This window comes from Peromyscus eremicus, chromosome 3, assembly GCF_949786415.1.
Source record: "Peromyscus eremicus chromosome 3, PerEre_H2_v1, whole genome shotgun sequence".
Taxonomy (NCBI): domain Eukaryota; kingdom Metazoa; phylum Chordata; class Mammalia; order Rodentia; family Cricetidae; genus Peromyscus; species Peromyscus eremicus.
The window spans coordinates 83,322,335-83,393,227 of record NC_081418.1 but is presented as its reverse complement, the minus strand read 5'-3'; the positions used below and the strand labels follow the sequence as shown (position 1 = coordinate 83,393,227).

General features: G+C 45.9%; 2 protein-coding genes, 1 non-coding gene and 1 pseudogene across 7 annotated transcripts; 1 reads left to right on the top strand and 3 right to left on the bottom strand.

Annotated features, from left to right (window-relative positions):
* Positions 1–20,046: 20,046 nt before the first annotated feature.
* Positions 20,047–25,095, bottom strand: Foxi3 (forkhead box I3). Its single transcript, XM_059256708.1, has 2 exons — positions 24,403–25,095; positions 20,047–21,080 (listed from the first exon to the last, which is right to left on the bottom strand). Exons 1-2 carry the CDS (start codon positions 25,076–25,078, stop codon positions 20,488–20,490), a joined length of 1,269 nt encoding a protein of 422 aa, XP_059112691.1. The 5' UTR covers positions 25,079–25,095; the 3' UTR covers positions 20,047–20,487.
* An 11,847-nt stretch (positions 25,096–36,942) lies between these two features.
* On the bottom strand, positions 36,943–61,472 carry LOC131906425 (protein SET-like; annotated as a pseudogene).
* Spmip9 (sperm microtubule inner protein 9) lies at positions 60,472–67,897 on the top strand. Of its 5 annotated transcripts, XM_059257930.1 has the most exons (5): positions 60,483–60,604; positions 61,376–61,598; positions 61,890–61,926; positions 64,435–64,527; positions 67,379–67,897. In XM_059257930.1, the coding sequence occupies exons 3-5, from the start codon at positions 61,900–61,902 to the stop codon at positions 67,799–67,801; spliced, it is 543 nt and encodes a 180-aa protein (XP_059113913.1). In that variant the 5' UTR covers positions 60,483–60,604; positions 61,376–61,598; positions 61,890–61,899; the 3' UTR covers positions 67,802–67,897. The 5 variants fall into 5 exon arrangements, with proteins under 5 accessions (XP_059113915.1, XP_059113912.1, XP_059113916.1 ...); XM_059257929.1 differs by lacking the exon at positions 61,376–61,598 and having other exon boundaries at positions 60,473–60,604; XM_059257933.1 differs by lacking the exon at positions 64,435–64,527 and having other exon boundaries at positions 60,477–60,604.
* A 2,343-nt stretch (positions 67,898–70,240) lies between these two features.
* On the bottom strand, positions 70,241–70,294 carry LOC131907543 (small nucleolar RNA Z17). The gene has a single exon (XR_009378447.1). It is a non-coding gene; the product is annotated as a small nucleolar RNA Z17 (small nucleolar RNA).
* Between the last annotated feature and the right edge of the window lie 599 nt (positions 70,295–70,893).

Below are 70,893 nucleotides of genomic sequence, written 5' to 3'. Positions count from 1 at the left end.
TTATTTTATGTGTACAAGTGTTTTGCCTACCATGTATGTATCGTGTGAGTTCCTGGTGCCCTTGGATGTCAGAAGAGGCCATCAGAACCCCTGGAACTGGAGTTACAGCTGTTTGTGAGCCGCTGGGAACCTTATGGGTGCTGGGAACCAACCTCAGATCCTCTGCAATAGGAACAAGTACTCTTGACCGCTAGGCAATTTTCCAGCCTGCTTTTCAGTTTTTCAAAACGGAGTTTCGCTCTGTAGTCTAGGCTGGTCTCAGCCTCTTGGCAACCCTCCTACCTCCACCTGTAGAGGTCTGTAGGCACTACAAGTGTCCTCCATCGTGCCCAGCTTCTGTACAAGCCCGTCTTTCAGTAGAGCTATGATTTAGTGATTACTCCTTGGCTTCTCCAACAGACTGGCCTCGAACTCCTCTATGTAACTAAAGATGACCTGGGAAGTTGGGCCTTCATCTGTGCTAAGGTGGTTTTATGGACTCCAGAACCACCCTAGGAAAGCTTTCTAACAAGTGAAGAGACAAGTCCTGATAGGCAGCTGTCTCCATGGAGCATTTGTCCAAGTTTCACCTGCCAGGGCCCTCTCCACGTCCCCAGCTGGACTTGTTGAACTCACTGGGGAAAGCATCCACACTTCGGTGGGAATCAGTCACACTGTTGACCCTCCCCTTGGGCCTGTCACTTCACATTCCAAGGTGAGCAACTGTTTGCCTTATCACTCCTTCACCTTTATGTGCCGTGGTACTAGACGATAAATTAACTAGAAGAATAGGTCGGGTGTGGTGGTGCATACCTTTAATCCCAGCATTCAAGGCAGAGGCAGGTGGATCTCTGAGTAGCAAGTTCCAGGCTAGTCAGAGGTCCATAGTAAGACCCTGTCTCAAAAAGAAAGAGGGAGAACAGAGTATAACGGTTCCTATAATATTAAAACATCCTTCTAGGTAGGTAGATTGAATTGAAGATACTTTGAAAACAAGAAAACTTAGGCTTGAGAGATAGCTCATCGGTTAAGAGCACTCCTGCTCTTCCAAAGGACCCAAGGTTGAGTCTGTAGCCCTATAGCAAGTGGCTCATGACTGCCTGTAACTGTAGTTCTAGGTCACCCAATGCCCTCTTCCAGCCTCCGTTGGTGCCTGCACTCACATGAACACCCCACCACACACACACATGCTCGTAATTTTTTTAAAAAGACAAGAGAATTTGGGGGAATGTCACTCATTGGCAACGCTCTTGCTTAGTATGTGTAAAACTCTGAGTTTAGTAGCCAACAATGTGAAAGAAAGAGAGAGAGAGAGAGAGAGAGAGAGAGAGAGAGAGAGAGAGAGAGAGAGAGAGAGAGAGGTTGGGGAGAGGAAGGGAAGAAAGGAAAGAAGAGGAAGCAAGGGAGAAAGGAAGGGAGGAAAGAAGGAAGCAGAAATGAAGGGTTTGTCACATTTGAAGGCAGCAGAAACGGGATTCAAGTCAAAAGCACTCTGCTCTCTAGCCTCAGTTTGTAAGAGGGAGCTGGAGACCATGGCTCAGGGGGAAAGCAGTTTTGACCCAGCTGACAACCTGAATCCATCTCCACAGTGGAAGGAGAGAAGTGACTCCAGAGAAAGCTGGCCTCTCCCCTCCACCAGCGTGCCCAATGGATGGGGCTGTTTCAGTTAGTTTGATTTATTGGTTTACTTATAGAACCCTAAAGAGGGGATCTGGAAGTGTTTCCCTGGGCTAGAGGGAGCTTTTACATACCACCTGGGGAGCTGAGAGAGATAAATTATTGCAGAGGGATAGAGGAGGCCACAGGAATCTCAACAGGGACTTGAGAGCAAAAGACACAGTTTTAACCCCTGAGGCTTCATCTCTCCTCAGATTCTACAAGTGACTAATCATCTTTTTGGGGCAGGTGGCACGGAGTGTGTGTGTGTGTGTGTGTGTGTGTGTGTGTGTGTGTGTGTGTCTCACGTAGGCCAGGCTAGCCTCAAAATCACTATGTGGCTGAGGTTGACTTAAATGCCTGATCCTCCTGCCTTTATCTCATGCCTGTACCACATCCAGTTCACAGGTACTGGGGAGTGAACCCGGGGTTTCATCCACTCGAAGCAACCACTCTACCAACTGAACTACATGCCCAGCAACTGACCTATAACTTTTAAATATTTATTTATTTATTTATTTATTGTTTTATTTTATGTGCATTGGTGTTTTCCTGCATGTATGTCTATGTGAGGGTGTGGGATTCCCTGGAACTGGGTTATGGACAGTTGTAAGCTGCCAGGTGGGTGCTGGGACTTGAACCCACGTCCTCTGGAAGAGCAGCCAGTGATGTTAACTGCTGAGCCATTCTCCAGCCCCTATAATTTAAAAAACTCTATTGGAAAGTAATTATAAATTTATAGAAAGTGGTGCATACCTATTATACCAGAGCCAGGGAGGCAGAAGGAGAAACTTCACTGAAAGATCAAGGCCAGCCTGGTCTGCAGAACAAGTTCCAGTACAGCCAGGGCTATACAGTAAGACCCTGTCATAAATAAATATAAGTGGATACATAAACAAACTGCAAGAACAGTAAGGACAGGCCCATGTTCCATCTGCAACTTCTAGTGAGCCACCACCGCCTGGCCTCATAACATGGTTTTTTGTTTTGTTTTGTTTTGTTTTTTGGTGCCTGTCCTGGATCTCGCTCTGTAAACCAGGCTGGCCTCGAACTCACAGAGATCCGCCTGACTCTGCCTCCCCAGTGCTGGGATCAAAGGCATGCACCACCACCGCCCGCCCTCATAATGTGTATTTTTACTGTATTTTTATTTACTTATTTCGGATGGTGGTGTGCACATGCCACCGTGTACATACTGATGTCAGAAGTCAGCTCTCTCCTGTCATCCACTGTGTACATCCCGGAATTGAACCAAGTCGAGCATCAAGCTGCCCAGCCATCTTGCCGGCCCCATGTGTGTTTTTTAGATGAGGTTTTCCTGGTGGAGAAACTGAGGCTGAGAAGGCAGCTTGCATAAATAGACACACTCACGGTCCCCAAGGAGAAAAGGGAAATCATGACCATTTTAACAGCCTTCCACTTCTACTGAGGTACGATTGGCAGCGAAAACAATGCATCGCGTAGGTCTATGACAGCTTTTGTCATTATCTTCTGACACGGTGAGATCATCCAACTGTTCTCTGAGCAAATCGGAAGTGGCCGAGCGTTATTGCTGACTGTTGTCATCAGCTGTAAATTATGGCTTCTGAATTTACTGCTGTTACAGCTAAATCCTGGGTGTGCTGTATGTGTGGCGAATGTGCAGAGACATACATGCACGTGGAAGCGAAAAGCGGATGTCCCATGTTCTGCTTTATCAGCTCCCTCCTTACTGAGTCAGGTCCCTCATTAAATCTGAACCTAGGCTGGCAGCCAGTGCTGCCTGCCATCTTTGCCTCCACCCCCAACAGAGCTGGGGTGACACACTCAAGTCCTCGTGCATTTTCCCAACCCCAACAACTAGTCTTTACAGAATTTGGCCAACATCTATCTTTTCTCCCTATTCTTTTTTTTAATTAATTTATTTTTATTTTATGTGCATTGGTGTTTTGCCATGGGTGTCCAATCCTCTGGAACTGGAATTATGGACAGTTGTGAGCTGCCAGGTAGGTGCTGGGAATTGAACCCAGGTCCTCTGGAAGAGCAGTCAGTGCTCTTAACCGCTGAGCCATCTCTTCAGCCCCTCCTTCCTCCATATTCTTAAAGAAGCCTTCTTTGGAGAATGTTCAGGATAGAGTGCTTACTTAGTATGCTTCAAATCCTAGGTTCAATCCCTAGCATCAAATAACTAAATTAAGTAACTAACTAATTAAAACTAGGAAGCCTCCTTTTGTCAGAGTATTTCAGTGACAAAATGGTTCACCTTGGTCGGGCATCATGGTGCATGCCTGTAATCCCAACGCTCCGGAGGCTGAGGCAGGAGAATTGCCCATTCTGACACTGCCTCAGAAAGCAGACAAAAGAGGTTGGGAGTGTAGCCTGCGGACAGAGTCTGCACTGCATGCTTTGATTCTCCAGTCCTACAAAAATTGCAACAAAACAAAACGAAAGCCCAAAAGCTTCTCCGTCACCTTTCCAGAAATGGCTCCGTGCTTTATTACATGACCGGCGAGAAGAGCCTGTGAGTAGCGCTACAGATAACATTTGCTCCAGCTTGGCATAAGAGGAAAGCAATACTTAAACAATTTGTCTCAGGTCATCAGAGAGACATTTTTAAATGTCCAGAAAAAATGTTTACACAACAGAGGCTGAGTCTGGTTTTATTCTATAATCTCAGCACCGCAGCAAATAAACAAGACAATGAAAAGGAGCGATTTGGGGCTGAGGGAGGGCTCCAGGAGTACTGGCTGCTCTTCCAGGGACCCTGATTCAAATTTGCAGCACCCGAAAAGCAACTCCCAACCACCTCTACTTCCGGGGGATCCAATGCTGTCCTCTCCAGGCCTTGGCAGGCAGCAGGCACACAGGAGGTACACAGACATACATGCATACAAAACACTGATACACATAAAATAAAGAAGTTAAAGGAACACTTCATGGGATAGAACCCGGATATGGATGAGTGGAAGCCCTTATTCCTCCCCCTAAACTCTTGTGAAATGATGACGGGCGTTAATAGATGCCTGGATGCTCAGGGCCACAGCCTGGAGGCATAGGGCAGGATCTGTGGTAAGGGAACCATGTGCTTTTCAGTTGTCCCACTCCCTCCAAAGTAACCTTAATGTTGGCAATCATAAAAGCGAATTTAATTCCTTTAAAAGAAAAAAATATCTGTGGACCAAACTGGAGTTAGCGTTTGAGTACAGGAAACTTTACCAAGATTGTGGAAACAGAAAAGAATTCGAGATTATCATGTAGTGTGTGTTTCAGTACAGGTGGCAGGACAATCAGAAATCTAGTTAAGCTGCAGAAAATCTGCACAAATCTGGGAGGGATTTAGGTCTTGGAGCGCTGTGCTGCAACCCATCATCAGATGCGGTGTGCCGGGGCCTGAGCATCCAGATTCCCCAGGTGCGGGGGAGATGATGTAAAGGGGAAGAATAAAGAGGATATTCTTCTCTGATCCACCTTTTGTGTGGAGCAAACAATTAGGCCGTCCTGGTGCCTGGGAGAGGAACTGGCGAAGTCTCCCGAATGCCTCCTCACACCGGTGTTTCTGGGTTTTCCTTTTAAGAGTAATTCAGAACATTCTCGTGGGATTCAAAAGCAGCAGGGGGGTGGGGATAAGGAAAGGCTGCCCTTGACGGCACCATCCACTTCAGAGGCATCAACTCTAAAACAAAATGTAACAATAATTCCTTTTTATGTAGTTGCTAATAGTTTATCCTAAATATGTATATCCTAGTTTATTAGGTATGGGTTTATTTTTGAGGGTCTCACAGGAGTCTCATACAAGTCTTTCACGTCTTGAAAGACTATTCTGACTTCTCACACCTTCCAACCATTTAACATGTGAAAACCAGCCTGCGCTTGAAAGCCGTCGGGTGGGCTTTGGGGTTGGCACTGGTTGTCAATTGCTCACACTTCTCCCCCCACCCCACCCTGTAAAGCTCTTCTACTGAGGTCTCATTAGCAGAGCAAGAGAGTCCCAGTGGCTATGTAGGGGTGTCTTTTTGGCTTGCGGGGGGGGGGGGGGCAGGCTGACCTCCCATTGGGCTCTGAGCATCAGCTGTCCCCTTTTCTGGTTACTTTAACCCTTTTGATAAGAGTCTCCGAGTCTCCTTCTACTCAAGCGGGGGCAAACCCTAACAGACCCCACACCCGAGTCACTTCGGAAACTTTGCATGGCTGGGAATAGAGCTTAGTGGTGGTCTGACTGCTGGCATAGTGAGAAGGAAGGGAAGAAGATGAGGAGGGCGGGAGGGGAGAAGAGAGGAGAAAGGAGAGAAACACCAGACGGAAGAGAGGCACTGAGGTGGACCATCCCATCGAGGCATTTGCAGGCCTGAGCCCCTGAGCTCCATCTCTGGGACCCACATGGTGGACGAACGCCATGATGCCTCTGTCCACACACACATATAGCCTCAAAAATTAAATAAATACCCTCTGACCTCTTTATCACGGCTTTCATGTGGCTCCAATCAGAAATTGCTTTGGGGGGTACTTGGATGTGAAGGGAGGGTAGGTTTTTTATCTCAGTCTCACAAATAATCCAGAATGTCAGAGAATGGAGTTTCCTGCAGAGCTCTGCAAGACTTTCAAAATGCAACCTAACTCTGAAGATCTTGCCCCATACCTCAGAGTAGAAACCTGCCCCGCCTTGCTCACTCTGATCTTCTGACCTACGAGAGCAAAAGGAGTTTGCCTTGGCTGGGAGTGTCACCTCCAAAGAGACAAAGGCATGGATCCTGTGAGTGATTTAAGTCTACCCTACCTCATATCCAACCCCAATCCCAGACACTGGGCAGACAAAAAAGCAAAAGGGCAGGGCCAGGCTAGGGATGTAGCTCTGTTGGTAGTGTACCTGCCTATCGTGCTGAAGCCCTGGGTTCAATCCCCAGCACCACATAAACTGGCTATGAAGAAGTCACATGCCTGGGATTCTAGCACTCAGGAAGTATAGGCAGGAGGATAAGGCATTCAAGGTCATCCTTGGCTTCATAATGAGCTGGGGGCTGGCCTTGGCTACAAAAAACACTAGATCACGAGTTAGTTCAAAGCCGGGCGGTGGTGGTGAACGCCTTTAATACCAGCACTCGGGAGGCAGAGGCAGGTGGATCTCTGTGAGTTTGAGGCCAGCCTGGTCTACAGAGTGAGTTCGAGAATAGGCCCCAAAAACTACACAGAGAAACCCTGTCTCAAAAAAACAAACAAAAAAGTTAGTTCAAGGTCATCCTCAGCTACATAAGGAGTTGGAGGCCTCCAAGGCTGCATGAAACGGGGCTTAAACAAATAATGAATGAGTGAATGAATGAACAAATGAATGGATGCAAACAAAAGGAGGGCTGGGGACATAGCTCTTCTATAAAGTGCTTGCCTAGCCTGTGCAAAACGAAGCAAAAGCAAGCAAAAGTGTGCCGGCTTTTTCCCTGTAAAAGCCTGGCAGGCAATCTCAGGTGGAAGTTCACTGTTCTGACAGGAGCCAGTTATCAACAACTGGCAGGGAAGGGCCAAGGCCCAGAAGGGAGAGGAAGGTGTTCTCTCTCCTGTGGGGACTAAAGAAAGTGAATTCAAAAGTCTAGGAAGTGTCTTAAAGAGCCGCGAAGATGCAGCGCTGCGAGAGGGTAAATAAACATTATGTTCTTCACTTTGCAGAAGATGAAATTGAAGCCTAGAGTTTAAGGAAGATTTGCACCCACTGAGTGACAGCTACATTACTATCAAGAAGCAGAGAGCGAGGCTGGGCCTGGCGGCACAGGCCTAAAATCCCAGATACTCAAGAAACGCAGGCCAGGAGAATCACAGGTCCAAGGCCAGCCTGCGCAACTTAGTGAGACCCTGTCTCAAAATAAAATGTAAATAGAAACCTAGGGTGTAGTTCAGTGGTAGAGGCTCACCTACTATGTGGGTGGGAGGCCCTGGGTTCAGTCTTCAGTACACATGTACACACACAAGCTGGCCCAACGTGAATGTGCATGCATACACACACACACACACACACACACACACACACACACACACACACACACGAGAGAGAGAGAGAGAGAGAGAGAGAGAGAGAGAGAGAGAGAGAGAGAGACAGAGAGAGAGAGAGACAGAGAAACAGACAGAGAGAGAGAGAGAGAGAGAGAGAGAGAGAGAGAGAGAGAGAGAGAGAAGAAAATATGAAAATATCACCCGAGTATGATGGCACACACCTGTAATACCTTGGGAGCACTTGGGAGGCAGAAACAAGAGGGTAAGTCAGGATTCAAGGTCATGCTCAGCTATACAGTGAGTCTGAGGCCAGCCTGAGCTACAAGTGAACTGGACAGGATACAGTTCTCTAGTGTAAAATGTAAAAATGAATAAAAAGCAAAACCCTAAGGAATCACTTAGTAAGATGATAGAGGGGCTGGAGAGATGGCTCCCCAGGTTCAATTCCCAGCACGCACATGGCAGCTCACACTGTCTGTAACTCCAGTTCCAGGGGATCTGACACCCCCACACAGAATATATACAGGCAAAACACCAGTGCACATTAAATAAATAAATAGATCTTTAAAGGTGACAGAAGTTGATCAAATTTATCTACAGTGGGCTAGTAAATATGGTAACTCACAGCCGGGCGGTGGTGGCGCACGCCTTTAATCCCAGCACTCGGGAGGCAGAGCCAGGCGGATCTCTGTGAGTTCGAGGCCAGCCTGGGCTACCAAGTGAGTCCCAGGAAAGGCGCAACGCTACACAGAGAAACCCTGTCTCGAAAAACCAAAAAAAAAAAAAAAAAAAAAAAAATTATGGTAACTCACTAGTGAAAGAGAAGGTCCTAGAATTTTTTTTTCTATTTCATCTACATTTAATTATTTAATATACAAGAACTTACTGATTTGTTGTATTTTTAATGGGAATATTGTAGGTTTTGATTTTTCAGGGAAAAATGTAATTTGGGGTCTGGCTAAATTTGCTTATAAGGATAGACTTACCAACGGATTACCAGGCCAGGCTGTGGTAGCACACGACTTCAATCCAGCAATGGGGAGACAGAGGCAGGGGGATCTCTAGGTGTGAGGGTGGCTCAAGCTTGCAATCTCAGAATTAGAGAGGCTGCATCTGGAGGACTGACAGATGTTGAAGGCTAGTCTGTACTGCAAAATGAGTTCCAGCCGGGCGGTGGTGGTGCATGCAGCACTCAGGAGGCAGAGGCAGGCGGATCTCTGTGAGTTCGAGGCCAGCCTGGTCTACAGAGTGAGTTCCAGAACAGCCAGGGCTACACAGGGAAATGCTATCTAAAAAAAAAAGTTCCAGACCAGGAATACCAGGTTGCAAAATGAGTTCTTAGACAGTCAGGACTACATAGAGAGAATCTGCTTCCAAAAAAACGGGGATGGGGATGGGGATGGGGATGGGGTTGGGGGGGTGGAGTTACCACCTAGTGCAGTTTCTGTAGCTCACACAATCTGGACCCTGACAAAAATACTCCAATGTGACAAAACTAATAATCCACATCTTCTGTAACTAAGAAGGAAATACTGCTTGGTGAGGCAGCCAGCAGTCCATCCTACCCGCCCTGGCATCTGCCGACCCCAGAGCTACAGGGTGGCGCTCTGCAAAGCTCAACCTCCGCCATTTCCCTTGTATTTCCTACTTTCATTTGACAACTTGAGGAATCTGCTTTCATACTCTGTATCCAATTTATTAGCAAGTTTATCAGTTCCTCTTCCAAAACAGATTGGGCACCTGGCCACTGCCCTCACCCTGAGCCAAGCCACGCGCACTTGCTGACAGCCCACTGGTGCCTTACCCTAGTCTCCACTTGGTACTGTGTATCTACAACACAGATCCTCAAAGCCTGGTTTTGTTTTGGTTTCGGGGCGGTTGTTAGTGGGTTTTTTGTTGGTGTTGTTTGTTTGTCTTTTTGAAACAGGGCCATGCTATGTAGCCGTGGCTGGCCTGGTACTCACTATGTAACCCAGGCCTTCAACTCAACACAGTCCTCCTGCTTAGCCACTCCAGGGCTGGATTATACACACGGGCCTCCTGCGGATGGCCTCTTCTTCTCAAACATGATTGGTTAAGGAGGCAGCAGTTATATTAGTATATTATTGATAGGTTGATGTTCCAGTTTCTTTTCTTTTTTCGGGGGAAAAGAGGGTTCAAGACAGTGTTTCTCTGTTCTTTTTTAGTCACTGTCTTGTAACACTGTGGGGCTGCTGATTCAAGCCTTGGATATGCTCTCTCTGTGGCTCCTGCTGTCGGGTATTGTTTGATTAATAGCCCTTTGTTTAAGAAACTGAAATTTGTTTGTTCTTGAAAAACTGAAACCTATGTTCAGTTGTAAAATGGGGAAAATTTAGACCTCTCAATATAACCAAAAGCCAATTGCTTATTTCATTAAAACAGCTACTTTACTAAGTCCCACAGGGTCACCATCATTGTTAACATGGACATTTCGGTGTTTCTTTCCTATCTAACACTCCAATGGCCTGTTAAAATGCTGCAAGCCTATAATATCAGTATACCAGAGGCTGATACAGGAGGATTTGCTGCAAATTTGCGGCCAGCCTGGGCCAGATACCTTCACCCCTGCCAAAGGAAAGTGTACCTCCCCAAAGACCTTAAGTGGTCTCTTGTTCACAGAATAGGGAGATCAGAATCCTCCTCCTGATCTCTACCTCACTTCAGACCTTTGTGCTGTCTCCCTTTTCTCCATTCCCATGGTGAGTGCGGCTCTCTGACTCCATTCCTTGATAATGACCCACCCTTCCTTCCTTCCTTCCTTCTTTCCTTCTTTTTTGAGACAGAGTTTCTCTGTGTAGTTCTGGCTGTCCTCAGACTCACAGAGATCCAGCTGCCTCTGCCTCTTGAGGGCTGGGATAAAAGAAAGGTGTTCACCAGCACTGCCCAGCGTAAGACATTAAGACATATTTTTTTTAAATTATTTCTTTCTCTCTCTCTTTCTCTTTCTTTCTTTCTTTCTTGTGCATTGGTGTTTTGTCTGTGTGAAGGTGTCGGATCTCCTGGAACTGTATTACAGACAATTGTGAGCTGCCATGTGGATGCTGGGAATTGAACCCAGGTCCTGTGGAAGAACAGCTAGTACCCTTAACCACTGAGCCATCTTCTAGCCCCTAAGTAAATGTGTTTTATTAGAAGATTGTTTTCTGTATTAGTAGGTTAATTCAGTAGGAAATGTAAGACTTTGGGTTTGGAAAAATCACTTAGAAAGAAGCTGTATCCCGCCGCTTGTCCCTGTACACCCTCCCACGCTCTTTGGGTTTGACCTTCAGTCTGGAATGCTTTCTCCTTATCCAGTCATCCAGCTGAGCCTCGGGGAAGAGCAGCAGGCCTTCCTCTGGGGCCCAGGCCTTCTCTCAGTTGTCTATCACACACCCTGAATAGTTCCTCTTCAGAATCCTAGAATTATTTATGCAACTATTTGATTGATTAATGACGGTCTCTCATTGTGTGTGTGTGTGTGTGTGTGTGTGTGTGTGTGTGTGTGTGTGTGTATGTGTGTATGTTGGTTGAAACAGGGCCTATTTCCTAGCCCTGGGTAATAGTAGCCTGGCTCCCTTTCTATACAACTGCCTGGCTTTAAACTGACAACAGCCCTCCCGCTTCTGTCTCCCGAGTGCTGGGATTACATGCGTGTAGCGCTGCACCAGGCTGGAAATACTTCATTATTTATTTATGGTTTGGGTTTGTGGGTTTACTGTCTGTTTGTTTTGACACGAAGTCTTCTACTTCACTTCTACCAGGCTGCCCTGGTGCTCACTCTGTAGCCCATGCTGACATCAAGCCCACACCTACCTTCCCACTTCAGCCACTTAGTACTGGGATTACGGGTACGAGCCCACACACGAGAACTGAAACACAGACTTTATTCTTTCTGATTCTGGCCTTTCGGGGGGCTTTATTAGATCGTAGCTCCACCTTCCAGCTTCCTTCCCTGTCCCCTCCGCTCCTAAGCCTCTGCGTGGTGCAGCTGCCTCCCACAGGCATCTCTCAGCTCTCCATCTCTCAGTCGCTCAGGTCCAGGCTTCTGCTCTCATTCACGCCCCACTAACACCTACTCCTCTCCGGGAATTCCTTACCTGGCAACTCTCATCTGGGGCGAGGCCTCTCCGACTGAGTCCCCTCCCCCTTTCCAATCAAGCATTCGCCACTCTTACTGGGGCTTTGCTTTTGGTGGTTTCTCAGGAGGAAGGCTATCAGCACGTCGGTCCATAACTGCGCTTCAGTGAGAGTCTGGGGCTGATGGTAGTGACTCGGGCGGGCCGTGGGCACGCTTGACTGCACAGACGTTGATCCTTTGGAAGAAACGGTTTCAATGCCTCTGCTGAAGTAGTGCTCTTTCCTCCGGCATGCTGCAGCAGCTGTTGGAGGGGAGGGGGCGGTCTTACATTCCCCAAACCGGTGAGCGGAGGACTTGAAAGTCTCTCCCTGAGACAATGCTGGGGGGCAGCTGGAGGGTTGCTGATCAAAGACGGCAGGTGTCTGGTGGAGACTCTTCCTCCGGAGGATGAAGGGGCAGCAGGGGAGGCATGAACGTGAGGAGAGAGAAGCAGTGTATGAGGCCATGGGGGCCCATGGGCTCACAGTGCGCACTAAACACAGCCAAAGCATCCAAAACTCTGTGAAGAAGGGTGCAGCACAATGGCTCAGCTCGCAAAGGCACTGGTTGCCAAGCCTTATGACCTGAGTTCAACCCCCAGGTCCCACAAGCTGGAAGAGAGAACCAACTCCTACAAGTTGTCCTTTGGCCTCCATATGCTTGTCCCCTCCACTGACATACAGTAAATAAAAACATTGTGTTATGTTTTAGGGAGGATAGTATTTTGGTAATGAAAGAGACTGCAGTTTTTTTTTACTTCTTTTTTCTTTCTTTTTTTTTCAGTTTCATGTGGTCATGTTATTTTATGTGTGAGTGTTTTGCCCGCATGTATGTATGTGCACCATACGCATACTTGGTGCCTGCCGAGGTCAGAATGGGGCAGGGTGCAGGTTCAGAATAGGGTGTCAGATCTCCTGGAACTGGAGTTAGAAATGGTTGTGGACCACCATGTGAGTGCTGGGATTGAACCTAGATCCTCTGCAAGAGCCACAGTGCTCTTAACCCCTGAGCCACATCTTCAGCCCCCAAACTGCAGCTTTGTATCATAAATAAAAATCATAAGTTCATGTTCCAGGCCAGCCAGGGCTACATAGTGAGACCTTGTCTCAAAAAATTAAAATTAAAATCAACCAGTCATGGGAATGTGGATGCTCTTACCTCACTTTCCCCAAACAGGGAAGAGGAACAATGTATTTTTCTGTTTGAGTGAATAAGCAAATGACTTCACTCAGATGAAGACTTTATTATTTTTCTTTTTTTTTCCTTCTTATTTGTTTGTTTGTTTGGTTGTGTAAGACAGGATCTTTATGTAGCCCTGGCTGGCCTGGACCTACTGTGGAGACCAGGCTGGCCTAGAACTCTCTCCTGCCTCTGCCTCTCTAGTGCTGGGATTACAGCCCCGCCCCAGGCTGCTCATAGACCTTATCCTTAAATTAGCTTATTCTTAAATTAGTAAGAAGCAGATATGAATGGGGCCCTTGTGTACAGCTGGCTCACTCCATGTCTGTTCCCTCTGTCCCTTGGTCCACTCCCTCCTCCGCTCCAGAAATTATCCTGTTAACATGTTCATTGCTTTTTGGTTTTTCTTTGTTTGTTTTTTGAATTCATTTATTTATTTATTTATTTAACATTTATGGGTGTCTCATCTTCCTATGTCAACGTGTGTGTGCCTAGTGCCCACAGAAGCCAGAAGAGGGCATCAAATCCCCTGGGACTGAGTTAAAGATGAGTTTAAGCATGTGGGTGCTGGGGATTGAACCCGGGTCCTCTTTGAGAACAATCAATGCTCTTAACTGACTAGCCATCTCTCCAGCCCGCTTTTTGTTTTTTGACTCAGGGTCTTACATAGGCCTGGCTGACCTCAAACTCAGAGATCTGACTGCCTGTCTCCTGGGTACATTCCAGAGATAGAGGCAGGAGAATCAAAAGTTCAAGGTCATCCTCAACTACATAGTGAATTTGAGGCCAGAGGAACTTCAGGGTTTGATTGTGATACTACTCGCTAAAATCGGTCATAGCACTTCTGGAAGGTATTAACCAGGGAAATGGTAGGTTTGAGAGAGGGGCTGATCACACCTCATTTCCCTGCCATTTCACAGATTAGAGCAGGCACCCCACTGGGAATATGCCTGTGACAGGCTCCCTGGGGCCTCCCGACTTCAGCGTATCTTGCTGGTTTCAGATTCCTACAACATTCTGTCTGGCACTGACTACCTATTGTGTCTTCAGGGAACTTTGGGTTCTCTACCTTATCCAGCACATTTCAGAAAGTGCCACACTTGTTCCAGGGGGTTTCTATACAGCCCTGGGTATGTCGGCTCGCTCTCTCTTGTAGGTCCCAGGCACTGAAGATGGACAGCAGTTTGAGGCAGCTTGGGCTATACAGTGAGACCCTGCTTCCAAACTAAATTTAAATAGATAAGTGGCACATTGGTGTCCAAGTAGTAAGACTGACCAGTGCAGAGCAGGGAGGAACGGAAGGTGGGAGGCTAGGTCCTGACTTGAGGAAGGAGGCCCAGTGAGGAGGCTGCAGTGATCCTCAGGCCAAAGATATGCAGAGAGGCCAAGCGAACTGGTGGGACATGGGCCAGACCATCCCGACATGTATGTGTATGTACCACATGCATACCTGGTGCCCATGGAGGCCAGAAGAATGTATCAGATGCCCTGGAGCTGGTGTTTCAGATGGTTGTGAGCCACCATGTGGATGGTAGGAATCCAACCCTGGTCCTCTGGAAGAGCAAACCAGTGCTGTTAACTGCTGGGCCATCTATTCAGTACCCCCTCTTCCACATACACACAGTCTCTCATTCTCATCCTGATACAGCCTCACTATGTAGCCTAGGCTGGTCTTGAACTCTCCACCTTCCAGTCTTACCCTCTCCAAGGGCTGAGATCACATGTGCATACCACAATGCCTGACTTACAGACAACTTTCTGAGAGGAGACAAGGGGAGGCTTAGTGAGTGGAGACAGGGTCCGGCTAACACATAGATTACTCATAAGCTAGTATGTCAGCTTTCCTGACAACCATGGGAAGTAGATATTGCTGTCCTCCATTTCATCCCCAGGGAGTTTGTATAACTGTGTTAGGCCTGGGTATGGGTTGACAATGATGCAGAGAGTTAAAAGTGAATGGAGTGGCAGTGGGTTCAGTTGGTTCCATCCTTGGAGAAGAGAAGGAAGAATCCTGTGCTAATGCCTGCTTGTGATTCTAGCATGGAAGGGAGAGATGCGTGCATTGTGATTTGCTATCATCTGGAGGATGATCGAACATCTGATCTTCTGCTTCCACTTCTAGAGTGCTGGCATTACAGATGTCAGCCATCATACCTGGTTTATGCAGTGCTGGGGATCGAACCCAGGACTTCATGCACGCTAGGCAAGCATTCTACTAATCGTTATTCGTTCCAGCCCTTTGGGTCCCTCTGTGTTTCCCAAGGGGCTGACTTTCCTTCTAAGCAGTGACTTCAGGAACTGGATCACAGTCACCTCAGCACCCTCAAAGCCCAGCACACTCGGGGAGTCCAGTTGAAGAGAGGGAAGAGGGATTATATGAGTAGGGAAATCTACAGAGACAACTGAACCAAGCTCGTAAGAACTCACACACGTTAGACTGACAGCTGTGGATGCTGCATGGGACCTGACTAGACCCTCTGCATAACGGGAGACCGTTGTGTACCTGGGTCTGTTTGAGGGGCCCCTGGCAGTGGGATCACGATCTATCCCTGGTACATGAGCTGACTTTCTGGAGACCATTACCTATGGTGGGACGTCTTGCTCAGTCTTGATGCAGGGAGAGGGGTTTGGTCTGCTTCAACTGAATGTACCAGGCTTTGCTAACTCCCCATAGGAGCTCTTACCCTTTTGGAGGAGGGGATGGGGGGTGGGTCGGGAGCTGGGAGAAGGCTGGGGTTGGGGAGCGGGAGGAGGGATGAGAAGGGCGATCTGTGGTTGGTATGTAAAATAAATTTAAAAAAATTCTCCAAAGGAAAAAAAAAAAAAAGCCCAGGACAGGATGTGGTGCCTGGGGATTTGTTAAATCAGTGAAAAAAATTTTCCATAGGTCCAAAAAGGTCCTTTTGTTTGTTTTTTATTTTTGATATCACTATGTAGCTTTGGCTGTCCTGGAACTCAATATGTAGATCAGGCTAGCCTGGAACTCCCAGAGATCTGCCTGCCTCTGCATTTTGAGTGTTGGGATTAAAGGCGTGTGCCCCTATGCCCAGCTAGGGTCCAAAGTTCTTAATCATTGTTACCAGTGTCTAGCTTTCCTGAGTGGCTTCAGAGCCAGAGACCCGGAACTCCTGACTAGACTGTGGGCTGCTTCTGAGGGCGAGGTATGCCAAGGAAAAGTGACTTTTCACAGTTTAAACTTCTGCGTCCATGAAGAGACAACCCAGACTCAAATTTTAACTTCAGGGTCCACACAAAGGAAATTCCTGGAACAGAAACTAACCAAACTGGAAGGCAGAAGGCTGGATTCTAGGCTCCTGGTGTGGCTGTGTGGTTTTGGGAAAGTTACTTTTCTTTTTGAAATGATTGGCAGTGTAATGTGATCAGCTATGACATCACATAGCTTAATTTAAAATTCAAAATATTTGTGTGTATGTGTGTGCATCACATGTGTAGGAGCCCAAGGATGTCAGAAAAAAACATCAGATCCCCTGGAACTGGAGTTCCAGCTGTGAGTAGAGTAGGTGCTGAGAACCCAACTTGGTTCTAAGAACAATATATATACTTTTTTTTTAAAGAGGGGGCGTGTTTTGCTTTGTGTTTCAAGACAGGGTTTCTCTGTGTAGCCCTGACTGTCCTAGAACTCACTCTGTAGACCAGGCTGCCTCAAACTCAGAAATCCACCTGCCTCTCTGCTTCCCAAGTGCTGGGATTAAAGGTATGAGCTATCTCTCCAACCCCAATGGCCTCATTTTGAATCCTGGTTTGAGCACTTGCTGAAGCAGCCACTTAGATCACCCATCAGGCCCGGTTATAGAAACTCCCAGGCCAGGTAATAACTCTAATTCATTGTTGTTAGGGCTGATAGGGTGAGAAGTTAGTCATATCGGTGTTTGAACAATGCCACCTTACAGATGGGTCAATGGTGACACTTGCCTTTTTTAACATGATAAAAGGCCGTTCTTTAGGCCTCCTGGAGAGGAATTCAGGAGGGCATCAGTCTGTTCGGCCTCTTTGTGTTTTGTTCCCAAATCTGGCAGGAAATTCCTTTTCTCATGGTGCCAGCCTAACCCCACCTAACCGCATGCCCCAGTTGACAGCTTTCCATGACAAAGGCAAAGCCAAAGCCAGGGCTCTAGCCTAGCAGCCAGCCGACCTCCTGCCCTGTGAGAGCACCAGGGGTTTCTTTCTCATTAATGACCTCAAAGTTTTAGCCCCAGAAACAGTAGGAAAAAAAGACAAAAGTCAACCAGGCTAAAGACAGGTGCTTTCAAGCCTCAGAAGGCAGGGAAGGCCCTGGGAATCCCCTCTGAAGTTTGGGAAGTCTTTTGTGTTCTCAGCCTGCCTTGGTTTGCCTTGGGAGCACAGTTGGCCTCCATGAGGGGGAGGCTGCAAAGCTGTTTTCAAAGCCTTCTCAGCTGCCTTTTTTCAGGAAGTTCAAGAGTGATGGAGGATTTTAAAATGTCAAGATGAACCGAGCATGGTGGCGCAGCACTCAGGGAATGGATGAGCACAATTGAATGTCAGCCTCTGCTACACAGTGAGTCAGTTTGAAGGCCAGTCTAGGCTTCAAAAGACTATTTCCAAAACCCAAAATATATGTACAAAGACAGAAGTGTAAAACTTAATAGGTCCTCAAATTCTCCTGCCCTACCGTATTTCAAAGGGCACAGCAGGCCACAGAAACCTGAGACACATTAGCCTCAGCCTGGGCTCACTCCCCAGGGACCCTAGCTACATATTATAGGGCATTCTGTTCTCCGGACTGTTGCAAGCCACCCAAAGTGTGGTCTAGCCCACTTTTAAATTTTCTGCTATGGTTCCAAGGCAGAAAACATCATAGATGCACGGGTCTGCAGCAACTGGGTGCTGGTGCACTTTGACCCGGAACCATCCAGGCCCCAGCAACTTCCTTGCTCCTTAAGCAGATGGCTGGCAAGAGCCACACCCTAGTATATTTCATGCTGGGTCTGTCACCTTGCTGACCCCTCAAAGTCAGGCAATAGGTCCTCACAATGCTATCATTCCAGTGTTCAATGTCAATCAACTATCCAGATCTAGTTCCTTCTAGGACACATTTTGATCTGGTTTTCCTTTCTTCCCAACTAAACCCCACACTTGATCTCCTTAAAGTTTAGGTTAAAGGTTCTCACCTGAGTTAATATGACCCTATGTGGAGGGTGGGTTTGGGGGTGGAAGAGGGAGGATCTGTGGTTGGTATGTAAAGTGAATAGAAAATTTCTTAAAAAATGACTATGTGAGCTAGGGTAGATATTTCAACTGGGTGGGTATGCTTTTGGGACCTAATAGGCATGCCATGATACACGGGGCAGCCTAAACAAAGACCTTCTGGGTGGGGCCAAGTTCAAACTTCCTGCTCCAGCCTTGGAAATGGGCTGCCTGTGGCTCCTTCTTCCCAAGAGCACATTCACCCTGGAAAGCTCCACGGAGAAAGGGCAGCCTCAGAACACTTTCTTTGGGCTATTGTGCACCAAAACTCAGCTTAATCTGTCCTCCACCCCTAATTACATACAGCCTTATCCTAGGAAGGCTAGACAAGCATTCTACTATGGAGGCCCATCCATCCCAGCTCAAATTTAGCTTCTAACAGAACTGCTTCTGTAGTATAAATAAACCCAACACTCATGCCCCAAGCCCTTCGTGAATAGTAACTTCTCCTCTAGCCCTTTCCACCTGGGATTAGGTGGAGTTCAAAGCCAATGTGCAAAGTCAAGTACTCAACAGAGTCCCTCTAATGGCTTGAGTGACAGGTCATCCATTTTTGTTCCTTCAAGAAAGACACTGAGGTCAGAAAGGCAGTAACACAAAAGCCAGGAGTCATCCCATCGAAGAGTTTATTCTTAGCATGCAGAGTACTTTCTTGGGAAAAAAATCTTTGCAGCTCCAGCAGATATTATAAATTAATTTACAGATATAGAGTTGTGTTAGAAATATTCATAAAAGTCCTTATGATTCTTCACATACAAAAATATTAAGAAAAATTTTTTATGCACCAAGTTTGAGGCCGAGTAGTTTCTTTGGTTATATTTTTGCATAACGATTAATAAGCAATGGTGACAGAACTTGTACATCAAGAGGCCATTAAAAATTTCCATACATTTCTAGAAAATTTTAACTAAAGCTGTGAGTTCTAATATACAGGGGGCATAAAGCCTATCTTAAAAACAAAACAAACAAAAAAACCCCCCAAAAAAAACAAAAACAAAAACACACCACCACAGGGATTCCCCGTGGCCCCCCCCCCCACACACTACAATTTCATGAGGTTCCTGTCTCATGTCAATATTAAGAACATAGTATCATGGGAGCTTGTAGAATATTACCTTCAATTTAGTGGTGGGCTGTTCCTGTAAATCCAACAACCATTCCCGTCTGTCAGCAGCACTCTTTGAATGATGACCAAGTATTTCCTGTATGATGCAGTGCTAGAGTCTCCCCACTACAAAATGATTCAAATGAAGTCACCTCAGAAGTGAGGCGGTGGTGGTGGTGAAACAGATTTATATACATACGACTTTTAAAAGAATTTGATTAGAATCGTTTCTCATTCAGATCTGTAAGATTGGTCTCAGAGGTAGATCTCTGTGAGTTTAAGGCCAGCATGGTCTACGTAGGGCTATGCAGGATCTTGTCTCAAAAACCCAAACAAAAAGAACCTGTAAGATTTCACTGTCAACGAAATAAACACCTAGGACACAAGCTAAAAGGGGCAGGATGCCAGATTTACCAGGAGGAACTAAAACAATGGTCTACAGACCTTATCCCATGGATACTTTGTCGTCTATCATGAGGCTGGCATGTTTAAGAACCAATGATTTCCCATGTGTGACCTTGGTATGTTACCCACCATCTCAGAAAGATAATCATACCTATTTCCCACACAGAATTGGTACTTTCGATGGCTTCAGAGACCCAGTATCCTGGAACACAAGGAGACTTACTGTGTAGAGAAGTAACTGAGTTGACATTCCAGATCTATAGAACATTTGGCACAAAGAATCTCTGCAATAAGCATCTACCATTTCCAGACAGAGGTAACTTGTGAGCTGGATTCAGAAAGGGTTTGTGGCATTCCCTAGATACAAGAGGAGGCAAGGGATACAAAATTGGAGTTTTCTTATTTTTTAAAAAAAAATCCAGATGATCTGGCTTTCCTTGAAATATCAGAATGCTGTCATGAAGGAAATGGCCAGCTGGTCAATCCCCTGTGCCTCCAGCTGCCAACAGCTTTAATTTTTCCCACCCATAACTTCAATGGCCGTATCTCCACCCAGCTGCCTGTATGCATTTGAGCTTGCTGTTGGGATAAACAAGTGAATAACAAAATAGATGCAGTTCTCACCGAGTTCTACCTACTGAGTAAGGTGCCTTTTATCTCCAGAGAGGCACACAGCCAGAGAAACCTAGAAAAGCTTGCTGGAGTCTAAGAATTACTCTGGTTACTGTGAGCATAGTCAGTGGAGCGTAGGATCATTCAGGAGCTCACAGAAATCAATGAAGCTCAGTCCTACCCCAGACTTCCTGAACTGAGCCTACATTCAAAACGGATCTCAAGTGTGCATCTGAAGTCTGAGGAGCTCTGTTTACATATCAGAGCCATCCCGGGGGTAGATGAGGCTGTTGACCATGCTGAAGTTGTAGAAAGGGCTGCTGAAGGGGCTACTCTGGTCCCCACTGCTGCCGCCAGGGAATGGGCTGTAGTAGGAAGACAGCTGGTTACTTCCACCCACCGTGCTCAGCTGCACGGAGTCTGGAGAGCTGTTTGGGGTGGAGGTGTTGGAGAACGTGCTGGAGGGCAGCTGGGTGCCCCCTAGGTGGCGGTGATTGCCTGGGATGGCTCGCTGGGTGCTCATGCTGCTGGGGTTCACACTTAGCGTGCTAAGGCTGCTGAAGAAAGTGTTGAGGCACGGGATGGATGCTCCAGGAGAGGAGGAGGTACTCTTGGTGTCGTCTGGAGACTCTGGTGACTGAGATGGCCTCATCGCAGAGGAGGGGCTGTCTCCTTCTATCTTCCCACTCGCTCTTAGTCTTGAGGATAGCCCTTCCGATTTTGATGTTCCTGAAGCTGCAGTGAGGTTGCTGTTGGCCTCAGAACGGCGCTTTCGCTTCCGACGAAAGTTTCCATTGTCGAACATTTTTTCACAGTTTGGATCTAGAGTCCAGTAATTACCTTTTCCTGAGGGGAAAAAAAAAGAAAGAGTTAATGAGGACCATATTTTTTATATTTGAGACAGGGTTTCTCTGTGTAGCCCTGACTGTCCTGGAACTTGCTCTGTAGACCAGGCTAGGCTTGAACTCAGAGATCCACTTGCCTAGGGCTCCAAGTGCTGGGATTAAAGGCGTGTGCCACCACTCCCAGCTTTTAGGTTCAATTTTATTTCTGTACACAGAGTGTCCCCCTTAAGTTGTCAAGACAACTTAGTGGGTGTCTGAAATCACTCACAGCAGCAGATCCTATCAGTCTTATTCTTTTTCCTACACATATACACCTATGATAATAAAGTAAATATATAAATTAGGCAGAATAACAATATTATAAGCTATGTTGAGTAGGGCCTGTTTCTGGAATTTAAAGACAGTTTCATGTATCCCATGCTGGCCTTAAATTGGCTCTGGTTCTGCCGTCGCCCCCTCTGGGATCACAAGCATGCACCACTATACCCATTCTACAGTGCTGAGGACCAAAGGCATGCCATCCTCTTCTGGAGGCCTTACGCACTTCACTAACAAGGAGACACTCAGAATAGGCTGTCCTAGTCAGTTCTATGTCTTAGTAGCACCACCATTTACATCCTAATTCCGAATTTTATTTGAGGCACCTACTACAGTCACCCACCACCTTCCCTTACTCTAGATCCAAACCATGTAGACTTGCAAAATCATGAAAGTCTGGTGCATCGTAAAACAGGAGCTTCCATTTGTTTTCTAAAATAAGGCGGCTGGTAAGTTAACATGTAGTAACTTAGGCTTACATGATACCTTAGCGTAGTAGCTTAGCTGGCACAGGGCAAGCAGCCTGAACAGTATTCACTACCATTATTTCTGAAATATATGCAACTCCTACAACTGGAAAAAGCAATCACAAAATGACGAACTGTGCTACCGAGCAACCAAGTTCTAACAACTCCACTGATGGGGCTTGTTTGCCGTACCAGGAAGCTGGGAATGGACACTCATCTGAGCAAGGTGTGTCCCTGTAAAACCAAGTTGTCCACTGGGGAAATTCTGCACACGTTTAAAACACCCAACACGTGCCTTGTGTAGGAAATGCCCTCCTACAGGGAAGGGGAAAGACCCACAGCACCTTAGGAGTTATCACCACCCAGTGGCTTTTCCTGACTTTGGCCTTTGCAGTTTGAAAGTGTCATGAAGCTCTTTACAGTGAGCGCTGCTCATGGATAAGTAGAGGCAGGCAACAGGACCACAGCCCTCAATTTTCAGATGAGAGGGGAGGTACTGACCGGCTACCTGCTGTCGCCAGGATAGACTGGATCCAAATTTATTAATATCTTTTTTTTTTTTTTTTTTTTTTTTTTGGTTTTTCGAGACAGGGTTTCTCTGTGTAGCTTTGCGCCTTTCCTGGAACTCACTTGGTAGCCCAGGCTGGCCTCGAACTCACAGAGATCCGCCTGGCTCTGCCTCCCGAGTGCTGGGATTAAAGGCGTGCACCACCACCGCCCGGCTAATATCTTTTTTCTTTAATCAGGGTCTCACTATGTAGCCCTGGCTATCCCAGAACTTACTCTCTAGACCAGGCTGGCCTCAAACTCAGATCTGGCTGCCTCTGTAGATACCCACACACAGTATCTGTAACTGTCTGTATAGGTCATCTTGGTAGAATCTTTTCTTCCTTCTCTCCCCAGTGCTAGGGGGTAAACCCAAGACCTCAATAAATCAGGCAAGTGCTCTATTTTTGAGCTATACTCCTGACCTCCAAACACTGGGTTTTGTCCTGGAAAAAAAAAAAAAAAACTTTTCCAGATAGCAATATCTTTGAATTTTTTAAGTTCAAAGGAATATGCCTGACAACAGACATAAAAATCTTGGGTAGTTTGAGGCTAAATTGGGAAGGTACATCTTCAGAAACTGCGCGTCCTGTCCAACTGTTACTGTTGGGCACAAATGGCTGTTAGGACACTTGAAATGTGTCCAAATTAAAATGTGTTGTAAAATATACACAGGCTATGAGATTTAAGAGAAAGGATGGGGCCGGGCAGTGGTAGCTCAGGCCTTTAATCCCAGTACTCGGGAGGCAGAGCCAGGTGGATCTCTGTGAGTTCGAGGCCAGCCTGGTCTACCAAGTGAGATCCAGGACAGGCACGAAAGCTACATAGAGAAACCCAGTGTGGAAAAACTGAAAAAAGAGAAAGGCTGTGAAGCCAACCTTGAACTCCTAATTTTCCAGCCTTTGTCTCCTACATGATAGGATCATAGGAACGTAATTCTCTATGCCTAATCACATGTTAACTTTTTAAATGCGGTCTGCAACTATACAGTAACAACACTGGAAAACACTGCTCCAGAGCGATTTCTGCAAGACTAGGGGCGCAACTCAGCAGTGGGCTAATCCCCTGCATGTCTGAGGCCCTGGGTTCCATCCCCTAACACAACAAAGGACGCTGGTAGCATTTAAACAAAACACCTCGATCTCATTTTCCTTGTTCTGGGTTCATTCAAAAAGCCTCAAGCAAGAGTCCGTTTCTTTGTAAGCCTCACTCCACTTCCCCCTCTGCCAGGTGGAACACCACTCAGGACACCTATGCAGTCTTCTGTACTCAAGAGACTGGGTTTAGACCAGTGGGAAGGCAGTTGGGTCATTTATTTCTTAATTTACCCAAACCTCTCAGTTGTCCCACTTCGGATTTTCATCCTTAAATTACCGCTCAAGCTAAGTGAATAGGTAAGGACGCAGTGAGATCCTCAGGAATCCAAAGGAGGCCCAATGTTCTCGTTCACCGTTTGCAACACCTGATGGAACACCCTACTTCTGAGAGTCCCTTTCCTCCTGTTCTTTCTCCCAATCTACTTCCAGTAACTAAGCTGTCCCTTGCAGCGGCCTCCTGTTTGAGGGCATGAATTTGTTTCTTTATTTTCTTTTTCTTTTTTTTCCCCCGGAGGTGAGGACCGAACCCTGGGCCTTGTGCCACTGAGGTAAATTCCCAACCCCTGATTATTTATTTATTTATTTATTTATTTATTTATTTATTTATTTATTTATTTATTTATTTATTTATTCTTTAGCCGACCAACTTCTGCCCAGAATGTAGGGGACCAGCTCACCGTGTCCTCCGTAAGATCTGATACTTCCCGCATCCCTATCAGACCAGGTTGGGGGGTCTCTATCCCCCCACATGTTCCCCAGCGATGAGAAGACCCGGTGTGGATTTTCAACCCAGCCGCACACAGACTCCCAATACTGGGCTCCGGCTCGCAGCACCCGCAGGTGCGCGCGGCTCCGCGTCCTCCCCAGCCGGGAAGGACCTGTCCTGCCGTCTTACCTGGGTCGTCCTCGTCGCGGGGCACCTTCTTGAAGCAGTCGTTGAGTGATAGGTTGTGGCGGATGGAATTCTGCCATCCAGCCTTGCTGCGCTGGTAGAAAGGGAAGTTGTCGGCAACGAACTGGTAGATGTGGCTCAGGGTGAGCTTGCGCTCGGGAGCGCTCTGGATGGCCATGGCGATGAGCGCCGAGTACGAGTAGGGCGGACGCACCATCTTCATCAGATCCTCGCGGCTGGCCATCGACAGCCAGCCCAACTCGCCCGGAGCTGCCGAGCCGGCGGGCGAGGCGGGAGCAGCAGCCGAGGGCTGCGCGAAGCCCCGCTGGGTGCCCGCGAAGGTGCCCGGAGCGGCCGGGGGCTGCAGGAACGGCCCGGGAGCTGCTCCGGGGGGCGGCGGCGGGGCGCCCAGGTAGCTCGCAGCGGAGGCCGGGCCGCCCACGCCGGGCCCGTTGAGCCACAGGTAGGGGTTGGCGGCCGCGGCGGGCGGCGCGGTGTAGTCGGAAAACGAGTAGGGCGCCCTGGAGGTCGAGGGCGCACCGGGCGCGGCGGCGGCGGCGGGCTGTGAGTACACGAAGTTTTCGCTGCAGTACAGGGCCATGTCGGCGGCGGAGGGCTGGTGCGGCGCGGCCGCGGCTTTGGGAGAACGAGGTTGGCCCAGGCGCTTCGGAGAGAGCATCCCTAGGAGGACCTACCCAAAGGCCCGTCCCGGCCTCGGCTGTGAGTACCGATCTGGAGCGCTGGGGAGCTCTCCGAGGGCGGGCGACCGCGCCTCTTATACCTGCGGGCTTGCAGGGGCTGGGCGGCTGAGCAATCCACGCCCTCGCCACGCCCCACGTGCCCCGGGGCAGCGTGGAGCCTCTTGTGCCCCGCCTGTCCTGGTCTCGCAGCCAGCTCCCGAGTCAAGGTGAAAAGCGCCCCTCCGTCCTTTCTTCATCGGGCCCTCGTGTCCTCCGGTCTTGGCACCCATCCATCCCAGCCTCCCCTCCATCTTCCCATCCTAGCCCCCGTGCGATCAGTTTACTACAAAATGCGGAGTACCGAACCGAGAGACCCCGCCAACTGGACGGCTGTTCCTTTTCTAACAAGTCCCAAAGTTGTAAACTTTGGCGGGGGAGGGGGGAAAGGCGGTAATCGTATTTTTCACCTTCAGTACAGCACTCACGTTGAGTCTCGACCGATCGGCTCCTTGTCATCAAAAATATTATATGTGAACAGGCACCCTGTGGGCCAGGTGTGAAATAGTTCTCTCGTCTCTTCTTTTGGTGGCGATTCATCTTTCCAGTTAAACTGTATGTTTATTGACATTCGGGAAACACTTCATTTTTTCACCCGGTTTGTTCCGACTTTTGGTGTGGTATTATTTTTCAAAAGTTGTGTGTGTGTGTGTGTGTGTGTGTGTGTGTGTGTGTGTGTTTTGTTGTTTTTGTTTTGCAAAGACGGTTAAATAAGTGTCTTTGGAATTAACATTTAAAAGCCGCAAAGGTTGAAGTAATTTAAACCGTACAAGAATCGCTTACAGTCAAGGATCTCTGTTTTATTCTCCGCTTTTCCACGTTTTCTAAAGAGGTTCTCTGGCACCGGGAAAACAACTAGTGAAATACTGTGACGACCCACGTGCCGCGCAATCGTTACTTACTAATTCAAAACAACAGCGAGAAGATAACCTCTTTTACCATTCAAAGTATTCCTAAATGTGTTCTCGATAAAAACAGACCCAAAACCTCTTGTTTGAGGGGAGAAGTGATTGGTTGCTTTTTTTTTTTTAATTTTCTACTTTCGGATTACAGTCTGAACGCTGAGAATATTACTTCAGAACCCCCGCCCCAGCATTTATTCATGATAGTGTCAGTTTTGTACTTTAAACATTTTTTTTTTTTTTTTTTTTTAAAAAAAGGTCCGTCGTTCGAGGCGACTCAACAGGTAAAGGCGCTTACCGCCAAACCTAAAGCCCTGAGTTTGATCCCTGGAGTGGAACGAGAAAACGGACGCAGGAAAGTTGTTTCCCGATTTTCACAAGTGCGCCGCCGTGACACCCGCTCCCCGTTCCCATAAATGAGTAAATAAAGTAATGTAATGTTTAAAATTAAAATGGAAACTATTTAGCAAACTTGAGTGCCTAAAATGTGTATCTCACTTCAAACGTAAATGGTCATCTTCTCTGAAACCAGAAGGAACCCCTGCAACTATAAAACACCTGCCTGCGTCTTTGACGTTCTTGGAAGAGTCTAGAACAAAAAAGAAATTATGACTCCTTAACTGTATTTTAGTTTAAAATACATTGCTCTTTATTTAGATAAAAACAAAAACCGGCTTCCCGTCTTTCTAATGGGTTTGAAATAAAGTTCTTGGGTGTTGGGCAGATTTCTCCTGGGATGCTAACAAAGTTGAAAACTAGGAACTAGGTTGGAAAGCAATTTTAATGTCATTATGCCCTGCTGGCTGTTTTTTCTTAAGTGTAAAGCTAAGATGACAGGGTCCAAGTAAAAGTTGAGAACCTAGAGGCAAGCTTTTTTTTCCCCCCCATACACACAAACTTTAAATATCTAACGTTTATGTAAAGTGACCAAAAGCATTAGCTTCGGATCAATGAGTGTTCAAAAGGTTTCAGCACTAACTTTTCTTTCATTCTAAATGGCAGTTAGTCACGAAAACGTTGACTCCATCTTCCCTTTAGTAACTGATATTCTTCAGAATATAATACTTTCCCTGATCTTTTAGCAAATTGATTACCCACACACAGTTTGCCATGTTTCTTCTGGGTTTAATTTTCAGGCCTCCGAACGGTTCTAAACGAGAGGCCATTGTTGCAGAGTGTTGTTTGTTGTTTTGATGAGAGGATTTACCCAGTGGGCTGTGTTCCTGCTGTCTTTCGCAAACCTGAGTTTTATCTGAAAGGAGCAGAGCCACCTACCGACCTTTGGTTGCTGTTACAGCACCTCCCCGTGTGACTAGACAGCATCCTTTGCTAAATAATAATAATAATCATAATCATCATCATCATCATCATCATAAAAAGTCAAACTTTTCTATCAATTTTCTTTATTTCATTTCATTTTATTTTGAGAGATTCATTTCACGTAGTCTAGGTTGGCTTTGAATTCTCTGTGTAACTGAGGACAGCCTTTAGGGGCAGACCCTCCCGCCTCTACCGCCCAAATGCTGGAGTTACAGGCATGCGTACCATACACACCCATACCAAGCCTTTGATCACATTTTCGTTCTATAAACATAAAGCTAGTACTAGTCACAGCATGGGTTATTCCCTGTCAAAATTAATTTTTTTTAAAGCATCTCTATGTTTAAAATGGAGGAAGCTGAGGCAGGTGGATTGCCATAAGCCTGGGCTACAGTTTGAGAATGTTTAAAAAAAAAAAAAAAAGCCCACAAACAAACAAAACAAATAAATAATAATCAGAGCAAGAAGAGTGCTCAAACTAAAGTTCCCACGGGGGAGGCTGAGGTAGGAGGATCCAGAATTTGAGGCCTGATTGCTGCATTGTGAGACCATATTAAAAAAAATAATATATATATATATATATATATATATATATATATATATATATATATACACACACACACACACACACACAGAACTACAACACAAGCCGGATGGTGGTAGCACATGCCTTTAATCCCAGCACTCGGGAGACAGAGGCAGGCGAATCTCTGTAAATTCGAGGCCAATCTGGTCTACAGAGCGAGCTCCAGGAAAAGGCGCAAAAGCTACACAGAGAAACCCTGTCTCGAAAAACAAAACAAAACAAAAAAACAAAACAAAACCAAAAAACAAAAAAACCTACAATACAAGACCCCTGTAATAATGTTTTGTCCAGTCACCCTTCCACAATAGGATATAATCAAGACAATTAATTGTTGCATAAATATAAGCTGTGGTGTTTGGGGAAATTATTCCGCTTAGGGAAGATAGCTCACAGGCTTCCACTGCTTTTCGCTGACATTCTCGTCACCTCCTTGAGGCGGCTGAGCAACAGCAGACTCTGACGGGATGTTATCATTTTGAGCAGAGTCTTATGGAATGTAGTTATTATTTCCATTAATCTGCAGTATTATAGGAACACAGCACATTGGTGTGCTGGCCTCGCCACCTACTTCCAGAGAAGGAAAGGATCACATGCACTGAAGATGGGCTTGGTGCTCTTCACTAAACACATCAGCCAGCGTAGACCACTAAACACATCAGCCAGCGTAGACCAATGCTGCATTTTACATAGCATTGATGTTTACAGAAACACTCATGAGTGGAAATCATGGGTTCAGTGGGTAAGGGTGCTTGCCACCAAGCTTTATGACAGTGGAAGGGAAGAACTGACTCCCTCAAATTGTAAACAGAGAGAGAGACAGAGACAGGCAGGCAGGCAGGCAGACAGAGTGACTAAAATAAATAAATGTGATTTTTAAAAACTGGAAACCAGGCACCCTAGCCCTATCTCCTACCTGGCTGTTTAGCTGGCATTCTATAGTCATCACACTCATCTCACTGAGGTTGAACCCTCCCGGACCCCCGACAGCATAGCTCACACTGGCCCAAACTTTCCACAGTCCAGCTGTCTCAGACTTGTGAGTGCTAGGATTGTAAGCATGCCCAATTGTCCTGGCTGGAGGGGTCATTCTTTGGCTCACCAAATATTTATGGCTTTACCAAATATTTATGACTGGTAATGGGAAGTAGAGTGGACAGTTGGGAGAGCAAGCTTTTGAATGATGGGCAAGTATTTCATGTGGTGGTGTACCCAAAACAAACAAAAGTTGAGAATAAGCCTAGGCTCTGGCCCAGGATGAACCTTGGAAGTCATACGTGGGGAACCAAGAGACCCAGGAAGCCCAGACTATCCTGTACCCAGCCTTCCAATGCTGAAGGTCACATTGTCATACCTGGGTGAACTGATGTAAACTGGTCCACTATTTTAGACTTTCAAATGAGTAAAAGTTATCTAAAGACAGGCTGATGTTAATTTGCAAATCTTTACTCAGGCATGTGATCTCAGACTTTTTCTGCTAAAGAGATAAGTCTTCTGCTATCTCAAAAAAGTTTGGGGCTGGGAATATAGCGCATTAGCATGTGCTCATCCAGCCTAGCATACTGGAAGCCTTGAGTTCAGTCCCTAGAATTTACATAACAAAGACTGGCCTTGGTTGGAGAGATGGTTCAGTGGTTGAGAGCACTGGCTTACAGAGGACCTGAGGTCAATTTTTAGCAGCTGCATGATGGCTCACAACCATCTGTAACTCCTCTTTTTCTTCTGACTTCTATGTGCATGTGGCATACAGACATGCATGCAAGCAAAACATTTATACATATAAAATAAATAAATTAAAAAAGAAAGAAAGAAAAAGACCTAGAACACTAATACAAAATAGTCACTTGCCAACATTTCAAACAATTGGGAAAAAAAGAATTCACCCATTTTTTAACATATCTGACAATATCGGTAGACTTCTGGACTCGTCATGACTGTCTGATTTCTGTAGCCAAGAAGTCTTTGGGTACACAACAGTGAATATTTGTGCTCAGATGTACCAGCCTGAATGAAGGGCTTCCATTCTCATATTAAACCATCAAGAACCATGCACTCTGGGTTTTCCCAACCTTCTCAAACTCCATTTTGGTTTGCCATAAATAAATCAAAGTGTTCAGAAACCCTTACCATCTCTGGATGCATGAATTGGCAGATGTCACCATGGGCTTCATTCAGCCTGTGTCTCTCACATACAGTCAAATTAGCTGATTTTAAATTAGCAGTGACTTCATCAGTTTCCTGGCCTCTGTCATATATATATATCTTTGTATAAGGTTCAAATATACATATATGTATACATGCGTGTATATACTATTATAGAATATGATGCAGTGAGTGGATTTTTCTGTAAGGTCTGACTACATAATGCAGTATATACACATATGCACACATACACATACACAATAGAATGCATATATACAATGTATATGTATCATGGCAATATACTCCTATAGTTCTTTGCTTTGCTTCTATTTTTTGAGTCTGGTGACTGCCTTTCATTTAAAAGGCACCTCATACATATTTTCTCATGATGATGATGTCCATGGTAATGATAATGAAGAAGTTGATGACAAACGTAATTTTATGGTTCTTCCTAACTCTAGACTTAATTTGGTTGATTCCTTCTAGCCAGGGTTTATTAATTTGCCAACCAATGCTTCAGGGTCCCTTGGTGAAATCAGGAAGAGGATTAAAATGCTGATTCCCTAGACTCACCCAGGAGAGAAAATCTGCTTTTAGGTTCTTCCATTTCTTTCTTTTGGTTCCAGAGCTACGGATTGAAGCTAGGGCCAAGAACATGGCAACTGCAGGTCTCCTGCTGAGCTAACTCCCTAGGACAGGTATCCATTCAAGTCTCTCACCAGCACCCAGTGACTCAGACACTGCTGGGTTTGGGAGCATAATCACCTATTTAAAACTTTATAAATAAAAGGGGATGTTACTTTAGAGACACACACACATCATAAAGCAACTGTTTGCAAGTTGTCGATGTGTGAGCAAGGTATCAGAATCAATAAAAAATGTTGTTTTCAATGACCTGGGTGAAAAGCCATGAGCAATAGGTATGTGTCTGCATAACTCCACAGATGTGGGGGGGGGGGGGATGCAAGAGCCATGCTACAGGGTAGGTGTGGAAATAATGACAGAGTACTTCGTACAAATGCATCAATCTATATTTTAGAAGGGGGCGGAGAAAGAAGGGGAGAATGTGAGGGATCTGGGAAGGGAGGAAGAAAAGGGGAGAAAAACAAGGGGAAGAAATGATGGAAAGGAGAGGTAGGATGAGATTTGGTATAGAAAGGAACTCTTTCTTTTCTCTTTCTTTCTTTCCTTCCTTCCTTCCTTCCTTCTTTCCTTCCTTCCTTCTTTCTTTCTTTCTTTCTTTCTTTCTTTCTTTCTTTCTTTTTCTTTCTTTCTTTCTTTCTTTTTCTTTCTTTCTTTCTTTCTTTCTTTCTTTCTTTCTTTCTTTCTTTCTTTCTTTCTTTCTTGAGGCAGGGTCTTTCTACATAGCCCTGGCTGTCCTAGAACACACTGTAGACCAGGCTGGCCTCAAACTCACAGAGATCCACCTGCCTCTGTGCTGGGTTGAAAGGCATGTGACGCCACACCCAGCTTAAAAAAAAAAAAACAAAAACAGAAAAACGAACTCTTATCTCAACTACAAAGTTGGAAGATAAAAATGGCTTGAGCTCATCTTGAGATGCTAAGTAAATCTGTGACTCTGAAGCAGAGGGTACCTGAGCCAATACCTCTCAGACCTTTGGCTTCTGTTCTCTGAAAGAGTTCAAGTATCAGGATGAGCGCCACTAGCTACTCACAGGACAGATGAGCAGCAGAGGGCTGGGAATGCTGGTACAGAATCAAAAGGAAAACAGAGAAATTAAAAACAGAGAAGTTTAAAAACCGTAAAAGCTGTAACAGGAGCTGGAGAGATGGCTCAGTAGGTAAGGGTATGTGTTGCTCTTACAGGGGACTAGACTCTGGTTCCCAGCACCCATATCAGGCAGATCATAACTGTCTGTAAATCCAGCTCTAGGGGGTCTGAGGCCTCTGGCCTCTGCAGGCACTGGTACTCATGTGCACATACCCACATGCAGACATACACTCATACACATGATTTAAAACAATAAAACAATTTAGTGTTGAAAGCAAGAGCCAAGGTGCTTAAAGACGTGACAGGAAATGTGGCGAGGCCTGGAAAGTACTGAGCATTTAGCAAGCAATAGCTTTTAAATGTTTTTAAAATTTATTTTTATTGTATAAATGTTTTGCTTGCGTGTATGTCTGTTTGATATATGTGTGCTTGGTCCCTGTGGGTCAGAAGAGGACATCAGATTCCCTGGAACTGGAGTTACAGACAGCTGTGAGCCACCTTATGGGTGCTGGGAATCAAAACCAGGTCCTCTTCAAGAGCAGCCAGCAGCTCTCAATCTCTGGGCCATCTTTCTAGCCCCTGAAAACAGTATTTTTTGGTTTGTTTATTTGATTAGTTGGTTTTTCGAAACCGGGTTTCTCTGTTACAGCTCTGGCTGTCTTGAAACTCTTCTTTATAGACCAGGCTGGCATCGAACTCACAGAGATCCTCTTGCCTCTGCCTCCCGAGTGCTGGGATTAAAGACATGCACCAACATCGCCTGGCAAAAACAATGTTTTTAAATCATTACCTAATTTTAATTTAAAAAAAATAGATAGACCTGGAAATTAAATGTATGTTATTGTTGTTCACTTTTGAGACAGGGCTGGCTTAGAATTCATTATGTAATAAAGGCCTCCCTCAAACATATAGCAGTCCTCCTGCCTCAGCTTCCCGAATGACCATGGGTGTGCCACCATACCTGGCTTTGACAAGTCCTGTTTCGATCACCCATAAGACACAGTTCATAAATATAGAAGAATGAAGAGAAATAAATACTAGATTCAAGTGTGTGTGTGTGTGTGTGTGTGTGTGTGTGTGTGTGTGTGTGTGTATCTGTCTGTCTCTGTGATGAAAGTAGAAAGGGAAATACAAGAAGGCATGCAAAGATCAGGAGAGTCATGAAATATAGACATGAAAATAGAGGAGGGCACTATGGGAAGTAGAAAGGGGATCAGCAAGAGGGGAGATGGGACATGGGAGTGTGTTTTGGGTAAAGAAAGAACGTGTGTGTGTGTGTGTGTGTGTGTGTGTGTGTGTGTGTGTGTGTGTCTATGAAAATGTCCCAGTGAGCATGTGTGTGTGTGTGTGTATAAGAAAATATCACAGTGAAACTCATGCCTTCTATCTAACCAAAATAGTAATTAAAAATAATGATCTCAGCTCCTCAGAAGGTGGAAGGAAGGAAGAGAAGTGAGTGGTTCTGAGCCTATTGTGACCGGTGCTTGAAGGAGGAGGAGAGGGAAGACAACTTTGCCCACATACACACCCGCTAGGTTTCATTGCTTGACATTAGCCTGTCTGTATTGTCAAAATTCTTTACAAAGAGAATTTAGAGGACAGGGACCAGAAAAAAAGACATGAGATGTTACTTGTATCAGTGGTATTTTGTACTGTTTGAATACCAAGGAATATCATGTTCATATTAGTGGCAACGGACTCAAAATAGGCAAAATATTGCCTGCTAATTGTGTGAAAATGCATCTCCTGAGCTAGAGGTGTAGCTGGGCGGCAGATCCCTAACCTAGCAATTTGATTCCCACCATGACAACGAACAAACCAGAACACTGAAATGTCCCTTTGCATTTCAGATCTTGTCTGGTCAAAGTGCTAGCTTTGTTCACTTGTTTCATCGGCTGTTTGAGTTGGAATTTTATTATATGGCTGTGGCTAACCTTGAACTCTCAGCAGTCTCCCTGCCTTGGTCTCCATCGTGCTGGGATTACAGGTATGAGACACCACACTCAGCTCAAAAATGTGTTAGATCTGAAAAAAGAATATTTTCAAGATTGAAGAAGAGACCGAGGGGGCTGAGGCTGGCAACTGCAGCCTTGGGTGATGTGTGTGTGTGTGTGAAGCTGTCCCTACTGAGTATTGCTTAAGTATAATTTCTCACCACCTTTGCTCTGTGTGATGGGGTGTGTGTGTGTGTGTGTGTGTGTGTGTGTGTGTGTGTGTGTGTATGCACATGTAATTCAGAAGACAGTTTATGAGAGTCCGGTCTCTTTGCTCTACTCTGTGGGATCCAGGGTTGAACTGAGGTCATCCAGCTTGAGAAGGCAGGAACTACTACTGCCTGTGAAGCTGTCTCTCCAGCCCTGACTGAGTTTTTTGTTGCTTTTTAAAAAAATCTGTGTGCATGAGTGCGTGTGTCTGTGTGTATATGTGTGAGTGTGTGTATGTGTGTGCCTGCAGAAACCAGAAGAGGGTATTGGATTTCCCCAGGAGCTGGAGTCACAGGCAGTTGTAAGCCACCAGATGTATGCTGAGAACCGAACTGCAGTCCCCTGGAAGAACAGCAAGTGCCCTTAACGACTTTACTGGGTGGGGATTTTTAATTTCACGTTTCTCCTTGGAGGGAACTGTAATCGATGGTATCACTGAAGGTTGCACTCAGTTCTCCTTCAGCTGTTTTCACCTATAAACTACGGGTCGCACTGGTTGTAGGGGAGCAGATCACAGGCTTTCTGTAGCGGAGGGAGAAGATGGGACGCTCTAACCAGGCACTTGATTTGATCTTGCCAACAAGACTTGAAGGAAGAATAGGGATGACGTTTCAGATTCTGCAAAGACATGAGGGACAGACATGAGCCCCAGCCTTTGTCACGGCGCTTTCTCTGCTGTTCCCAAGTGACAAAGGATTAAGATGAGGGGGGCCAGAGTGACAATTTCTAAAATAATTCTTCCTAAGCCAGGAGAGATACTTTTTTCAGAGAGTTGTGGGGCTGGGTGGTGCATACCTTTAACCCCAGCACTCAGGAGGCAGAGGGAGGCAGATCTCTGTGAGTTTGAGGCCAGCCTGGTCTACAGAGCGAGTTCCAGAATAGCCAGGGCTACACAGAGAAATCTTGTCTCGAAAAAGAAGGAGGAGGAGGAGGAGGAGGAGGAGGAGGAGGAGGAGGAGGAGAAGGAGAAAGTAGTGGTGGCCAGTGGATTATACAGTCCAGTCACTGTCCACAAATGTCCCCACCACTCATTTAACATTATGATTTGCTATTTAAGATGCTGACCTCACTTCTTCCCAAGTCATCAGAATAAGTAAAAACCATCTTTTGGCACAAATATAGATGACTACTAACCCATCAGTTACCAGGTAAGACTTTCTGGGAACCACGGCCCATTCGCCTCACCAAGCTGGCCAGTTAGGGACACCAGTACCTCCTCACCTGTCCTTCAGAGGGGAGTGAGGGGGGGGATGGGAAACACCTCTCGGCAGGGGAAGTAATGAAGAGGGTGAGTTTTGGTGTGCCTGTGAACGAACAATCACGCACATTTATAGAAAGCCAGGCTTTCACAAGGCCTTTGTCTGTTGTCACCTGGCCTGGGAGACGGAACACTCACCTGAGCCATCCCTCTTCCTCAAGACGTTTCCCCATCCCAACTCTGAGAAGCATAAATAAAGACCACTGGGAAGAGCTTTGCTGTCTGACCTTTAACCTGAAATGAAAATAAAGCTTGGAGAATGTCATCCCGGCTCAAGGCTCTGGCAGAGCCACTCCTTCCCTTACCTGATGACAAGCGCCTGCCAGACCTCACAGTTACCTTTGATTTAGCTGGAATGGCATCCCCACACATAGCAGAGGTCTGTCCTGTAATCCTTCTGAAGCTTAGGTCAATTTGACGGTAACCCGAGAGCCATTTCCTGCTTCGAAATGATGTCACTGTCTGTTAACACATACTAGAGTGGCCACGGAATTCTCTCTTAGGGCAGCAGAGCCGTGGGTGACACTGAGAGTTGGGGCTGGCTAAAAATAAACGTTATGTGAGCTTTCCAAAGGCAAAAGGAGGTCTGGATCTAATACACCAATAAACCCCTAAAAGATATCTCAACAGATGTTTTCAAAGAGCCCAGAGGGTTTTATGACTCAGAAATCTGCACCTCAGAGGTCCGAGAGTTTAGTTTTTGTTCAAATGGGTGCAGTTTTAGAACTGGGGTGGAGAATCAGGGACATCAAACCATCCACACCTGTAACTGAAGTTTATTTTACATTTTGCCTTTGTTTTGGTGTTTTCCATTGAAAAGAATGTCCTCTCAGCCGGGCGGTGGTGGCGCACGCCTTTAATCCCAGCACTCAGGAAGCAGAGGCAGGTGGATCTTTGCGAGTTTGAGGCCAGCCTGGGCTACGGAGTGAGTTCCAGGAAAGGTGCAACACTACACAGAGAAACCCTGTCTTGAACCCCCTCCCCCCGCAAAAAAAAAAAAAGAAAGAAAGAAAGAAAAAGATGTCCTCACTTTTCTAATGGAATTTTTGTTGATGTCTGCTGGAGGGGGCAGGATATGTGTGTGCATGCATTGGAGTCCCTCCATATAGCCTGGGGTGGCCTCAGGTTTGGAATTATCCTTCTGCCTCTGTCTCCCGAGTGCTGGGATTACAGGTGGCTGCAACAATACAGCACTTCTAATTGATTTGAAATCTTGTATTTTTTCCAATTCAGTGACTTCTCCCCTGAAACTGGCTTGTATCCATACAAGGTACCTCAGGGCTACTATACACTTTAGCTAGGTGCTGTAGTGTGCACCTCCAAGCCCATCTCTTAAGAGGAAGAGATGGAAGGATCAGGAACTCTAGGTTATGCTCAATGACACAGTAAGTTCAAAGGCACCTTTGAGATCTAAAACCTCAGCTGGGGGTGGGGCATTCTACGTGTTTTTCCTAGTTGTGCCTCTGGAATAAACTTAATAAATTGAATAGTAATTTGTGTGGGTAATGGAGATCCTGTTGTAGTTTGCTCAAGGTATTGCCTCCCAAATAGGTTGAGAACCATGGTGTTGAGAAGAGGGACCTCAAAACCAGGGCGACTGAGCACAAGACGGGTTGGGGAGGGGAGGGATATGACCGCAACCTGCTCCCAGGGACTGGCGAAAATTCAAAAAGAAAAAGAAAATAAAAAAACAGGGTTGGACTCCGTCAGTCTTCTGTGTTGGTCATCCTGGCCTTCATCCTTCTCTCCTTCCTCCCCTTCACCTTCATCTTCATCTCCTTCACCTTCATCTTCATCCCCTTTCTCATCAATATCTTCCAAGTCTTCCTCTTCTTCACCATCATCATCATCATCTTCTGCCTCTCCTTCTTCGTCATCCATCTCAGAAACCAAACAGTACTGCAAGGGGGTTGGCCAAATGCCATCTCTGACGGCCTCTCCTAACTCAGCTGCACCTGCATCAGAACGGTCAGTCAACTGGTGAAGCAGCTCTCTGGTTCTTCCGCTGCCTCTTCCTGCTGGCCTTATTCTGCATTTGACTTGAGCGTTTTGTCAAATCCTTTCCAGACTTCCATTTGATTTCAGTGGGCTTTGAAGATGGGTCGCCACTCTCGTTCAGATGGAATTCTTTGGAGAGAACTTTATTTTCAAAGTAAGGATTTCCACCGAAATAAGAATCTATTCTGTAACCGGATTTAATGTCTTCAAATTCTGTTACTTTGACTCTGGCCAAGTGAAGTAGGGCCTCTTCATCTTCCTCCCCAAGCAGTGCGGACACATGTGGATGGTTGACAAATGTTGTTACTCAAAATTTTGGGATTTTGGCGATCAATTCTGACCTCTTCCGAAAAAATGGTTTCCAGAGTTTGTTATATTTTTGTTCAACTTTCAAAAATGTCCTCACTGGCTTGTTCAACAAGTCTGTCTGTTTCATGTTGTACTCCGTTGATGTGTTCAATTGTTCCTTCTGCTCTTTTCCTTCCTTCGGCAGTCTGGCAGAGGCCAACTTGTCCTCCAGTTCAGGGCAGGAGCTGATTTGAGGGAAGAGGCCAGGAGCCAGAGGCCAGAGGCCCGATGTGCATGCGTGCACGCGCGCGTGTGTGTGTGTGTGTGTGTGTGTGTGTGTGTGTGTGTGTGTGTGTGTGTGTGTTAACCAGGAGCTTCAAAACCAGCAGCAGACAGGCATCTTTAACCCCAGCACTCAGGAGGCTGAGGCAGGAGGGTTTTGAGTTCAGACTGAGCTTCCCTATTCCCTAACCCATAGGAGCTGGCCTGCTCCTTGTGGAGATGACCAAAAGAGCACTGGATTTGGGGTGACTTCACCACAGACCGGTTGAGTTCTTCAAAGAGCAGGAGGTCTCAAGTGTGGAAAGGAACAGACTGGAATCCACACAGCCTGGAGGAGAGCATAGGGCAAGTACAAGATTAAACTCAGCTACATAGCAAGTTTGTGGTCAATTTGGGCTACATGAGGCTAAATCTCAAAAAACAAAACGAAGATTGATTTATATGTTGCCTTTTTAGCCCTATGACTTTGCTAAATTTTCTTGGCTATTGGTACACAACTGTGAGTTCTTTGGAATTTTCCCACAAGGAATAATGTTATCTACAAAGAACAATTTTTATTTCTCTTTCTCAATATGTATGCATTTCACCTCTCTATTATTTTTATCTGTTTACTTATTTATTTGGGGGATTTATTTGGAGGTGGGGATAGTATCTTATACAGTAGTACAGACTGGCTTATAGTTCACTATGTAGCTGGCACTGAGCTCACAACAATCCTCCTGCCTCAGCCCCTTGAATGCTGAGATTACAAGTATAAGCCATCTATTTGGTCACGCCTGGCTCTTCTTTCTCTTGTCTAATTATACCATATTGGATCTTTAGCCTGATTTTGAATGGGGGTGGAAGTGGATACTATTACTTCTCTCCCTCCATTCCCTCAATCTTAGAGGGAAGGCTTGCAGACTCATACTAGTTGAGGTTGGTGCTGGCTGTGTGTCTCATAGAGAGCCTGAGGATATAGCTCAGTTGGTAGAGTGCTTGCCTGCCATGCATGAAGCTCTGATTTGAGTCTATCACATCTAAAAATGGCCATGGTACTACTAAGATGAATATGAACACACCATAGAGGATTCTTACCCAAAACAGGTGGTAATGGATAATGAGATCTGTTGGAATACTGGACACTGGTGGACAAGAGGAGTAGAGTGCCATGAGAGGAAATACACAGGACAAGTGAGGGCTTCCTCTGCAGACATTAACCTCTACAAGGAGCAGATTAGCCAGTGAAAGACTCTGATGGCCTACGGATTTGTGAACAAGGACTTTTGACACAAAGTAAGCCCACGAACTGGCCAAGAGTTCTGAGATGCCACTCTCTCAGCCAAGACAAGATCATGTGTGAAGATGCTTTTTACAGTCTGGTAAGGGAGATAAGCCAGTACCAAATGAAAATCATCCACAGCGGTGATGGTGGCACTCCAGGTTGTGTGGAGTTGCTCCTGAGTGATGGAGTGAGATACACAGGAAGCTCTGTCACCAGAAAAAAGACACCTGCCCTGATATGCTGTTTCTAACTTTGGAGAGGCATCCCACTGCTCTCTTCACCTCGGTGGAGCTCCCGGGATATCCCCAAGTCACTACGGATCTCCTCATGAAATTTCCTCACTTGCTTTCTGACCTCATGAAATTTCCTCACTTGCTTTCTGACCGGATAAGTGCACCTGTTACTCCCTGGGGGTTTTCTCACTTGGGGGTTCCCCCCATCCCCAAAACAAACACCTCTGCCAGCCAGATTTGCCATCCAAAAAACCAGTTGCACTCTGATGCAGAGAACCAAGCTATAGACAAGAAAATCTGTTGAAAATTGGTCCTTACACTCTAAAATATCAGCTGCTGGTGATTTTTTTTTCTTGTGGCTGACCTTGGACCTATGCTAATTTTTAGGAAAATGTCACAAACTACTGTTTTGCTGACAACATAATTAATGTTGCTGATTGGTTTGTTTGTGGTGTGACCAGCTATATTCTAGGCCAGAAAAAGACATCAGATCCCCTGGAATTGGAATTACCAGTTGTTGTGAGACACTATATGGATACTAGAAATTTAACCCATGTTTTCTGCAAGAGCAGCAAGTACTCCTAACCATGGAGCCATCTCTGCAGCCTCTACTTTATTTTTAACTATCGGTCTATATGTGTGGCTGTGTATGGGTATGTGTATGCAAACACCAAGGACATCAAATCACCCGGAGCTGGAGTTACAGGCAGTTATGAACTTATTGACCTAGGTCCTGGGAACCAAACTAAGGTCCTTCAGAAAAGTAGTACATGCTCTTAACCACAGAGCCATCTCTCTAGCCCCTCAATACATTCTATTCAACATTCTAGTAGCAAGGAATCATTTAATGGCCCCCATGCTGGGAGGGCCCTAACTGACTTTCAGTGTGTTTGAAACAGAAATATATAGGGGAAATATGGGGGGTATCAGAGGATGCCTCCTGGGAAGATGGCATTTGAGTTGGCAGCCACTAAAGAAAGACAATTCATTTAGACCAATGTTTCTCAACCTTCCTAATGCTGTGACCCTTTAATACAGTTCCTCATGTTGTGGTGACCCCCAACCACAAAATTATTTTCGTTGTTACTTCACAACTATAATTTTGCTACCGTTATGAATTGCAATGTAAATATCTGATATGTGACCCCTGTGAAAGGGTTGTTTGACCCCCAAAAGGATCTCAACCCACAAGTTGAGAACCACTGATTTAGATCAAATGGATAGTATGGACATAAAAAGAGATGATCTTGTCAGGGGGAATAGAAATGGCAGATGGAGCTGGAAACAGGGGAATTACCCTACATTGTAAATCAGTCAAGGTCTTTCTGTTCAGCAATGGGGCTGGGTCAACATATCCAGCATCTGCCAGGGCCCACACAGAGATAATATCTTACGTTGTATAAATCTCCATTTGATTTATTATTTTTTTAAAGGTTATTGAGGTTTCTGCACCATTTCAACAAGGGTGGGCAGTGATCCGTGCACAAAGCAAGCAGGTGAGAAGACTGATCGCCCTGGGAAGCACTCTGTTTATCCACAAACACCTCCCCCCATGCACGGTGTTGGAGAGCCAGGTGACATGTCAGGAGGGACATGTCAGGAGGGACATGTCGTCAGGAGGGATGGCCTGGTGATGCTTCTCTCAACTCTCTCACCTTCCTCTGTTCTCTTCCTTGGTGTTTCTACAGCTCTGGGTCGGCTCGACTCTCTGTGAGAACGGCACTAACCGAGATCCTGTCAAGGCGTCTCTTTGGGCAGATGTTTGCACCCTACCCAGATATAACCCAGTCTGTTTCCAATCCAGGAAGAGAAATAGGGATAACAGAAGTGCTGACTAGTTTTATGTCAACTTGACACAAGCTGTAGTCATCCGAGAGGAGGGAAACTCAGTGGAGAAAACGCATCCGGAAGACTGGGCTGTAAGCAGACAAGCCTGTAGGGCAGCAGTTCTCAACCTGTGGGTCTCGATCCCTTTTGGGGTCCAATGACCCTTTCACAGGGGCCACATATCAGATATTTATATTATGATCCATAACGGTAGCAAAAGTACAGTTATGAAGTAGCAACAAAATGATTTTATGGTTGGGGGGTCACCACAGTATGAGGAACTGTATTAAAGGGTCACAGCATTAAGAAGGTTGAGAGTCACTGCTATAAGTCTTTTTCTTAGTTAGTGACCAGTGTGGGAGAGCCCAGCCCATTGTGGATGGTGCTATCCCTGGGCTGGTGGTCCTGGGTTCCCTAAAAAAGCAGACTGAGCAAGCCATGGGAGCACCCCTTCATGGCCTCTGCATCGGCTTCTGCCTCCAGGTTTCTTCCATTCTTGGGTTCCTGTCTTGACTTCTTTGCTGGTGAACTGTAATGTGGAAGCATAAGCCAAGTAAACCCTTTCCTCCCCAAGTTGCTTTGTTCGTGTGTGCTTCATGGCAGCAATTGCAACCCTGCCTAAGACACATGCCTTGATATTGCGGTTTCTGGCTGTCATTTGAACGGATACTTAAGAGCTGGGAGTGTAGCTTGGTGATGGAGCACTTGCCTAGCATGCATGAGGCCTTGGGTTTGACCTGAGCAATAGAGAAAAACCAGCCCCAAATACCACAAATACTATAAACTATAACCTAGTGTACCTCACAATTTCTTTTTTCTTTTCTTTTCTTTTCTTTTTTTTTTTTTTGGGTTTTTTGAGACAGGGTTTCTCTGTGTAGCTTTGCGCCTTTCCTGGGACTCACTTGGTAGCCCAGGCTGGCCTCGAACTCACAGAGATCCGCCTGGCTCTGCCTCTCGAGTGCTGGGATTAAAGGCGTGCGCCACCACCGCCCGGCCACAATTTCATATTCAATAAAAAACGGTTTTGTGGACGTGAGATGGCTTTGGGGGTAAAGGCACTTGGCACCACGAGGCTGCCAAACTGAATTTGATCCCTCAAGCCCACATGGTGGAAAGACAAACTGTCCTCTGACCTCCATACATGGACCACAGCACACACATGCTTGCACACACAGACCCCAATTTCTGAATGAATAAATCAATAAATGTAATTTTAAAATAGCTTAAAAAGTGGTTTCTATGGTGGCTACTTGTATCAGTCTCAAGTTCTGAGTTCCAGCTCTAGCTCCATTTACGGGTACTGATAGCATAGGTTACACCCTTGCTGCAAAGCAACCCACCCTTTACCCGAGAAAATAAAAGTTGTAGGCAAGGTGGCCATATCTTCAGTTAGCATTTCCAGGGAATTTTGAATGCTTCACTTACAGTGTAACATTTCATTGGCAAGTCAAAATTTGATGAGTGACACAGTTTTTATATTCCCTAAATCACTTAGACATGCATTATGTTTATGTAGAATGCACAAAACTCTGGATTCGCTCTCCAGCCTAGCCCCCCCCCCCCCCCCCCCGTGTGTGTGTGTGTGTGTGTGTGTGTGTGTGTGTGTGTGTGTGTGTATGTGTGTGTCTGTGTGTGTGTGTGTGTGTGTGTTTGTGTGTGATAGAATGAATGCTCACTGATGATCTAATAGGGTGAAGCCCTGGGGTATGTCAGAGCTACCATCTGCTTTGTCCAAGGTCACTCACTTAACAAGTGATTCTGTGCTTCAGAGCTGTACAGAGTGTCATCAATCCTTCAGATAAGGAAACTCGGGCAGGGCAGAGAACTCACCTATCCTGCCCAAGGTCATACAGGGAGGAGGTAGCTCAGTCCTTGACTCATAACTCCACATGTTCAGCCTCATCTTCCTGGCCTGACCTCATTTTGCATTTGGCCCAGGAGTGCTGGTGTCCTCACTTCAAAAGAAGATGTTTATTCCATCTTTAGCCAAGGCTGCAGTTGCTAACGCTTAGCGTTGTTCTCACGACTTAAAGCTGAAAAGGTAGCACAGGGTATATAGTATCAGGGAGAGCTTGATTTTTTTTTCCTTTTTCTTTATTATGTAGCTATGGCTGTCCTGGAACTGATATGTAGACCAGGCTGGCCTCAAAGTCACAGAGATCTACCAGTTTCTGTCTTCCCAGTTCTGGTCTGTGCCACTATACCCGGGCAAGCTTGACATTTTAACATCGTCATATAATGTTTTAATAAGTATTTGACAACTGCAACACACACACACACACACACACACACACACACACACACACGAATTGGTGAACACTTGCCTCATGAGCCTAAGGACCTGAGATCGATTCCTCAGACCCACACAAAGGTGGAAGGAGAGAATTGACTAGAAAAAGTTGCTCTCCACCTGTGTGTCATGGCATGTACACCCACACCCACATACGATGCACATATGGGCACACATAATACGTAATAATTAAAAAACAAAATGAAATTTTAAGAAATGAATTAAAAGAAGCTCTAAGCATGCACAGTACAGGCTGTAACTCCAGCACGTGGAAGAGAGACAGGTGGGCTGAAACAAGCTTGGGGCCAGCCTGACACACACTGTGAGTTCAAGGCATGAGGGCTACATAAAAGACCCTAACCAAGACCCAAACAAAATAACAACAGAAGAACCTTCAATATTCGGCTACATAAAAGACCCTAACCAAGACCCAAACAAAATAACAACAGAAGAACCTTCAATATTCGGTTAGCATCAGATTCTAAAATGAAAAATGTTAGCTCGGTACTCCATCCACCTACGCTGGTTTTTGTTAAGAATCGCTCCAGCCTGCTTTTGCTGTTAGGTAACACAACCCCACCGGGAAAACTAAAAGCCACAGTTCTAAGCAGCTGCCTACTTAAACTGACACACCAGCAGGGTAAGACCTGGCCTTTCCCCTGAAGAGATAATTAAGCAACTGGGCTGTTTGGGTTTGTGTCAAAAGTCACCTGTCCCCTTGATCTGTACTTCAGCTAAGGTGCATGATAGGCCTCAGAGGTCATGGGAGAAGAGGGCCAGGGCAAGGGAGAAATTTCAGTCCACCTTGAAGTGCCAAGTGTTTGTTTTCCCCCGGTCGGCTCATCTGACTTCCTCTCTGGTGAAAATCTACCCTCCGTATTCCTTCATGAAAGTACCTTGGCATTCTTCAACTGCCCTTCCCCAAACTTCAAGGAACCCAGCCCGGGACCATGGCTTTCCAAAGGCTTCTGGTGGCATCTGAGAGTCTGTTGGGTTCTGAGACACAATGTAGAGGATTTTTGTTGTTTCTGTGGTCTTATTGTTTCAATGTAGCAACATGTGTTTTCTGCAGCACTAGAGGAACTTGACATCTTTCACCCTTCAGGGGGACTCCCTACCCATGAACTGATGATCTGAATCTAAATACATCGCAGTGTGATAAGGAAATTACAATCACAGTCACGTTCACTGAAAGTCACAAGGTTTTCTTCTACTCTTTAACAACTTCCCTTTTTGTTCCTCGCCTTGTGGATAAGCATCAAGAATTGAAGATCTGGAAGATTCCATGAATGCAGGAGAGGCTTTTATCTGATTTAGGAGTTCTGTAGCAATTTCTATCAGTTTTAAAACCTCCCTCTTATTTTTTCTTTTGTTTCCCTCCATACCACTGGTAATGCAGTGAAACCAGAAATTCTCTTCGCAAAGTTTTGGTACCGCCCCTAAATGCCAACCCCCATCCCTAATCCCACCCACCCCTCACCCCCCAACTCTCCCCACCTTCCCCACACCCCCACCCTGTCCCCACCTTCCCACCCTCCCCACCCCTCCACCTCCCCACTCTCCTCACTCTCCCCATGCCCCATCCTCCCACCTCCCCACCCCCGACCCCACAACCAGGAGCAGAGTCACTATCCTAGGAATTCTGACCACACTCTTATTGATATAAATCAACAGCACTTTTTATCCTGATTAATAAGTCAGGAATCTTAGAAACGAGCAAGGCTGTCACCAACAGCTTCCCACACAAAGGAGCTGTAGACGCTCAGGTCGATTCGGTAGGACTCCAGGCTTCAGTTCCCCAGCTAGTGTAATCATGGATCAAATAAGACAGTTGCCATTGCATTTTTGTTGTTGTTTTTTGGAGACAGGGTTTCTCCACGTAGCCCTGGCTGTCCTGGAACTCAGAGATCCACCTGCCTCTGCTCCCCAAATGCTGGCATGAAAGGCGTCAGTTGCCATTACAATTTGAGGATGATACCGAGGCAAACAAGGAGCTACTCCAGTTAGGCCTCCCTGACTGAAACAAGGAAGCATGGAATTTTGGTTCACAGGGGCACTGGCTCGGGACATGGAAGACAGACTTCCAGTGGTTCTTCTGATCGTTCTTCTCCTAGAGTCAAGGGCAGAAGAGACGTGCTTGAGCCTGGCCTCCACAGTTTCTGGTCACCGCAGGCAGCAAAGCCCCTGGGATTCTGCGGACTCCAGTTGCCACCAAATTTATGACAATTTCATCTCTGTCCAGAGTACCTGTACAAAAGACTGCGTGGAAGATGGTGGGCTGGGGAGATGGCTCAGTGGATAAAGCACTCCTCACGAAAGCGTGAGGACTGGGGTTCTGATCCCCAGAACCCACCAGTTGAGTAAATGCCAGTTGGGCTCCCACCTGCCTGAAATTCTAGCTTTGCAAGGCAGAGACTGGATTTCCAGATCCATCTGTCTGGCAAGACTAGTCATATCGGAGAGGTCTGTTTGGACGAGAGACCCTGGCTTTAATGAGTAAGGTAGAGGAACAGCAGAGGATGATCTTCTCATATCAATCTTAGACCTCCACAAGACCATGCACTTACGTGTGCATGCATATACACATATGCCCACACATATGCAAACCACACATACATGGAAAAAAGGAAAAAAGAAAAAAAAAAGGAAAATGCGTCTGCTCATTCAAAGGGGCCTCTTGCTTCCTCCAAAGCAGCTTACATCTACAGTGTTTAATAAAGGGCTTTCTTGGGCCAGGTATGGAGGCACCTGCCTTTAATCCCAGCACTCAGGAGGCAGAGGCAGGTGGGTCTCTGTGAGTTTGAGGCCAGCCTGGTCTACTACATAGGGAGTTCTTGGCCAGCTTAGACAACAAAGTGAGACCCTGTCTTAAAATTAAAAACTGATTATAATAATGATGATGATGATGATGATAATAATAATAATAGACCTTCCCAACTTCACTTTTGACTCTAGTACCAAGCTCCCTTTCCCTCTACCATAAGGTCTACCCTAGGTCCAAACCAGAGATAACTTTTCACTCTAGGCAGAAGAAACAGGTTTGGATATTGTACCAGCACAGGAGACAAAATTAAGGTATCTCCTGGGCAGCATGTATTCTGGCTTAAAAGAGAACGACTAAGGGGAGTTTGTTAAAGAAGATCGCAGCGAAGCCAGAAGTGGGCCCCGCAGCTTCTGCCTACATCACTCTTGGTGTCCTTCGGAGGGTCTAGACAAGGAGATGATTATGACAAAGAGTTGACTTAGGCCCACATTGCACACAGTTCTTTCTTGCTTAGAATGTCACATGGCAACGAGAAGCTGCTAGGATAGACTGGACAGCAGTAGTTCGGAATCCTGCGACAGTGTGTGCTCTGCAATGCATTCTCTGGCATCTTTTCTCTCTTCCTTTCGGTACTGGGGATCTTTATCTGAACTTGTCACAAGATGAGGAATCTGTGTGGTTGAGTGTATAAGAAGGATGTCATTGGGCTTCTGTGCTTTGATACGAGCCAAAGAAGCATCAGTACGTCTCTAGTCTTCCCGTGGGCTTGAGAAGACTGAAGTGTGAGATGGAATAGAATAACCTGAAGGATGTAAAGAGATTGTTGGGGTAGTTCACTTTGCATGTGATCACTAGGGTAGATGATCAGAACTTCTGGTTTTCTTTTCCTTCTTAAAATTTTTACGTCTATAGCCGGGCGGTGGTGGCGCACGCCTTTAATCCCAGCACTCGGGAGGCAGAGCCAGGCGAATCTCTGTGAGTTCAAGGCCAGACTGGTCTACAAAACGAGTGCCAGGAAAGGCGCAAAGCTACACAGAGAAACCCTGTCTCGAAAAACCAAAAAAAAAAAAAAAAAAAATTTACGTCTATTTTTTATTTTAGTGTGTGTGTGTGTGTGTGTGTGTGTGTGTGTGTCACCATGTGCAAGTGAAGGTCAGAGGACAGCTTCTGAGAGTTAGTAGGTAGAGTGGGTCTCAGGGATGGAACTCAGATCAGCAATTTGGCAGCAGGTGTCTTTTTTATGTCTTGCCAGATTTTCTGTTTTTTCAAAAATCTACAATAAAGGACATTTTTGTTGTTGTTGTTGTTTTGAGACTGGGTTTCTCTGTGAAGCAGTCGTGGCTGTCCTGGAGCTCACTCTGTAGACAAGGCTGGCCTTGAACTCACAGAGATCCGCCTGCCTCTGACTCCTGAGTGCTGGGATTAAAAGCATGGGCCACCACCACCCAGCAGATAAAAGGAAATCTTGATGTGTTATTTCATTTTTAGTAGTAAGCAAATGTATATAGAACTGAAATAGAAAGGAAGAAAAAAAGAAAGAGAGAGAAAAGGAGTGTGCTAGGTGTGAAGGCATGTGCCCGTAAGGAAGAGGGAGTCAGAAGATCACAAGTTCAAGGCCATCCTGGTCTACTTATCAAGACGCTGTTGAAAACAAAATGTCTGGGGGAAGAGCTCAGTGGGTAGAATGCTTGCCTAGCATGCACCAGTCATGAATTTGATTGCCCAGCACCACATAAAGTGACACAATGCCTCGTGCTTGGGACCCGTACTGGGAGATGGAAGCAGAAGGCTCAGAGTCATTCTTGGTTTTCTATTGAGTTTGAGGCTAACCTGGACTACATGAGACCTGTTCTAAGCAAAACAAAATAAAGAACCAACCAATCAGATTGGGAGTTCCAGCCTCTAATGGGGTGTCCCCATCCACAGCACTGGGTAGAAACCCTTCCCTGCTCTTGAGCCACAGGCAGAGGCGTCTTGCTGCTTCTTCCACCCCCGCTCATTCTTGGGAACTCCCTGGCTCCGTTTCTGTGTGAGGCTCACTCCAGCTGAATGGTTCTTACCCCGCACCCCCGCCCACCCACACCGACCTCGGCACTCACACCGCTTTCCCTCCGGGTTCCTGGTGAAATATCACCTCCTCTGAGAGGTCTTCCTTCTGCGTACTATTTTATATGAAATACTCATTTTCTTCCCCGCCCTAATTATGCCTCTTATGAATTTCCTCTCTTTCTGTAACTGTTAGTGGCCCTCACCCTTGCCTCCAGCATGGTGACCACAGTGCAGCAGGGGCCAACAGAGGAATGAACAGGGAGAAGCCCATTTGTCTCTGAAGAGGGCACTGTGAACAGTATTGTACTTACGTGTGTAGAACCTGATTCCACAGGGGAATTCAAGATGGCGTGCAAAAATACAGACAACACAAAGAAGAAAAATAAGTAAGCAAGAAAAGATAGAGCTAGGAAAAGCTGAAGCAGGCTGAAGAGGGCTCACCTATCTCTAGGGTGGAGGGGGGCCCAGACTGCTATCGGCCTGTTACCAGCAGTCAGCAACCTGGAGAACGGGGAAACAAAAGGACACAGGAGAAGGGCATGAGGAAAAGAAGTTAACCACAGTCCCGTGGTTTGTAGGTTTGTAGGGTCTATGAAATAAAGCCAACTCTGTTGGATCCGAGAAAGTTAATCCTGTTAATTTTTTTCCTGAAAACTTATTATGGTCAGACCTAGGAAAATAACATCAAAGAACGGGACAGAGTCTCCTTGTCCATTGGAAGCTTGTGTTGCAGAGGAAACAGGGCCCAGCTATTTATGAGGGCCCCATGCACCCACACACTCCCTTGCTTCTTCCTGCTGGACGACTAAATGAATTGCCCAAGGAGACACACACAGTTGCTTAGTTGCAAGCAGGCTGGGCCAAGAAAATGAGTGCCCAGCTAAGGGCCTTTCTACCAAACTCGCCCTTCTAGATAACCAGGTGCTGGAATCCAGGCCCCAGAGGACCCCCACAACCTTTGCTTATCAGTTAAATCCTCCGGTTCAAATGAATATCAAAGGGAGCCTCCAGGGAAGTGAATGGTTCTGCAGGGCGGCTCGCCTGCTGAGAAGATGTGAGAGGCAGGCGGCCCCACTCGCTCTCCGCCTGGCACTCGATTCCCTCAGGCATGCAATCCACCCTACCACCTCTCCTACCTGCTTCCCAACACTGCTTCTGAGTTTGAATCCCTCTGAGTCAGCCCTCTACAGCCTTATTCCCCTCTACAGCTATATTATTTATTTCAATTTAATTAAATTATTATCGTTTTAAGACCATATTTTAAGGCCTGGTCTCATGTAGCACAGGGTTCATGACCGGGGACTTCTCTTCTAGCAAAGTTCATTTTATCAAGGGTAATTTTCTACTATCTCCCCACTTCCCCCTGCCCCACCTGCTACCCTATTTTTCCTAATCTGACCTTAACAGCCCTTCCTTGAACTTGCTATGTTCCCTTGAGGTGTCCTTGAATTCTGGATCCTCCTGCCTCCTCTGTTCCAGTGCCTCAGGCCTGCACACCCATGCTTTCCTAGGTGGCTTGGGGAAGCACCTGGTACTGAATCCTGAATAGTCTAGCAGGGCCTGTTAGGCAGAGTATTCAGGAGAATTGCTCAGGGCAGCAGGGGGATGTTTTCTGCAAGACCCCTATTGTTAGGATCCTGCACCAGCACTGACACTGACCACTGACGTTTACCTATCACCTCTTCTAAAGAGATATGGAAGAAAAAAAAAATAAAATAAAAAGAAAAAAGAAAAAGAAAAAAAAATAAAAAAAAAATAAAGAGATATGGTGGAATAAGCCTCCCTGCCCCTATTCCATGTCCACTTGGCACCCCAGATGGTGACTTTCATTGGAAATGGGCCTTTTACAGAGCTATAAGTAAGGTAAGAATCAAGCTGAGGTTATAGAAACAGAGGGCAGCCCCTAAATACTACCAGAGCATCATCACAAGAGACAGGAAGGGGCAGAGGGGTCCACAGAGAGGACAGCCTTGTGAAGACAGCCAAGCTGAGCAGAGAACGCAGCTCTGCCCTCACACATCAAGGGACACTTGGGGATACCAGACCCTGGATGAGGCAAGTGCGGGAGAGGTCTGCACACCTTGGATTTAGACTTCCGGACTGCAGGATTGTGGTCTTAGACTAGCAGCCCTGGGAAGCATACAAAGACACGCCATTCCACATGAATTTCTGTTCAATATTAGTGTGTGTGTGTGTGTGTGTGTGTGTGTGTGTGTGTGTGTGTGTGTGTTGCTGAGGGTTGAATCCAGGGCTTCAAACATGTTAGACATTCTGTCTTACCAATAAGCTACATCTCAAGCCCTCCTTTATTTAGAGACAGAGTCTCACTGTGTAGACCAGGTTGTCCTCAAACTCTAGAAGATCTACCTGTTTCAGCCCTCCTGGTGCCGGGAGTAAGGGATCACACCACAACAACTGGCCCCTTCTCCACTTTTTATTTTGATACATGATACAGTTAAACTGCCTCAGCTGTCCTTGAATTCACTGTGGCGTCCAATGATCTTCCTGCTTCAGCCTTTCAAAAGCTGATATTAGGGCTGGTGCCATGGCTCTACAGCACTGGCTGCTCTTCCAGAGGACCCGGGGTTCAATCCCCAGTACCCACATGACAGCTCACAACTGTCCATAACTCCAGTTCCAGGGGATCCAACACTCTCACAGATATACATGCAGGAAAAACATCAATGCACATAAAAAATAAATAGATCTTAAAAAAAAAAAAAAGAATCTGCTATGACAGTCACATACCACCAAGTCTGCATTTTCTTTCTTTCTTTCTTTCTTTCTTTCTTTCTTTCTTTCTTTCTTTCTTTCTTTCTTTCTCTCTCTCTCTCTCTCTCTCTGTCTCTCTCTCTCTCTCTCTCTGTCTCTCTGTCTCTCTCTCTCTTTCTTTCTTTCATTTATTTGTTTATTTATTTTTTGAGACAGAGTTTCTTTGTGTAACAGCTCCAGCTGTCCTTATCCTAGCTCTGTAGACCAGGCTGGCCTCAAACTCAGAGATCCTCTTGCCTCTTCCTCTCGAGTGTTAGGATTAAAGGCGTGTGCCACCACCGCCTGGCCTGAGGTTGGAGTTTTCTAATGTATGAGACAAGGTCTCCCTATTTAGCCCTGAATTCTTGACCTTCTGCAAGCGCTCACCTTGGGAATCACAGGCGTGCCCCGAGGATCTTTTACTGTTCCAGCCACTGTAGTATACACAGAAGCTGGTTTGGGCAGGAAAAATTAATCTGATGCCTCGGAGACTCAATACCCAGGACAGCTGAGGGCCCTAGTGTGGAGAAAGTACACAAATATACACACGCACTCTTTAATAGTAAAGGCATGCAGCCTCATTTTGTAAAGTGAAATGTCCATGGAAGATCAGATGATCAAGATTCATTACCACCCAGGTGTGGTGGCTTGTGCCTGTCCTCCTGACTTTCTGGAGTCTAAGCAGCAGGCTAGCCACACACTGGAGAGCAGCCTGGGCTGCATGTTGAAATCCTGTCTCAAACTAATGAACAGATGAATGAACTGAACAGCTTCTTTATAACTAGAAGAAAATCTGCAGTGTTTGTGAGCAAGTGGCCTAAGAGGGTGGTACTGGGGGCTTGGAACAAGCTGGGCTCATTGCAGCACAGAACGGTAGGAAGTGGGACAGGGTCTAGGCAAGAAGTAGACCCAGCCAGATGTGGGGGCACATGCCTGTGACATCAGCACTACAAAGGCAGAGGCAAAAGTAACCGCTGTGAGTTCAAAGGCAGCCTTTACATAGTGAGTTTGAGGCCAGCGGAGGGTACATATTGAGACTTTGTCTTGAGTGGGAGGGAGGGAAAGAGAGGGGAGGGGAGAGGGGGAGAGGGAGAAAGGGAAAGAAGGAGAGAAGGAGAGGGAGAGAGAAAGGCTGGAGGGGTGGCTCAGTGGTTGATTGTGCACACCCGTGGTACACACATGTGCATGCAGAGAAAACATCTATACATATGAAAATAAAATTTTTGTCTGTTTGTTTTTGTTTTGTTTTGTTTTGTTTTCAGACAGGTTTTTCTCTGTGTAACTCTGGCTGTCCCGGAACTCTCTCTGTAGACAAGACTGGCCTCGAGCTCAGAGATCTGCTTGCCTCCGCCTCATGAGTGCTGGGATTAAAGGTATGTGTCACCACAGCTCTAACTTTTTTAAAGTTAATAAATAAATAAACAAATAAATAAATACATAAATAAATAAAGAGTGACGGCAGAGCAAGTAGATGAACTATATGTGTGTTTTTTCATGTATACACATATGGCTTTGGTTTTTCTTGGCGAGGGTAGACCTCTGCATCTATTCAGCTCTGCTTTGGAGCAGGTGTCTTATATGGATTACTTCTAAACCGCTCACCTATCCCATTGGAGACATTTTAATTTGCCTTTTCTTTTTCTGAAAATTTAATTAATGTGTGTTGCAGGGTGGGGGGTGTCACAGTACTGGTGTGGCAGTCAGAGGGCTACTTCCACCATGTGTAACATGGGTATTCAACTCATGTCATCAGGCTTTATAGCAAGTGTGTTTACCCATTACCCGTCTCACCCCCAACCCCTATTATTTTAAAGACAAGGTCTCGCTATGAAGCCCTGCTGTCCTGGAGATTGCTATGTAGATCAGGCTGGCCTCCCAAATGCTGGGACTGAAAGGTGTGGGTCACCACTCCTGCTCACCAGCCCCTTTATTTGACTTTTCTATAAGAAGACCCAAAACTAAATGAACCACCTAGAATCAAACAAGTGAGTGTTAAAGTACTGAGTTTAAACCCAAGTCCATATGCCCTGCATGAAGTCAGTCTGCTTTCCCAAGCCACAATCCTTTACTCCGTTATATTTGTGTGATGTGATATAGAGATCTCGCCCAAAGGTAGGACCATATCCTTGTTCCCTTATATGTCCTCAATGACTGGTGTATAGTACATTCTTACTAAGCATTCTTACTAAGTGAAGGAAGAAAGGGAGGGAGGGAGGCAGGGAAGGAGAGAGAGGAAGGAAGGAGGGGGGATGGTGTAATCTTCGAGGTAATGTTACACATATATAGCTAGTTGACCTTAACCAATGACACAATTGCCCTCAAGAGTTTGTTGAGGGGCTGAAGAGATGGCTCAGAGGTTAAGAGCACTGACTGCTTTTCCAGAGGTCCTGAGTTCAATTCCCAGCAACCACATGGTGGCTCACAAACATTTGTAATGAGATCTGGCACCCTCTTCTGTATACATAATAAATAAATAAATCTTTAAAAAAAAAAAGAGTTTGTTGAGAAGAAAAAAAACCAAGTTTTACCTGTTTAGTTTACATGTTATAAATGAATGCAGATAAGGAAGGAATCTCTGAAAGTGAGAGACCAAATATACACACATACATATATGCACACACGTATTTAACATCTGAGACATACAGTAGTAAGCGTTGGCTAACAAAGTGAATAAGTAAAGTACATGGATCTATGCATTTTTTTCTTGGAGTTTTCTTAATATTATTATCACTTTTTTGGCATTATGTTTGATATTGCTGAAATAGAGAGAGGACACCATTTAAGACCAACCTCAAATTATTATTATTATTATTATTATTATTATTATTATTATTATTATTATCATCATTACTATTTGTTGTTGTTGTTATTCCTCTTCTTCTCTTTGTTTTTTGTAAGTCCTGGAACTCACTAAGTGACCCATGCTAGTCTTGAACTCACGACAGTCCACCTGCCCCTGCCTCCCAAGCACTGGGATCATAGGTGTGAGCTGCCACCCCGGGCTCTTCTAATTATTTTGTATTCCGATGTAGTAGAGCAGATCTAGGGTTTCATGAGTGCTTGTCAAAGATGTAATCAGACATAATGATGTCCTGAAAGACAGGACCATGGCAGATACCACCAAGGTTGCTTTCTGTTGATTGCAGACTTCAGTGTGCTGAAGAGCTCCTGCAAAATCCCACTGATTTCCAGTTGGGCATGGTGGCATATGCCTTTAATCCGAGTGCTCGGGAGGCAGAGGCAGGCAGATCTCTGAGTTAAGAGGCCAGCCTGGTCTACAGAAGGAGTTCCAGGACAGCCAGGGTTACACAGAGAAACCTTGTCTCAAAATACAACAAACAAAAAGTTAACTTCCATGCCTTTCCCTATCCTCCCCCATCAAATTCTGGTTTGGAAGATCTGGGCTGGGGCAAGAGAGTCTATACTCTCCCCATCACTGAAGGAGTACAGACCATGTGTAAAGACCCCGACTTCCAAAGTTTCTGTGACTCAGTGTCTTTTCCTCAGCCTTCTGTTGCCAGTTCGGTGTTCCTACGTGCAAGCAGGCAGGCTGACCCCAAAGTGACTGGCCAGTCTGTCAACACCACCCCGGGAAGATGCGCCTTTCTGTGCCTTATTCCAATGTGATGGCATAAAGGGAGATGCTCTCCCAGATTACACGTGAGGAGCCAGGGCGAGCATGCAGAGAATGAAGGTGTGACTTACTGATCACCTTGCCCTTTCAACATCTAAATGGCCTGACCCAGCACTGACCCTGGACGCATGGCCCAAAAAGCACTGGAAAGAATTTAGGAAAGTTGACAGAGGAATCAGGAGGCAAAATAAGCTCAGCTCATATATTGCAGTAATTGCTAGGCTAAGGTCTCTTAGGTGCTTTCAGCTCTTTGTGGCATAAACTCCCCTCCGTTATCTCTGCCATCAGTCGCAGCAACAGGTCCTTACTGACCACCCACAGGACAGACACATCCTACACATTATGGGGTAGAGATTCTGACAGCTATCATTTCCCATTCCAAGCTTTCAGGCAGAAAGACCTCATCCATCTATCTTCAGAGATGAAATGGTTTTCTTCCTCCATAGCAGTCCTTACTTTGTTTAACTATCACTAATATTTTATGGTGTGTATGCATCTAAATTATTTTATCAGTTTCTGTTAATGTAGATTTAGGTGCATGCAGGTTCTTGTGATTTCAAGTCATAAAGAACCATATCATGCCCATCTTTGCATAGGAGAATCAATTGTTGCTGTAAGACCACATCCAGGAAGCCAATTGCTAGATTAAAGACTTGATTTTGGCCGGGCAGTGGTGGCGCATGCCTTTAATCCCAGCACTCGGGAGGCAGAGCCAGGCAGATCTCTGTGAGTTCGAGGCCAGCCTGGTCTACAGAGTGAGTTCCAGGAAAGGCGCAAAGCTACACAGAGAAACCCTGTCTCGAAAAAACAAAAAAACAAAAAAACAAAAAAACAAAAGAAAAAGAAAAAAAGAAAAGAAAAGACTTGATTTGGGCTTGGGCTCTTGGCATTTGAGCAGATGATGCCAATCACCTTCAAAGGTAGGTTAAGTCGGTTAAGTTACCTGACAATAATGTGTAAGGAAGCAACAGCTTTTTTCATTTCAATAGTGGAAACTATATATCAGAAAGTAGGTGTAACTGGGATTGGATACTTTATTTGAGACAGAGTTTCATTTAATTCAGGCTAACCTGAACTCACTTTGCAGCTGAAGGAGCCCTTGAATTCCTCATCCTCCTGCCTCTACCTCTCAAGTGCTGGAATTAAAAGCATGCACCATCATACCTAGCTTCTTTGGTTGGATAGCTTTTTAAATTTTATTTTATCATTAATAATTAGTATATTGTTATATATATATATTGATGTGTGTGTATAGTTTAGTATTCATTCACCTGTGTGGTCAGAGAACAACTTTCTTTCAAAAGTCAGTTTTTCCACCATAGGAGTTCTGGGTATCAAACTCAGGTCCTCAGGCTTGGCGGCAAGTGTCTTTACCCAGAATCATCTCACTGCCCCTGTAATTGGATTAATCATGTAACCATCAGGCAGAAGGAGTAAGCTAAACCTAAGGACACAGCAATCTCCATTGGTAGAATAGGAAGCTATTTGGTTCATTTGTGTGTCTGCCTTAGACAATGTCCATGTTGGGCTGGAGAGGTGGCTCAGTGGCTGCTCTTGCAGAGGACCTGGGTTCAGTTCCAGCACCTACATGGTGGCTCATAACCATCCATAACTCTGGTTCCAGGGGACCTGACACCTTCTTCTGGTCTCTTTGGGCATGAGGCACACAATGCAGTACATATACATACATGCAGGCAAAACATTCATACACATAAAATAAAAGAAATACATCTTTATAAAATGGTAGTGCCCATGTTTTCTCTATGCTGAGACATACTAATGATGGGGTATTTATTTATTATTTTTCAATACCTGGTATTAAATTGAAAGTCTCATGCACACTAAGCAATAACTTTATCCCCCAGCACTCTTTTTACTTTTTTTTTTTTTCCAAGACAGGGTTTCTCTGTATCCTTGTCTGTCCTGGAACTCATTCTGCAGACCAGGCTAGCCTCATACTCACAGAGAGCCATCTGCCTCCCAAGTGCTGGGATTAAAGGCATATACCACACCACCCAGATTCTTTTTACTTTTTAAGACAGGATTGCCCTGTCTGGCCTTGAACTCATTGTGTGGCCCAGATTGTCTTTGAACTTGAGATCCTCCTGCCTCAGTCTCTAGTAGTTGGGATCACAGGCTTACCTAACCAGGTCTGGTTCTGATACAGATAATCTGTGAGATTAGTTATGCTCAATAAGAAAATACATAAATACGTAGCTCAGCTGTGGATGGCAAGTAACCTTAAGCTAGCCATCTATTGTGGCTAACTCAGTCTAACTAGGCTAACGGATGCCCAGCTAGCTGGTAATACATTATTTGGGGGTTTGTCTCTGAAGGTGTATCCAGATAGAGTAGTAGCACTTCACAATGCAGACTGAGAGGATTTCCCAGTGTGTGAGCTTTACATACATTTTATTATGGTCTGTTATTCTCATCTCTTCATTTTATTGTTAGGTGCTGGTTTTAATCCTGCACAGTGCCCAATTTATAGATAATACTTTTATCATAGATGTGTCCTGGTAAAGGGGGACTGTATTTAGGGTGTGGTGCTCAGTAATTCAGGCCTCCACTGGGGTCTCGGGATGTGCCTGTTAGACATTTTATTGAACAATGAAGTGAGAGGCCCTGAATTCTTATGCCTCTTTAATAATTTCATGGGCTTTTGATAGTATTTTCTCCTCCGCAGTGAGGCCCCCCCCCCCCCCCACCTGTCCTGCATAGTCCAAGCTCCTGGAAAACTCTGGGCCTCAGCTCTCTCCTCTAAGGACAGTAGGGGGCGACCGTGACAACACTGTTTCCTGTTTTCAATTTTAAGAATCCTGAGTTGTCGTAAGGAGTAGATTATTCTCGGGTTGGCACAGAGAAAGGTGAGGACAGATAGCAGGCCAATATCATGGATCCCAGGCAGCTGTGAGGTAGATGTCATTTGGCTGCTCCCGGAGAAACCTGGCCTTCGGGGACCGTCGGACTATGCTTCAGGACCGGGAAAGGACAGAGCCTGTGTGCTCCTGGTGCAGCAGCATTGCGTGGGGGACAGACAGATCGCTCTGAACTAACTCTGTCATTTCCAGAGCTGTCTCCTTGAACGCTCATGACCCACCACTATGAAATAGCACAGCATCCTCACTGGACAGCACAGCCCCTCCTAGAGATGGGGCAGTCTCACGGGGATTTTTAACTAGGTCGCTTCCTCTTGCCCGGCTGTGTCAAAGAAGATCTACCTTACCTGGTTGGTTGTTTGCGAAGTGAGGGGGGCTTAATTTGTGCTGAGGGCCCTGACCGAGGCCCTTCTTTGGGAAATGCCTGTTTGATAAAGAGTGCCACCTGCCCGGCCCCAAGGCTCTAGGAGAGGGCGTGGTCCTTTGTAATGTGGCCTGGCTGTTTGTGTTTCTGGCGTTCAGGGAAAGGCTGCTCCTAATTAAAGGCGTAAATGCTTTAATCCCTGGCCTGGGGGCTTCCCATGGAGCATTAGCCCTGTTAGGAAGGAAGCGGATTGTAATCCCTTTAATAGAAGCCTGGAGGAACTGGGGCTTCCGAGTTGAGAGAATTTCTTCCTGTGATCTAACAATATTAACAAGCTGAATTTGCATAGACAGAAGTTTGGGGGCCTGGCTCTCCCTTCGGGGTACAGGGGTTGAAGTGGGATTCACGCTAAGAAGGGCTTTGGGAGCTTTCTGCAGCAATAATTAAAGTCCTACAGCATACTAGACCTGGAGTGAAGTAGCTAAATGCACATCACCTCCTTTGCTTTTCACAGTCAAGCCTGTGCGTGTGTATTGGGGCAAGTTTTTTTTATCAATGTGGAGGTGATTATTTTCACTGGAGGAAGGAGGGGAGGACTGAAGAACAAATGATGTCCCTGGGAGCACTGGATCCTGTTCAGGCAGTCTCCGTCGCTCGCTTCCCCCATTTTGCAACCTTTTAAACACGGTTTAGTGTAGCACAACCATGCTTCTGCAGTCCTATTGGTTACTAAATTTTTATTTAATACGTCTTACCCTACCCCACACAATGTGCCTCCCACACACACACCCAAGGCGAGGTATCTGGAACCCTTGAGGTCAGGATCAACCTTCAGAATTACAGAGAAAGCTATACAAAACTAAACAAGACAAAATTTACTTTCCAGCATATTTCCCATCCCTTACAAATGTAGAAAACATATGTTTGCATGTTAATAAAGCAGATACTAGAGAGGCGTATAACTCTGGGTGATGGTGGTACATGCAGAGGCAGGTGGATGTCTGTGAGTTCCAGGACAGCTGGGGCTACAAAGAGAAACCTTGTCTCAAAAAACCAAAAGAGAAAGAGAGCTATATAACAATGGGGATTGTGAGGAGAGAGAGAGAGAGAGAGAGAGAGAGAGAACAGTGAGGTCTGTGGAGAGGGCTCAGTTAGTTGGTACAGTGTTTACCACACTAGCATGAAGACCTGAGTTCATATTCCCCACATCCACATAACAAAGCCAGGGCATGGCGGAACGTATCTGTGCTCTCAATGCTGTGGAGGCAGAGAGGTGGATCCCTCCAGCTCACAGGTCAACTAGCCTACCCAAATTAGGTTCAATGTGAGACCCTGTCTCAAAAGGTGGGGGGTGATGTTGACTTCTAGTTTCTACAAGCATGCAAGCATGCTCCTGCGCGCGCGCGCACACACACACACACACACACACACACACACAGAGGTGAACACACAGGTGCACACAGATACATAAATACCACACACACACACACACACACACACACACACACAAAGGAGCATATTGTGTGTGGCAAGGAAAACTGAACAACTAGGGGTTTTCAGTCTCCAGTGAAGGACTCTCTGGAGTGGAGTTACCTGCCAGGCTGCAGGGATAGCACCCAGTTACTACTGCAGGCTGCTCTCCCAAGTGCCAAATAAATAAATAAATTTGCATCCTGTCTCTACGCACTTGGCAATCTCATTTGTCTTTTTGTTTTTGAACTTAGCATAATGTTTTCTGGTTTCATCGCCTCTGTAGCATGGGTCAGAACTTTCTGAGTAACGTTCCACACTATGCCTGCACCACAGCTGGGCAACCCATCCAGCTGCTGGTGGCCATTTAGGCATCACGAATTCTGCTGCTATGAGCAGTGGCATCCAGTATCTCTGATCCCCTGCTTTTAATTCCATATGATTTATGACTAAAAGTGAACTTTCCAAATCATATGGTTCTTCTCCATGTGTTTTTTAAACATTTATTTATTTATATTTGTATGTGCATGTGGTGGTCAGAGGGCCGCTTTCAGAAGTTGGTTCTCTCTTTCCACCACGTAAATCCCAGGTTCGAACACAGGTAGTGCCACTGGGTGGCAAGAATCTTTCGCTGCTGAGCCACACTGTGTGCCCCTGTGCTTAACTTTTGAGAGACTTCCAACCTATTTTCCCTAGCTGCACCGTTTTCCATCACCACCAAGAGTGTGTGAGAGTTTTACTCTCCCTGAATCTCAAGCACACTTGCTACTTTCTGCTCTGTGCTGTTTGTTTTTAAATAGCCTTACTAGTACAAGTAAAAGAGAGTAAGACTTTGACAAATATGTGAGCTGGGCTCTAAGGCAATATGAAACCCGCAGAGGCATGGGTTTAGCTAAACCCAGGCTGATGTCATCAAGCAACTGCCTCTCCTGGCAATAGCATCTCCCCTCCAGGACCATCCCGTCAGGTTTATTCTGGCCCAGTTGGTCCAGATGTACTGAGACTCCAGGAGGGCTGAGCCAGGGACAGGGGAACTGACATTCAGGGAGGGGACAACTAGCTACCCACATCACAATGACCAGGGCCAATGACCAAAACAGTTTCAATTGTGTAGGTCAGGGCTGATCTCAGGGGCAGGCATGTCCGTGAGACAGTGCCAACAGGACTTTCCATAGAGCAGGGACTCCTGAAGTTGGAAGGGCAGGAACATTGAGTCTTGTCAAAAGGAAAGGAGGTAAGCTCTGAACTAAAGCGGGCCCTGGGCTGTCTGTGTTCAGGAAGGAGGAAACATGGAATATCAGCTGAGGTCTGGCCAGTACCTAGCCAGGTCACAGCTGGCCGATCAGCATGGACTGCAGGGCAGAGTAGTTCCTGGTAGTGAAATGAAGGAGTGGTTGCTGGGGATGTAGCTCGGTTGGTGGGGTGCTTACCTTGTATACACAAGGCCCTGAGTTCAATTCTTAGCACCACATAACGCAGACAAGAAACCACTTGCTTTTTGGCTTCTTTTCTTTTTGGTCTTTGAGATAAGGTCTCTCTATGTAGTCCTGGCTGGCCTACAACTCACTATGTTGACCAGACTAGCCTTGAATGCCAGAGATCCACCTGCCTCTGCCTCCTGTGGTGTACACTTGTAACACCCAGTACTCAGGAGGTTGACATAGGACGATCAGAATTTGAGGTGATTCTCAATTGCACAGAGGTTTGAGGCCAGCCTGGGCTGCCTGAAACCCTGTCAGAAAGGTGTGTGTGTGTGTGTGTGTGTGTGTGTGTGTGTGTGTCTATGTGTGTGTGTGTGTGGAGAGAGAGAGAGAGAGAGAGAGAGAGAGAGAGAGAGAGAGAGAGAGAGAGAGAGAGAAATGGAGATAGAGACACAGAGACACAAATAGAAACAGAGACAGAGAGACCTACAACATGGCATTTCAGGGCTGGGCATGGGGGACATTGGACCTTCGTGTTCATCCTTCGTCTGGGAATACCTCACAACTTTCTTTACCTTGGACAGCCTGCTTCTGAACTGGAGTGCTGGAGCCCCAGGCCTGGGCCTTGCCTCCTCCGGGCAGGGCGAGCCCTGGTTTACACTGGCTGGGGAGATCCCACATTGCGTACATCTCTGCAACTCAGAGTCATCGATGTGTTAGAAGCTCAAAGTGGCCATACTGGGGGATTTACTTCCTAGGGATTGGCAGATGCTGTAAAGTCACAGCTTCTGTTCCTTCAAAAATTGGGTATTAAGCTTGCTTTGCTATTTGATGTACCTTTTGGAGAGGTGGAGCATCAAAGTAGTGAATTCTAATTCCTCCGAATCGTGCTTATAGTCTCCTCATCACAGGGCCCCATACACCCATCCCTAGTGCCTCCCTTGGCTCCAGGGAATATGCAAGGTAGAATTTTAGGGAAGGTGGAGAGGGCATGAGCTAAGGGGACCAGAGTAGTCCTGTTTGCTTGTATAGCTGTGGAAATAGTGGGATATTGCCTCTCTTTGAGACTGAGCAGGGCTAACTGACATGTCTTTCTAGGTCCGTGGCCATGGCATGTATGGTGAACCCCAAAAAGGTAAGTAATGTAGGTTTCTGTCCCCTATAACAGTCTCAAGAGTGAGCTACACGACACAAGGGAAAGTCTGAACCATTCTGGAGATTTATTTGTTCATCATGCGCTTACTGGGCACTCATGGTGTGATGTACCAGGCATTGGTGCTGGACTTCAGAGACTGAGAGAGCTAAAACAAGGTCTCAGTCTAGAGTACTTCATTAAGTTTGTTATTGTGGTGGTTGCTTTTGTTTTTGAGTATGTTTACTTTTTGTGTTTTTGAGACTGAGTTTCATTATGCAACCCTGGCTGACCTGGAACTTGTTAAGTCTTGCTGTGTAGACCAGGCTTGTCTCAAACTCACAGAGATCAGCTTGTTTCTGCCTCCTTAATGCTGAGATTAAACCACCACACTTGGCTAAATTCTTTTTTGTTTGCTTTTTTTTTTCAAAAGATTTGTTTATTTTTAGTTTGTGTGTGTGTGTGTGTGTGTGTGTGTGTATGTGAGTGTTTTGCATGTATGCATGTGTATGTGTGTGCCTGGTGCTCACAGAAGCCAGAAGAAGGCATTGAATGCCCTGAACCTGGAGTTATGCATGGTTATGAGACTCTATATGGGTGCTGGGAACTGAACCCAGATCCTCCACAAGATCAGCAAGTGCTCTTAACTGCAGACCCGTCTTTCTGTCTCAGCTTGCTTGTTCTTTGGTGGTTTTTAGGTTTTGTCTGTTTGTTTTTGATTTTGAGACAAGATCTCTCTCCATAGTCTTGGCTGTCCCAGAACTCACTCTGTAGACCAGGCTGGCCTCAAACTCACAGAGATCTACTGTGTCAATTAAGCTTTACTTTCTCCTTTCCCAAACCTTACCTCTAGTTCCAGATCTCCCTTTAACTATCACCAGAGGCATCTAGCTGTGCAGGTTGCCTAGCGACCGAGCACACTTTCCCCCACCCTGCAGAAAAATGGCAGATAGCTTGGACAGATATGAGTCACAGGAAAAAAGAAGACAGTTTTATTTTCTCCCATTGACCTAGCAACTTATAGATTCTTAACATTTTCTACCAATCACGTTTAAGATTACAGTTGAGCACATAAGAGCCCTCTTCTTAGATATTACCTGAATTTAGCCTTTAGTTAATTCATTTCCCCATTGGTTACTTCCCTTTGGGGTTGCAAATGATAATTAATGGTTATTGCCTCCCTATGTGATTCTTATCACCCCTCCGTTTGACCCTGGAAGCCTGGCTTTGCACTGCTAAGGGAATACTGCTTGTAAGTGTATGTATACCAGGACTTCCAGGGAATGAGAGGGCAGAGAAGAGAAAAGAGAATGGAAGAACTAGATGGGTAAGAACTTGAGAGGAACAAACTGAGATGGGGAAAAAGTAGATTGAAGGGCTAGAAGAGAGTACTAGAGGAACGAGATAAAAGATGAGGAAGAGCCAGATGGGGAAGAACAAGATGAGGAAGAACTAGATGAGGAGAGAGAAGGAGATGGGAGAGGAGATGATATGGGAAGGAACAAGATGGATGAGAACCTAGAAGGGGCAGAACTAGATGAAGGAATTAAGATAGAACCTAGAGGGAACCGCAGACAAGTGTAGAGAGAAATCAGGCTAGAAATGAGCTAAATATGAGAGCAGAATATAAGCTTGTAACTGACACAGAATAATAAAGTGTATGGACTAAGGAGTTTTGTGTACATAGATTCATTTTTTCTCATCAAAGATTAATTATCAGCTGGTTGTAGATTCTTCCTGGACCCTGGGAGGGGACTATCGAGGGGCTGGACCCCCGTAGTCCCCGATAATCCACCTGCCTTTGTCTCCCAAATGCTGGGATTAGAGGTGTGCACCACCATGCCTGGCTAACAGCCAGCATCTTTTGTGGTCCATGTGTCTTGTATTCCTGAACTTCCTGCTTCTACCTCTCAAGTGCTGTATTATAGGTGTACCACCATGCCCAGCTACTTCATTAAATTATTCTCTTAAGATTTATTATGTGTGTGTGTGTGTGTGTGTGTGTGTGTGTGTGTGTGTGTGTGTGTGTGTGTATGAGTACAGATGCCCTCAGAGGTCACAGGCATCAATCAGATCTCCCTAGAACTACAGGTAATTGTGGCTGCCTCATGTCAGTCCTGGGAATTGAACCGTGGTCTCCTGAAGGAACACTTGCACAGTGTATTACTGAAGCAGATGGGAAAGGAGGAAGGATTTTGTTCTTGAAAGCTGGGGCATAAAGAGATAGAGACTGACTGGGGAAAGGGACATTTGATCTGAGTCTTAGAAGATGCCCAGGAGTTGACTTGTTGGCAAGGGGAACAGTTTTTTATTTCATCAGGCAGTGAGCATGTGCCAGGCTCCTGTGATGGTGGGAAGAGGGCCCTGAGGGACAGAAGCCAGATCCCACACGACTCCTGATGCCAGGCCCCAAAGCTGCCTGTGATTTTATAGTCAAGAAGTCTTGAAAGAGCATTAAGTTGAATAATGACAGGGCCAGGCTCTTGTTTTCTTTTCTCACTTGTCCTCTAGAACTACGTGGACCTAGACATATACCAGAGCTCCTACATGGTCGACTATAAGCCCTTCACGAAGCACAAATACTCCAGAGTCACACCACAAGAGGTAGGGGTAGTTGCAGGCCTGTTATCCATTCTATGAGTCCCTGGAAGGATCTTTATTTATTATTTTATTTTATATGTGTTTCACCTGATGTATGTGTGTGTAGTACAAAAACTGTGTATGCATACAGTGCCCGAAGAAGTCAGAAGAAAGCGTTGGAGCCTCTGGAACCGGAATTATGGATGATCGTGAGCCATCAAAGTCAGCGCTAGTGACTGAACCCTGGTCCTCTGCAAGTGCAGTGACTGTTCTTAATCACTGAACTATTTCTCCAGGCCCATGATTATTATTTTAATGTGGACATTGTGGCTTTTAAAATAGCCGGTGACTGGGGACTTCACTTAGAGGTTTTGCATGTTTGTGTGTGCGTACACGTGCGTGCACGTGATATGCCAAAATGTATAGCACATGTAAAACTTGAAGTATTATACATTTATAGTTTAAATATCACTGATAAGGGCCAGCAAGATGGCTCAGCAGATAGAGGTGCTTGCCACGAAGCCTGAGTTCAATTCCCAGGACCCGCATGGTAGAGGGAGTGAACAAAGTTTTTTGACTTCCACATGTACCATGGCATGTGTGTGTATACCTCCACATATGCCGTGGTGTGTACACGTGCATGCACAACAAATAATTAAATGTAACAAAAAATGTAAATAACATTGAGAAAACCAACACTAATGTACCCACTAGTAACCAGCTTAAGCATGGCATGTGTATTCCTCCTCTTACACACATATTCTGAATGTTAGCCTAATCCCATGTGTTTATAGAATTCCTTTAATTTTTCTTGTTGTTTATTTTGAAAGAAAGTCTCACATGGTCTAGCATTGAGCTTGCTATAGAGCCAAGGATGCCCTTGAACTTGAATTCCTGATACCCCTGCTTCCACCTCTTGGGTCCTGGGAAGATAGGCATGTGTACCAGGCCGGGTTTAATGGTGCTGGGGATTGAACTCAGAACCAGGCAAGCACTCTCTCAGTGAGCAATCTGCCCAGACCTAGGCCCCTCCTCCTCTCCTGTTCCTCCTCTCCTCTTTTACTCTAAAGAGAGAATTACTTGAGCTGGGGAGATTACTCGTTTGATAAACTACTTGCTGTACAAGCATGAGGATCTGAGTTTGATCCCTAAAACCCACGTAAAAAGCCAGGCATAGTAACGTGTGCTTATAACCCCAGTGCTAGGGAGGCAGAGACAGGCGGATCCCTGGAACTCATCGGCCATGCGGTCTAGCCAGATGGGCACCAGTGAGAGATGCTGTTTCAAAAGATAAGGTGGATCTGAGAAACAACATCTGAAATTGATCTCTGGTCTCCACAAGTACTTGTACAGATGTGCACATGACCCCACCCCCCTCCCTATGGGTCGCTTTCATGAGAGCGCGCGCACACACACACACACACACACACACACACACACACACACACACATTCTCACACTCACACGGATTAAATAAAAATAAAATGTACTGTGTAATGGGGAACAATTTGTATGTGTGTTGGCCTGCGTACACGTATGTGCATCATGTGTATGCCTGGCATCCACGAAAGCCAGAGGGGGGCATCAGATCTTTTGGTACTGAAGTTAGTTGGTTTTAAGCTGCCATGTTGGTGCTCGGAACCAAACTCCAGTCCTCTGCAAGAGCAGCAAGTGCTAATAACCACTGAGCCATCTCTCCAGCCCCATTAGTATGTAATTTTTGAAAAGTGAATTGTTCATATCCTTCCGTAGCTCTCATTCTTGCTAAGCATTGTGGGTATCACTCATTTTCTGTGTAGTATTGGACTGTAACACTCTACGAACTCTCCACAGTGTGGGTGCTCCTTCCCTTGGTGGACACGAGCTGTTTTCTCCCCACTTGGATGCTTCTAAGAAGAGGAAGCCCATCCTAATGTGCAAGAGTTTCTTATGCCAGGAGCGGGGGTTGCTAATTCTCAAGTGTGTGAGCAACATGGTTTCCCCTAAAAGCTTCTAGTTCATACCATTGTTAGCAGTGGGTGGCCGCGGTGATACTGCTGTCTTGCGCAGCTTGAAAGGGTTCAAAAATTCGGTGAGTGTGGAATCATATGGTCGGTGGTCATAATTTTCCTTTTTCGGTTTTTGTGTTGTTTTTCAAGACAGGGTTTTTCTCTCTGTGTAACCCTGGCTATGCTGGTATTGCCTCAATGACTGGTCTAGAACACAAAGCTCCACCTGCCTTGCCTCTACCTCCCAAGGCTGGGATTAAAGGTGTGTGCCATCACTGTCCAACTTTTTCTTTTTTAAATTTTATATTATTTATGTTCGTATGTGTGTAAGGTACATTTGTGCCAGGATGCCCACACACACATACTACACAATTGCACAACCAAGCACACACAGTAAATAAAAGTGCTATAAAAAGAAATCAAAACTGGCTGGGCTTGTGGTGGCGCACGCCTTTAATTCCAGCACTTGGGAGACAGAGGCAGGTGGATCTCTGTGAGTCTGAGGCCAGCCTGGTCTACAGAGCAAGTTCTAGTACAGCCAAGGCTGTACACAGAGACCCTGTCTTGAAAAACCAAATAAATTTAAAAAAAATGTATGTGTCTGGGTCTTTTGCCTGCATATGTCTGTCCCACATGCATGCCTGGTGTCCACAGAGGCCGCAGGGGTGTCCAATCCTCTGGAATTGGAGTTATAGATGGTTGTGAGCCACCACATGGGTGCTGGGGACGGAACCTTGGTCCTTTGCAAGAGCAGCCAATGTTCTCAGTATTCAAGTCATCTCTCCAGCCCTGAACTTCCCATTTTTAAAGTAGTGTGGCTTTTGTCTGGAGTGCTTTGAGGGGCACTGCCTTGGGGACCTTTCTCAGTCTTCCCTTTGTTTCTACAGCAGGCCAAACTTGACACTCAGCTCCGAAACAAAGAGTTTTACCGGCCCATGCCCAACCCCAACCCCAAGTTGGAGGATGGGTACCCTGCCTTCAAAAGACCCTACATGACTGCAAGAGACTTGGGAGTCCCTGGCTTCTTCCCACCACAGGCTCCGGTCGCCCCTGTGAAGAATGAGAGCCGGTTCACCAGCACCTGCCATGTTGCATACCCAGCTTCCCTGGCTCTGTACATGGCCCAGTTTGAGCCCCACCGGCTTCATCAAAGAACAGACTTCCCATGCCTCATGGAGCCTGAGCTGCAGCCTGCTCCAGACGTGGCCAAAGGCTACCTTCTCCTCCCTGGCTGTTCCTGTCCTTCTCATCAGAGAGTCAAGGTCCCCATCTTGAACAGGTGGGGCCCCTTGATGCCATTTTACCAGTAGAGGTGTGAGAATGCCTGTTGTCTCAATGCGTGAGGAAATTCCACACCAACGCTCACAGAGAAGGCACCAAAAATAAACCTGGGAAGATGTTCCTTATGGCAAGCGGTATTGTTTCATCATAACCATCGGCATCATCTCAGCGCAGGAGGAGGGAGGGAAAGGGAGAATTAGTGTGTGTGTGTGTGTGTGTGTGTGTGTGTGTGTGTGTGTGTCCAACTGGAATTAGTATCATTCTTATTTTTTATAGTTTTGGAATGTGAGTATAGAATGTATGCTTAGCTGTGTGAGTGGTGGCGCCTGCATGCCATGGTACATGTGTGGAGGTCAGAGGACAATCTTAGGTGGCAGTCCTTATGCTTTAAGATAGGGCCTTCTGCTGCTTACCCTAGGCTAGCTGGTCATAAGCTTCTGGGGAGGGGGCATGTCTCCCATCTCTGCTTCTATTAAGCAGTAAGAGCACTGGGATTAAAGGTGCACTATTGTACCCAGCTTTACATGGGTTCTGAGGATTCAATCTCAGGTCCTCATGCTTACACACTGTGGTAGTTTGGATGTAATCTCGTAGGGAGTGGCACTATTAGGAAGTGTGGCTTTGTTGGAGTGGGTAAGGCCTTATTGGAGGAAGTGCGTCACTGTGGGGGTGGGCTTTGAGGTTTCCTATGCTCAGGAAGTCAGTTGACTTCCTGTTACCTGCAAGAATAAGGACTCTCAGCTACTCTAGCACCACATCTGCCTACATGCTGCTGTGTCCCACCGTGATGATAATGAGCCGAACCTCTGAAACTGTGAGTCTTCCCAATTAAGTGTTTCCTTTATAAGAGTTGGTATGATCATGGTGTCTCTTCATAGCAATAGAAACCCTAACACACACACACAGCAAGAGCTTTATGCCCTGAGCCATCTCCCGAGCCCATCATATTATTTATTTTTTGGTGGGAGTGGTTTTTGTTTTGTTTGTTTGTTTTTCCATGTATTTTGGTGGAGGCCAGGGGTGGAAGGGTTGCACCACAGTGTGCTTGTGGAGGTCAGCAGACAATTTGTGGGAGTCAGTCAGTTCTCTCCTGCCATCACATGGGTCCTGGATTTGAACTCAGGTTGTCAGGCTTGGCAACAAGTGCCCTTACTGCTGAGCCGTCTCGCTTGTCCTTGGAGAGATGTTTTGAAACAAGGTCTCATTTTATAGCCAACTGGCCTGGACCTTACTGGAGTGGGTAGCTGCTCCAGCTTTGACCTTGAAGCACTCCCCCTAGTGAGGCAGTTACCTGCTGCACGGCCTGTAACTTGCCCCTGGGGCATGGCCTCTTTGGACCCTGAAGACCTGAGATGTGTAGTACTGGCTCTCTTGGCTACCTCATGATCCTGGATGCTGGATTGCAGACCAAGTCAGAGTTCTCCAGAGAACTGCATTGGCCTGCACCTTGCCTCTCCCGCATTCTGTAACTTATCCATTTGCTGGTTGTAAGTCACCCCAAAATAAACTTCTTTTGACTGCTATCAGATAAACTACGTGGAATTGCCTCATTAATTGCCACTTTACCTTACTATATAACTTAGGCTGGCCTTGAATCTTATGGGATGCTCTGGCTCAGCCTCCCAAACTCTGGGATTACAGGCAGGAGGCACTATGTGTGGGTTTGTGTCATATTCTATTATAATTAAGAGTCTTTCTTTATAATAAGTAGAACTCCTCTCCTGTCCTATGTCACGGGTTTAACAATCTCAAAGTTTGTGTAAGTGCAATCATGTGGGGGTCACTTTTAACTACAGAAGCCAACTCAGGCAATAAACTGAAAAGATCCATAGCAGCAGACCTCCTGTAGAGTCTTACTGTTTCAGGCATTTTCTGACAGATATGATTTTAATGTCTTTCCAGAGAGCTTGGGTGTTGGACATTAACTTCTGAGTTCACAGGTTACTGGTATTTGGAAGTGAGATTTGGGAAATAATTAGAATTGGAGGAGTTAATGATGAGGGGGATCATGATGACATTTGTGTCTTTATTTTTATTTAATTTTATTTTAGTATGTGAATTGATGTCCCGCCTGCTTGTCTGTGCACCATGTACATACCTGGTGCCCTCAGAGGCCATAAGAGAGTGTCAGATCCTGGAATTATGGATAGTTGTGAGCCCTCACTGTGGGTGCTGAGAATCGAACCTGGATCCTCTGGAAAAGCAGCCAGTGCTCTTAACCACTGAGACATCTTTCCAGTCACATTTGTGGCAGAGGAAGGAGAAGGAGGAGAAAGAAGAGGAAGAATAAAAAAGGAGAAGGAGAAGAGAAGGAGGAGGGGAAGGAGGAGAAGGAGAGAAGAAGAGAAGGAAACAGAGACCTGAGCTGGCACCCTGCCCCATTTCCCCATGAAATGAATGCCCTCCACCATGCTATAATGAAGGACAACAACTTCTCCCAATCTTTTTTTTTTTTTTTTTTCCCCGAAATAGCAATCATTTCTATCAGACTTTGGTCGCTAAACAGTGTCATCACATGCAACTTCTCCCAATCTTGTACCATATAGGCTGTCATCCCTTGTCATTTTTTTGGCCCTGTGACGGACCCTTGCAAGTAGGCTGCAGAAACAGGGCTAGGGCTTGGAGGTAAGGCCAACAGTCCTTGACTATGAATATTCCTCGAGATTTACAAAATACAGCCACAGGTGCTATCTTCCTTCATGCTCATTTCCCCCCAGACTTAGGAGTTTCCATGCCCCTTTCATAGCAGGGACGAGGGACCAAGCAGCTGGACAGGGATTCACATTGTGGTTTCAGACTTCTGTTTGTTGAACGGCTTCTTCCGGGTGAACTTTACCCTCAATCCACACTCTCCACTGGTAACTTCTGAGAGTGCCTGCCTGGAGAGGGCACCTGGGCTGCTGGAGAAAATGTGGGCATCAGGTCCAGATGGACAATGTAGGGTCTGGAGCCAGTTCGTGGGATTCGTGTGTGTATCCAGTTCAGAGGAGTGACTGGTGCTGTATGTGAGAGGCAACAGAATTCAGCAGTGAGCTCCTGGGAGAAGGGAACAGCAGTCAGGCTCTCCTGGAGAGAAATATAATAGATATGGGTTAGGAGGTCTGTGTTGAAATATGTGAAA

What these genes read in the sequence shown, in the direction of transcription:
- Foxi3 (XM_059256708.1), bottom strand. Translation starts at nt 25,078, where the DNA reads ATGCTCTCTCCGAAGCGCCTGGGCCAACCTCGTTCTCCCAAAGCCGCG. An exon ending in CCGCGACGAGGACGACCCAG is followed by an intron (nt 21,081 to 24,402) that starts GTAAGACGGCAG and finishes TTTTCCCCTCAG; the next exon opens with GAAAAGGTAATTACTGGACT.
- Spmip9 (XM_059257929.1), top strand. Translation starts at nt 61,900, where the DNA reads ATGGCATGTATGGTGAACCCCAAAAAG. An exon ending in GTATGGTGAACCCCAAAAAG is followed by an intron (nt 61,927 to 64,434) that starts GTAAGTAATGTA and finishes CTTGTCCTCTAG; the next exon opens with AACTACGTGGACCTAGACAT. An exon ending in CCAGAGTCACACCACAAGAG is followed by an intron (nt 64,528 to 67,378) that starts GTAGGGGTAGTT and finishes TTGTTTCTACAG; the next exon opens with CAGGCCAAACTTGACACTCA.